This window comes from Ovis canadensis, chromosome 11 (genome assembly GCF_042477335.2).
Source record: "Ovis canadensis isolate MfBH-ARS-UI-01 breed Bighorn chromosome 11, ARS-UI_OviCan_v2, whole genome shotgun sequence".
NCBI classification, from domain to species: domain Eukaryota; kingdom Metazoa; phylum Chordata; class Mammalia; order Artiodactyla; family Bovidae; genus Ovis; species Ovis canadensis.
In genome coordinates this window covers 34,200,713-34,270,978 of record NC_091255.1, presented here as the reverse complement: position 1 = coordinate 34,270,978, position 70,266 = coordinate 34,200,713, and the positions used below count along the sequence as shown (strand labels likewise).

Sequence of the window (70,266 nt, the reverse complement as noted above, 5' to 3'; positions counted from 1 at the left end):
CGTGGGCTCGTCCTATATCAGGGGTTGAACTCGTGTCTCTTACACTGGCAGGCGGACTCTTTACCACTGAGTCACCAGGGAAGCCCTAAAGTCTATTTTTTTCTTTTGTTTAAAAAAAAGCTCTCCTCTGCTCCTCAAAGACCTGAGTCTCACTCGAGTGGGACACTCTGTGTGTGGGAAGCCGGCTCTAGTCTGACATGCCCGAGTCTGAGTGAACACAGCTGCCACATTTGGGAGTTTAGTACCAGCAAGCCTCTTGCATAATATGCCTAAAGCCACATTTTCCATTTTATCTTTAGCAATAGTAAACCTGATATTTTGGCTCTCTGTCTTTTTTTTAACATGATTTTTTCGAGGGTTTTTGTTTTTTTTTTTGATGTGGATCATTTTTAAAGTCTTTATTGAATTTGTTACAATGTTGCCTGTTGTTTTATGTTCTGGTTTTTGACCTTGAGTCATATGGGATTTTAGCTCCCCAACCAGGGATTGAACCCACACCCTTTGCAATGGAAGGGAAAGTCTTAACCACTGAACTGCCAGAGAAGTCCCTGGCTCCGTCTCTCCTTTTTTTTTCCCTCAACTTGTTCAAAATGTGGGAGGGTACCATTTATCAGAGGTCTCTTCAAAGATCCTCAATCTTTGGTGCAGTGGGGAATTATTTTTTAAAAGACTAGAATTTAGGCACTTTCCTTGTGGTCCAGTGGCTAAGACTCTGGGTTCCCAATGCAGGGGACCTGGGTTTAATCCCTGGTCAGAGCACTGAGATCACACATGGAGCAACTAAGAGTTCTCATGTTGCAACTAAAGATCTCACTGCAACTAAGACCCAAAGCAGCCAAAAAACAAACAAACAAAAAGAATATTAAAAAAGACTGGAATTCAGAAAGCCAAATACACACATAGAATGGCTCTGGGGCAGTCAGGGCCTGTTATGACCTCGGACTTCTGCGAATGGGCAGGGCATTTTGACCTCGGTGATATCTAGAAGCTTAGATCAGGCCAAATGGGTTTGTCTGTTTATTTGTTCACTTTTAGAGTTGTGTGGCATCTCTTCACAGTTCTGGAGTGGGCAGAAAGGTTGTGCCCCAGGCCAAGCGGTTTATTGACTTCCGAGGGTGACCTGATGCATGCAACAAACACTGGAGACTCCAGCCCCTATAAGAATTGGTACCACCATTCCCCACCTGGGTTTAGAACAAGGTGAGCCAGCAACGACTAAAGATGGAGGCCCACAAGTCTTCTGTCTCTCCTCTATCAGCCAGGCTGAAGGGTGTGACTTCCGGTCTGCTGGCTAGACTGAGGCAAGCCATCCCCCTGCAGCGGGGAGAGAAGTGCAGTCCTACCCTCAGGGGCGAGCTCACTCCCAAGAGGACGAAGAGACAGAGACAGACCAGGTGGGAGTTCTGGAAAAGCCTTCCATGAGGAAACCAGGCCAGGGGAGAAGGCATTCCCTTCTGATGCTGTTCTTTGCGGCGGGGATCCAGGAAGGGGAGCATGAATCTGGATTCATAGACAGAACGTACGTTTTATTCTCTGAAAGCCGTGAATTCACCCGTCAGCGTGTTGCATTTGATCAGTCTGGGGTATCCTGCTCAGGCACCCGTCTTTTCTTTCCTCTGCATCCTCACCAGGCAGGGAAGGGTCAGTAAGAGTCAGGAAGTGCCTGGTCCAGAGACATCTTAGGTATGGTGATTTGCTGACCACCATGCCTTGAGCTCATGGACTCACTGGTGTGAAGCAGATTCTCTGTTATTTGCTTTGATAGTAGGACCCAAGTAAATAATTCAGCAGCATTTCTGCTCTTCCAGCATATCCGGCTGTGACAATTAGTGTAGGTTCTGCTGGGATTGCCTTGTTTCCCGTGTTCCTGACCTCTGACCCCTGTGAATTTAATTCTGCTCCTTTAATAATTTCTGAGTGTATGGAATCTGTTGAGCGAGCAGGTTCCCTCCTACAGAAATCAACTTAAATCCTGAAGCTGCACACTGCATATTCAAGAGGACCGAGCCCTGCTTTGTTTCAGGTGCAAAGGAGAGAAGTTGCTCTGGATGCAGGCTGGGGAACCAGGCAAGCCTGCCTGGATGTCTGGGGCTGGGAGGGGGCAGGCTCTCCAGCATCCCTCGGATGAATAGCCTGCCTGGGATGCTTTTGGGTCCAGGACAGGCTCACTTGCTAAGTCCCTGCAAGGGATAGAACAATTGTGAGAGTGCTTGGTGGTGTTGATGCCGAAAGCTCAGCTTCTCTGTACACTGGTGCTGAAATGAATCCTGGAGACAGAGTTTTGGGTGAAGCAGAAGAGGATCGCTTTATTACTTTGCCAGGCAGAGGGGACCACAGTGGGCTGATGCCCACAAAACCATGTGCCATGGGAAGTTTTACAGTAATTGTTCAAAGAGGGCGTGATCAGCTCATGGACATTCTTCTGATGGGTTAGTGGTGAGGTCAGTAGGAGTTAGCGTTAACAACCTTCAGGTCCAACTGGTCTGAGGTCTATCTGCTTGTGGGCAGCCTAACATCATTAATCTTTAACTTCTCCCACCTGGAGGGGGTTTCAATCTCTGCAAAATAGCTCAAAATTTTTGTTGTGTGTATCCATTGATGGGGAAATGCGACCCTGCCCCAAGGCTGCTCTTGACTGTTTCTCCCTGGTTTTGCATCCCCTCCCTTCCCTAATTAACAACTGCTTGAATCTGCCCACTGGACCTCAGGAAAGGTCATGGAAGCTGAATGAAGGCTGTTTCCTGTAATCAAAGAAATGGGGGACACAGGAAGGCTTTGTGGAGCCCCATAGGTCCCTGCTTGGTATCAGTATTTGGGGTTGAAAATGCAAGCCTCTCCACTACCATTTACACTCTCCTTTCTTGTTGTTATTCAGTCCCCAAGTCCTGATCGACTCTTCTCCACCCCATGGACTACAGCACTCCAAGCTTCCCTGCCCCTCACCATCTCCCGCAGTTTGCCCAGATTTATGTCCGTTGAATTGGTAATGCCATCCAACCACATCATCCTCTGATCTCTTCACACCTTCCTGTATTCAACAACAACTTAGGCTCCAGGCACCAGACTGGAGGAGGCAAAGCTGAGAAGCACATGGCCCTTAGGGATCCTTTGTGGCCCTTTAGGGAAAGATAGACATGTGCGGTAGACAGGTGTGGGGAGATTAAGCCACCCTGGAGTGTAAAATCATCTTGTAGTTTGGGCTCCATTGATGAGCTTGACCCTGAAGGGGGCCAGCTGGCGCTCTGTCTGCAGAACTGTGAAACTGAACCAGTAATGGTCCAGCTTTCAGGTGGCTAGAACCATACGGACAATTTAGATGCTGTCAGGTAATACTTTTCTACCTTGTGGCTAAGTTGAGGAAGATGCTGGTTTGTAGAGAGATGGAGAGACAGAGACGGATAGAGAGAGAGAAAGAGGCCAATCCTGAGATAAAAGCAAGAGTTAAATGGGAAAAGTGGGTACTTGCGTTTTCAAGTTTATATTCCAGGTCTTCCTGAGGCTCAGCTATATTCTTGTCCCTCATATACTTACAACTAGGCCCGTCTTCTTGCCTAAGCTTGTTTGAGTGAGTTCTTGATGCTTGCAAACAGAAGTGTTTGTAACCATACTGACAAATGGTGATCTCGTGGCCTGCTGGTCCTACAGAAGAGAGGGGGCTGCAGGAGCTGGGACAGGGGATGTCTCACTCTAGGTGAAGGAGTCAGGCCTGCCAAGGAGGGCTTCATGAGAGGATCAGAATTCAATCACACTTATGAAGGGGCTGGTAACAGTGGTGAATACTGTGCCAGACACTCTTCTAAATGCTCCATGATTATCTCAAGATTAGTTCTCACAGCATCCTAGGAAGTTGGGACAATGGCAATTCCATTCTTTCAGAAGGGAAAACTCAGACTCAGAGAAGCTAAGTTGCTTGCCCAAGATCATGTAACCCAGAAGTGGTGGAGCTGAGATTGGCATTCTGGTCTCTGGCTTCATTCAGCTACTAGGCTGTGCTGTCTCCACTCTCCAAGGCACTTCCTCAGGGTTAATTTCATGGACAAGGAGCAGGCAGGGCTGGGCTGAAGGCTGATGCCTCAGGTAGAGGAAACTGCTTATACAAGGAAATGCAGAGAGGAGTGGGAGAGGATGATGAATCTGGGCATGATTCTATACACAATTTGCAGAGCCCAGTACAAAATGAGAATAGGGTGCTCCTTGATCAAAAATTATGAAGAATTTCAAGACAGGACTTCCCTGCTGGTCCAGTGGGTGAGAGTCTGCTTGCCAATGCAGGGGACACGGATTTGGTTCCTGGTCTGGGAGGATCCCAATTTCTCATGGCAACTAAGCTCCTGCCCCACAACTACTGGGCCTGTGCTCTAGAGCCCGGGCTCTGAAACAAGAGAAAACACCAGAGTGAGAAGCCCACACACCGCAACTAGAGAGTAGCCCCCCACTTGCTGAGCCATGTGGGCAGCAACGAAGACCTGGCACAGCCAAAAATAAAGAAAGTTATATACATATATAAATCTTTCTTTAAAACAAAGGAATTTCAAGACGGCCACAGCAGAGCCTTAAAGCAGACACAGCCCTTCTGGATGTCAGGTTCTGCATGCCGGCCCAGGCCACGCACTCAACCTAGAATTTTCTGCCTGGGGTTCAAAAGGGAGCCGGGTGGGGATTGTGGTGTCAGATGAGGGTAGGGTGGGCCTTTTGTGCAAGATCAGAGGCTTTGGGTTTAATTCTAATTCTATAAGGGTTGGGTCACCAGTGAAAGACTGAGAAACCAGTGATTCCATCTAAGTTTGGGCTTACACCTAGCAGATCACTGTTGGCCCTACAGTTGAAAAAGGAAAATTATCCTTTCTATAGCTAATTCTGACAGTGGTTTTCTGAATACAGCCTGCTTGGGATCTCTTGACTGTTTGAGAAGATCTGGCCAAGGAAGTTCAGAGGCCGAGGTGGGAAAATACTCATTTAGGGGATGTCAAATCCATTAACACAGTGCTTTTTTTAAGTCTCAGCTGGAGGGAAATATTTAAATAGAAGTCATTAGTGAGCATATTTCTGAAGCCAACAGCATCTAATAAGTCAAAATTGCTTTCCCTAAAAATGCAACCTATTGAAGGTTTTTCAACACCCTCCCTTTCTGAAGTGCTCAATTAGGGTGAAAAAAAAATCCATAGCTCTCCCTGGATTGAAACTGCTGAAAGGCCGGAGTGCTTTCTGGTTAAGCATTGTCCAACCACAGTGATACAAATCAGGCCTTTAAGATAATTTATACCTCGGAGAGGACTTCGGAAATGGGCCTGCTTGGAGCTAAAAGCATCGTAAATAAGCTGGGTCAGGTGGCTGCGCCGACCATGCTGGCTGCAGTGGGAATTCTGGACGGGTCTCCTAGCTCCCTGCCCCCCTCGAGCCTACCTGGTCCACATGGGCCCCTCCCAACATCCTTGCAGGGGACAAAGCCTCAGGAAGGAGTGGGGACCTATTCACGTCCCGCAGAAGGTCCCAGGGCTGTACCTCTGGACCACCTAGTGTGTTCAACCGCGTCTCACTGGGTGCTGCACTCTCTACTGCCCCAGGGCCAGGAGCTGACAGCGAGGAGGGAGGGTCCAGTACAGAAGGCCCAAAGACACCGTGGAAAGAACCAAGTGGCTTCCTTGGTGGCTCAGAGGTAAAGAATCTGCCTGCAAACAAAACCCAGGTTTTGTGGAAACCCAGGTTTGATTCCTGGGTGGGGAAGATCCCCTGGAGGAGGAAATAGTCTCCAGTATTCTTGCCTGGAGAATTCCACGGTCAGAGAAGCCTGTTGGGGTCACAAAAAGTCAGAAACGACTGAGTGACTAACACTTTCACTTCACTTCATCAGTATTAAGGTAAAAACAAATACACACACACAAGCCTCTGTGTGTGTGTGTGCACGTCCAGCTGTGTGTGTGCATGTGCTCTCACACGCGTGAGTTGCGGTGCGCTTTCGTGGCCATGCGGGCAGGTGTGCACCGCTTGCATGTGCATATGTCTATGTTTGCATATGCCTGCATGTATGGTCAGCCCTGAACATTCACTGGAAGGACTGATGTTGAAGCTGAAGCTCCAATACTTTGGCCACCTGATGTGAAGAGCTGACTCAGTGGAACAGGCCCTGATGCTGGGAAAGACTGAGGACAGGAGAAGGGGACATTGGGGGATGAGATGGGGGATGGCATCACTGACTCAACGGACATGAGTTTGAGCAAACTCCGGGAGATAGTAAAGGGTAGGGAAGCCTGGTGTACCATAGTTCATGGGGTCGCAAAGAGTCAGGCTCGACTTAGTGACTGAACAACAATCACACCTGGGGGAGTCAGAAAACTTGATTCAGGGACCGAGTGTCATGTTTGGAGCAAAAGCTGGCAACATGTGGATGGCGCTTTGGGCTGGGTCAGTACTGGGGTTGGTGAAGGGGTTCCTGCCTGAATCTTGTAGAGCATAGAAGGATCCTAAGGACGAGAGTGGCTTGACCAGATTTGCATTTTAGAGACTGTAAATGCCTGCGTGTAAGATGTCATTATTTTTCTCCAGTATTTCCCTCAGAAAAAGATTCCTTCCAAAGTCTGTCGTGCAACAAACAGGGCACTGTAGAGATTGTTTCAAAAAGCAGAGTTGTCTGGGGAAAGACCTGGAGAAACCCCTCAATCTGTTGGCAAAAATAAAAAAAGACCAAGGCATTGAACACAGATGGAGTAATTAATCATTCCTGGGAATAATAATTATTTTTAGGCAAAATTAGGTAAAAATTATTATCTTACCTAATTATAATAACAGGTAATATATTATTACCATCCCCAGAACTGTGGGATGGTATCATAAGCAAACTTTTCAAAGCTTATCTTTATTTTTGCCCATGCCAGGCGGATTTGCAAGATCTCAGTTTCCTGACCAGGGAACGGAGAACCCCAGGCCACGGCAGGAAAAGCCCAGACTTCTAACCACTAGGCTCCCAGGGAACTCCCACAGAGGTTGCCTTTCAAAGGCACAGAGGAGAGTCCTTTCTTTTGAGGAGGCGGTCCTAGTGGTGGGTAAAGTTACGCCCACAGCTTGCAGCTGATGGGAAGAACTGACTCACTGGGAAAGACCCAGATGCTGGGAAAGATTGAAGGCGGGAGGAGAAGGGGAGGACAGAGGATGAGATGGTTGGATGGCATCACAGACTCAGTGGACATGCTGCCGCTGCTGCTTAGTCACTTCAGTCGTGTCCGACTCTTCGTGACCCCATAGACAGCAGCCCACCAGGCTCCTCCGTCCCCGGGATTCTCCAGGCAAGAACACTGGAGTGGGTTGCCATCATTTCCTTCCCCAGTGCATGAAGGTGAAAAGTGAAAGTGAAGTCGCTCAGTTGTGTCCGACTCTTCGAGACCCCATGGACTGTAGCCTACCAGGCCCCTCCATCCATGGGATTTTCCAGGCATGAGTTTGAGTCAATTCCTGGAGTTGGTGATGGACTGGAATGCCTGTCGTGCTGGAGTCCGTGGGGTCGCAGAGTCGGACACGACTGAGCGACTGAACTAAACTTGCGGCTGAGCGTGGAGGAGCCAGATCTGTGTCTACCGGGCGGGACTGCGGCTGCGGATGGAAGCCAGGATCCCGGGTAGGCGGTTGAGTGGAGTCGGGGGAGGGGGGAGGCGGAGCTGGGGGAGGAGCAGGGCGGCAGGGGGCGGGGCTAGGCGTCAGCTTCGCTCTGGTGGCTCCTGCAGGGACAGGGGTGTCTCTGAAGTGCCACGTTCGCTCAGCACCAGCTCCGTCTGTCTTGGAAATCGAGGTGACAGAGACTTAGTGACTCCTGGCATTGGCTGTCACTTCCCATTCCCCTGCTCCTCAGAGCGTGGTCGGGAAGGGATGGAAGCTGGTCAGATGCACACCTGAGCCCTGCCATCCCTCAGGTGAACAGGGAGGGGGACCAGCAGAGGCCCTGGGGTCACGAGCCAGGCCTTTGCTTGCTGGCAGTGTTGAGTTGGCCTCTTCATCTGGGGACTCTAAGGGAAGTGGGTGGACCCGCTGTTTGTCTGAGACTCAGCTTGAGATGATCCAGGTCGAACTCATACATATAGAAACAGAAAGATCTCTCTCCATGCTTTCCCCCCGCCCCCCGCCATTGGTTGCCATGGTAACAGTCAGGCCTGGGGATGACAGTCAGGATGGTCAGGACCCCACTCTTCCCTACCCCTTCCCCATATCGCTGATTCTACCCACTGGTGAAAAATTTCCCTGGCTCTTCAGCACCTAGCTCCAGGATAAAGGCCAATTCTCTCAGGTTCTCCTAACACACTCCCTGCCCCCATCTGTTTGCCAACCACAGAGAATTTCTCCCCTTCCCTTCAGCACTCCAGGTGTGCTGTCCTAGTCTCAGCTAACTTGCACAGGCCCCTTCCCATCCTAAAGTATCCTTTCCCCTCCACCCACTTCCCCTCCATCCATTGCCATTTCTTCTTTGAAGCCTTCTCAGTCTCAACACCTGTTCTTCGAAAATATACTTGCTCTCTTGAGCTGCTTCAACTGGAGAAAGCAGGGTCGGCAGGGACAATCTGAATTAGACACTCTCAGTGTCCTCAGGTCCCCACCAGCATCCGAACCTTACCCACCATCCTCCAGCTCTCTGCCCTCCCAGGCACCGGTGCACACCCCAGCCTTAAGGTACAATTTCCGAAGGCCTGGATGAAGCAAGAAGTAAGAGGGCACTCCAAGCATCATTCACTGCTCTCATCCTTCCCTGCCCCATGGCAGGTGCTGTCCTAGATCCAGGGAAAGCAGCCTTCATGAACTTTAAAACGACCTCTGCCTTCGAGTTTCAAAGTCTAGTCTCAGAAGTGGAAGTGGAAGTGTTTTTTGCTCAGCTGTGTCCACCTCTTTGTGACCCCATGGACCGTAGCCTCTGTCCCTGGGATTCTCTAGGCAAGAATACTGGAGTGCGTAGCCATGCCTTTCTCCAGGGGATCTTCCCAACCCAGGGATTGAACCCAGGTCTCCTACATTACAGGTGGATTCTTTATACCGCCCCCCCCCAAAGATATGACTAAAAATTGTGAGAACACATCCAAAGGAAAAAAAAATAGTAACTTGGTGCATGCAAGGTGGGAAGCACAGAACCAACTCCCCCCTCCCCCAAACATACATATTTTCTCCTCTCATTCTTATTATCTCCATTTTACAGATGGGAAAACTGAGGCTCTGAGAGGTGAAGAACATTGCTCAGGGACACACACCACATGATTAGTGAATGGCAGAATCTGTCTGCTCTTCCAGAGACTGGTGAATTTCTTGCTCCAGTGAATTTCTGCTCCTTCTCAGCACTTCTATCCCTTGGTTCCCCTATCCCTCAGCTCCCCTTGGGAAACACACATAAAAGGAAGCAAAAGGAACTAGATGAAACGTGGGGGAACACTTTATTTATCCAGCCGAATTTGCTCCGCTCCCGTGTGTGTCCTATTATAGAACAGTTTCCTCCTGTGGGTGAGCCCACACATCTGGAGTGTCTGGCACCAGGGTGCATGCAGGATAGGGCTGGGAATTCCATTCCTAAGGAGCTCTTTTCTCTCTGTCTTCCTAGAGGATTCCTTGATCCCACTCAACGATCTCTAGGAGAGTAGCAGCTCTCCCTCCCTCCTTCCACCCCTCCCCCTTCCCATGATCCCCTGAGCTCTAGCCATGACGTTGACTATGTCCTCTTTTAGTAACAACTCAGCAGTACCTTTCCCAGAGAATTCCTTCATAATCTGAGATGGAGGACAAGCACATGTGTGTTGGCCTTGGGATGACTGAGCAGGGGCAGGAGGCTGTCCCTCTGTGTCCCCTGGGTGGGTTGGGAGGATGGACAGGTGGGTGGACATGAGTGACCAAGTTAGAGCCCATGGGGGTGGGGCCCTTTGAGGCCAACCAGCTCTGAACTCCAACCCAGCTTTTTGCTTTCTGGGTATGTGATTTTGGCTTAGTCACTTAATTCCTCTGAGCCTCAGTCTTCTCATCTGTAAAATGGGGCTAAAACAGTACATGTTTAATAGAGTTGTGAAGAGGATTACATGATCAACATATACAAAATGCATAGGACCCAGCAAGCCATGATTCTTCCTAAGTGACAGCGTCTTCCCTTGTCTTGCTCACATGCGGCAGACAGGTGGTGACATAGATATTTCCTCCAGCAGTAAATCTCTGAATGGCTCTACACGCCTGCCCCCCAACCCTGCCACACACACACACACATGCACACACACCTTCTCCTCCTACTTGGCTTCTGTATTTCTCCATCCTGGTTTTTATCCCAAGCACAAAGCTATGGGAACACTGATGGGGGGGGGCAGGGGTGAGAGATTAACTTTGGATGTGCAATCTGGGAAGACTTCAAGGAGGAGGGAGAGTTTGTTCCAGGCCCTGAAAGAGCAACAGATTGCGAGGAGAGGGGCATTCCAGGCAAAGGAGATAGAGTGAGTAGACTGCAGAGATGGGATGACAAAGGCTGATGGGGGGAGATGACAAAGAGCTTGGGAAAACCTCAAGGTGGGGGGCCAGAGGAGGGTGGAGAGGGGTGGATGGTGACCTGGGCAAGATGGGGGCGGGGCTGCCACGTGAAGGGGCTTTGAGTAAGTGAGGCTATTCAGGGCAGGGGACAAGAGGGTGCTGGGGTGACAGCCGTGAACTTGAAGACAAATGAGCTCCCCCCGGTCATGGAGCTCAGCTCAGCATCTATACAATCCAACCTTTCTGCTTACCCTCTGCCTCCTGTCTGCCTGCTTCTCCTTATGTCCATCTGCACAGCCCTAGCCCTTCCACCCACTTTCCACTCATCCACCTGCTTGTACACCAAAACTTCCAGAAGGGAGAAACTCAAAATATGCAAGATCTTTAGATTTCTACCCACTTGGTTCGCAAACTTGGTTATTAGGACTTTGCTGTTCCTATGCTGAACATTGGCGGCTCACAATTTGAAGGATAAAAGCACGTAAGAGATCGGGGTGCGTTTCTATACAAATAGATCTTATTTTTCTCACATGTGTCCACAGGGAGAGGGGTCATCCGTTGGTTCACACCTAGGTCTCTCCTGTCTTTGTGCTCTGCCCCACATAGAGGATTGGCTTATCATCTCATGGTCTTGAAGTGGCCACTCCACTTTCTGGCATAGCAGCACAGCTGTGTTTAAGGTTCTCTAATAGAAATCCCTACAAAGGGGAGGGAGAGAAAGGGATTGGAATGAACCAAACATGTTTCTCTTTCTTTTATTAAACTTTTTATTTTGTATTGGGATATAGCCAATTAACAATGTTGTGATAATTTCAGGTGAACAGTGAAGGGACTAGGCTATAGGTACACATGTATCCATACTCCTCCAAACTCACCCCCATCCAGGTGGCCACATAACATTGATAAGATTTCCATGTGCTATACAGCAGGTCCTTGTTGGCTATCCATTTAAATATAGCAGTGTGTACATGTCCACCTTAAACTTCCTGTCTCTTCCATTCTTCCCCCTGGCATAGCTTATTCTGTTAAGTCTGTGTGATTCTTGTTCTTAAAAATATTTCCAAACAAAGGATTAATTTCCCTTGATGAAGATGTTTATGGAGACTTTACTGTGCCTATTACCACCGATGTGCTGTTTTCAATCAGGTTGAGGTGAAGGGAGATGGCCAGCTGTGTAAGCAGATGAACATGGGCCCCATGCGAGTGTGGGGATGGAAGGGGCAGGGCTGGAGTGGGAGTTTCAGGGCAGTAGCTCTCCTTCCCCAGTGACATGTCCTGTGCGGCCAGGACACTCAGATTGAAGAGAAATGCAGATAATGAGCAGACCCTGCATATCAGGAACGGGAATCAGCCAGTTATTACATTTGGAACTTGATGTTGTATTTCCTCCAGCCACTAGCCATCTGCCAGCCCCTATCCTGTCAAAATTTCCTCCATGGTGGCCTTTCCTCGTCTTCTTTCCCTAGGATGCTGACCAGGTCTCTTGTAATGGACCAAAACAGGCTCACACATAGAGATGGTATCAATAGTCACATGAGGGACTTCCCAGTGGTCCAGTGGTTAAGACTTCACCTTCCAATGAAGGGCATGTGGGTTCAATCCCTGGTTGGGGAATTAATACCTCACATGCATCATAGCAAAAAAAGAACCCCACAAAACATAAAACAGAGGCAATACTGTAGCAAGTTCAATGTAGATTTTTTTTTTAAAAAAATAGCCACCTAATGCCACCAGGTTCAAAAACCCTTCTAGTCTGAGATGTCCCATTTGAATGGAGCCCTCTGGACATTTCACAGGGTATCTGGCCAGTATTTCTCAGGACTGTCAAGGTCATGAAAGTCAAGGAAAGAATGAGAAAGTGTCACAGAACAGAAGAGACTGGGGAGAGGGATAACGAAACACAATGCGGTACCCTGGACCCTGAATAGAATCTGAAACAGAAAGAGGACACGCATGCGGAAAGAAGAAACTGGTGAAACACAAGTCAAGTCCGGAGTCCAGTCAATAGCGAGCAGCATGCCAAGCTGAAATTCTCAGCTTTGAGCAAGGTACCTTGTCACATAAGATATTGTGTTAAGTCACTTTAGTCATGTCCGACTCTGCAATCCCATGAACTATAGCCTGCCAGGCTCCTCTGTCCATGGGGTTTTCCAGGCAAGAATACTGGAATGGAGTGCCATTTCCTGTTCCAGGGGATCTTCTCAACCCAGGGGTTGAACCCATGTCTCTGATGTCTCCTGCACTGAAGGTGGATTCTTTACCAGCTGAGCCACAGGGAAAGCCCTGTAAAACATTAACAATAGGGAAAACTAAGCGAGGGGCAGACAAGAATGCTCTGCTATCTTTGCAACTTTTCTGGAAATCTAAAATTATTCCCAAATAAGAAGTTCATTAACATGAACCCATCTCCTCTTGAATCACTGCCATCTGCTTGAGGTGCTCCAGCAGCTTTTCTTAAATGACAGTTTCCAAGTTCAAGGCCTTTGATGAATGACTTACAGAGAAGTTCATAAAAACGGAGCAAAGACAGGGTGCTTCCTCTGCTCAGCACGCATGTGCACACCAGGCAGGAGGAGCAGAGACAGAATCCACTCTGCCACCCTCTCCATCAGAGCCAACTTCCTGCCCCAGCACCCTCACAACCCTCTGGCTGATAACTGAGCCTGTGAGCCCTGCGTCTAACTTGTCAGACCTCTGCCCTTGGCTGGTGATCCTTCAGTGCTTTCTGTTCCCCAGCCCCAGCCCGTTGCAGACAGAAAGGGTTGCGGGGTCAGGCAGTTCTAAACTGAATCCTACACACTCTTGGCCAGGACCTGCAACATCAGACCCCACACCACACCACGGCCAGGTAGAATTGTCATCATACCACCAGTTGGAAGAATCATTCATGTCGTCACTTACTGAATATATTACCCTGTGCCAGGAACTCTGCAGTAGAAAGCGGACTCGTTCCCCATTTTGCAGATTAAAAAATTACATCCGGGCAAAATGATTTCGTGTGCCCAACCAGAGAAGCAGAACTTGACTTCAAAGCACTCTCATTTCGTTCCCATGCCTCGCTCAAAGCAAGGCCCTTCACTTATGAATTAGATGACCGCCCATTTTACAGAAAGGCAAACCAGGACAAAAGAAGGTAAGTTCAGCATGAGGTCACACAGCTTATTCTAGCCTAGTCAGACAAGGAATTTCGGGGACTACCCTGGTAGTCCAGTGGCTAAGACTCGTGCAGGGGGCCCGGGTTCGATCCCTAGTTAGGGAACTAGATCCCACATGCTGCAGCTAAAAGATACTGCATACCACAACTAAGACCCAGCGTATTTCTTTATTTATAAAAAAAGAAATAAATAACGAATATTTTTTTGAAAAAGAAAAAAAATGGGACTCAGGCTTCCTCCTCATTCTGATGCCAGCTGCCTCTGGATTCCTGAAACTTTCAGGGCACCTCTGGCGCCTACCTAGGAAGTCCAGCTGCTCCCAGACCAGACCTGTCCTCCCTTGCCAGGCAGCGGGTACAGATCCCCACCCTTCCCCACCTCACACTCTGATATCTGCAGACACAGCTCAGCAGGGGGTACAATTACCATCTGTGTCGCTGGCGTCTTCGCAGAGGCATATTTAAGCCTCTGTGGCGTGCTCATGGGAGAGAGCAGGTAAATAGGCAGCATAGCAAAGTGGTGAAGCCAGTTTCAGGTCTGAGTGCACGGAGGGGGCACCAGTCACAGCACCACAGGGGAATAAAAGCAAAGGAGGAAAGAAGAAACCGCATCCTCATCTTTTCAGATGTTGCCAAAGGTTCTCTGGGTCTCTGAATGATGCCTTTTCCAATGATGCAGGGCTCCGCCAGGAGCGAAAGGCAACCTTCACAGGCTACCCTGAGATGGTCAAGCCCATGTCACCTGCCAGGGTCCTGATGGAGCAGCAGCCAAGAGCTATGTAGTCAAAGGAGGAGGGTGTTCAGATGCAGATGCTGGCAGGTACTGAAGGGGCACCTGCTTCCATAACCCACCATAGGCCCCTGGCAGGGGGATGAGAGACCATGTGCCATCCACACGCTCCATCCTGGTCTCCCTGCTGGCCAGTAGAACCCAACGAACCATTATAAAGTGGTTGGTCACAAACATGGATCTGTCTGTGACCTGAAGAGGAATAAGCAGTCTCTGAGTTTTTGGGAAGACACATGGAAACTATTGGGAAACTGTTTGGGTTCCTTAAAAATACGTCATGCATATTGCTTTTTAAAAAACCAGTTAATTATTTATCTAGTAAATATGTGGTGGGCGTGCCTATGTGCCAAGAATTAAGCTAGACACTAAGGATATAGTTCTGAATGAGATGAGAATTTTCCTGGCTTTGTGGGGGCTGAAATTCTAGCTGTGGGGGCTGGGAAGGTCTGGGAGAAGACAGACAATAAGCAAGTAAATCCACAAGATGAGGACGGAGTATGCTTTATGCAGCCTGGGATGTCTGGGCAGGCCTCTGGGGAGGTGACATTTGGAGGATGAGAAGGTACTGTAAGCCCGTGGATCAAGAGACCGTTGCACAGGTGGCATTTCTGGATCGTAGCAAAGCCTTGGGAGAAAGCTCTTCATATCATGTTTACTAAAAGGCATTACGTGTGTATCCTGTGGCAGACAGTGCTACTAGCTCACCAAGCATTTCCTTTGATCCTCACAAAAGCCCAAGAATGGGTGCATTTTCTCTAATTTGCAGATGAAGATGGTGAAGACATGCACCACTTATTTTGAGTTCTAAGGGGGCACCAAGGGCATGAAAGAGTTAGGGCCAGCTCCACCGGCATGAGACCCGTGCAGGGCATGGGGCCTGAGCTCAGAAGGGCTCTGCACGGGGTTTCATGCATTTGTTCTCCTTTCCTGAAGTTCTTACGCATTCCTGAACAAAGGCCCACATTTTCATTTTGCGCTGGGTCCCACAAATGATGTAGCTGTCCTGGAGAGGGCTTCAAAAATCAAAACGCAATGCAAAAAATGTACAGTGGATTATTGTCGTTGGTAATAAGAGCAACAATGGACATGAACTTGAGCCAGCTCTGGGAAATAGCGAAGGATAGGGAAGCTTGGCGTGCTGCAGTCCATGGGGTCGCAAATAGTCCGACAAGACTGAGTGACTTAACAACAGCAACAATAATAGCAACACACACATTCACACTTCAAAGAGACGTGTATGGGGGCTTTCCTGAAAGCATCACCCCTCACTTCCTGTTCCCTCCTCCAGATCCTCCCGGCCCCAGCACTCCCCACCTTCATCCCAGGGAGGGGGGCTGACTCTCCTAATTCCTGCACTTGGCCTGACTAGCCGGGCTAACCTAAGCGCCTCCCTTTCCCCTCTGGATGCCACTTGACTGACCTACATAAAGCTGGGCTCCGACTGGTCCCCAAGCTAATCCTCTCCCCGCCTGCCCTCCACCTGTTGAAAACGGCTCCTCCCAGCCTTGCCAAGCAGTGCTGCCCCTAGCGGGAGTCGGAGGCATGCGACTCCCTTTCAGGAAGACCTGCTTAGAGCCATGCCAGCGCCACCTGTTCTTGCAGCCTCTGCTGGTCCCCAGTCTTCCTTCGGAGCATCTCAGCAGCCAGCCCCAGGTGAGACAAGGGCCAAGGATGTGCCTGGCAGGGCAGGGGCATCACGGTGGCCTGGGGACTTCTGAGGAGCAGGAGTAGGGCATGGAGGGAGAATCCTAAAGGTTGGATCCAGTCCTTATTTTAAAAAGGGGATGGGTGTGTAGCAGTGTGGCTGTATACCTGTGTGTCTGTATCAGTGCCTATCCACCTCAGGGGGTCTGTGGGCCAATGGCCAGTATGACTCTCTACACAGCAGGCTATGTGTCAGTGGACTCCGGTGTGTGGATCGCTACACCTCGGTGTGGGTCTGTCACTGTAGGTCTGTGTGGGGCAGTGCAGTGGTTGGTGGTAGAGCCCTGAGTGTGTGGGTATGGGAGATGGTGTCAGTGTACTTGTGGGGTAGCGATCTGTGGGTGACTGTCTCAGAGTGTGTGTGTGTGTGTGTGTGTGTGCATAAGGATGTGAATGTTAGTGTCTAGCTCTGCATGGGACAGCGATCCAACGTCTGTCTGTCTGCCTCTGTGGGTTGGTATCAGAGTGCTACAAACTGGGTGGCTGTCAGTGTCCCAGGACAGAGCCCTGTGTTTGTGTGTGTTGTGTGTGTGAGTGTGGGTGTCAGAGTGTCTGTGAAGCAGTGGCTCAGTGTGTCTGCATCACTGTGCGTCCCCGTGTGTTTGGGCGAGTGTGGGAGTGTGTTCCTCTATGTGGCAGTGCCCAGTGTGTCTGTGTAGACATGCGTTGGTGTGAGCGCTAATGCATTAACCTGGTGTGTATTACAGCAAGGGAGGCTCTTTGTGTGTGTATGGGAGTGTGTGTATGGGAGTGGGTGCCTGCGACTCTGCTTCCCAGCTGCGAGTGTGGCTGCGCCGGGTGGGCTGGTCCCCAGGACCTGGGCGACCCCTCCCACGGGCGGCGGGAGGACGGTCGCCTCTAGGACCCGGCGGCGGCCGGCCGCTGTCCCCGGGCCGCGCGAGTGAGCATGTGCAGAGCCGGGCGCCCGCTCGCCCGCTCGCCCCGCTGCCCGCTCGGCGCCCGCTAGCTCTGCCGCCGCGGCTCAGCCCGGACGTCCGCAGCCCGGGGAGCCAGGCGGCGGCGCCCTGTGCCCGGGGCGCATTGGGCCGCTCCTCGCCGCGGGCCACCCGGGGGCGTGCGGGCGCCGGGGGCGCCTAGGCTCCGGGCACTGCGGGGCTGCGGGCTCAGCGCCCCGGGGAGGCGGGGAGCGGGCGCCCCAGCCGGCCGCGATCGCGTGGGTGAGTGCAGTCTCCGGGTGCTCCAGCCGGGACCCCTGCGCGGGCTGCGGGCAGGGTTTCCCCAGCCGCGGGCCAACAAGTTTGTGTAGACACGGCCGGGAGCGTGGCGGGGCTGCACCTGCTCCGGCTCGGGGCGCGCTGGCGGAGGGTGCCTCTCGCGGGGCCGGGGCGGCTTCGCCCGGGAGTGTGTGCGCTTGGGTGGAGGGAGGTTTCGGACGAGCGGGATGGGGCGGGGGTGCTCAAGGCAGTTTCCCGAGCCGCGTACCCGCCTTGGAACCCTCAGGGACTGTCCGTTTTCCGGGATGGAGCGTTGGATCCGGGCCCGGGGAAGGGGTGAGGACAGGATTTGGGGTGCGCACTGCCTTTTCTAAGAGGAGACGCTTACCTAGCGGCAGCTCCCTTCGTTCTGCCAGCATGCCAGGTTTCCGGTCAGCGGAGGTTTTTCTCCGTCTCTTGGTGAACTTGAACGGAGGCATGGGCAAAGGCGAAACGTATGTATTTTGTCCGGAAAATTACCCTAAGTAGAGCTTTTGCATCTTCCTAAGTGTAGACGGAGATTCATGACTGGAGGCTGCTAATTGCGGTGTTTCGTTTCTCAGGGGAAGCCTCCGGGAGGGGGTGGGGGTCCTCTGCTCCGGATAACGTCCCGGGTGTCTGTTTTCCCAGAGCATCTGTGCCCACGAATGATGCCTGCTCTGTGCCGGCTCGCCCAGTGGGGAGGCAGGGGCGGGGAGGGAGACCTCTGACCCTTCTCTGAGCACTGGGAAGGCGGGACGTGAGGGTTCCAGCCTCACAGCCCTGCCCTGGGATCCCGCTGCTGCCCACACTCGCCTGGTCCCCAGCAGCACCCAAGATGGACAGACTCGGAACTCCACTGCACTTTTCTAACAACATTAGACTCTGTCATCTCTCTTTTCGCTGGAAGGGCGGGCTTCAGTTTATGGAGCGCTTGGCTTATCCCGTGTCGGAACGCCATGGTTGGGATCAGGAGATGGAGAGAGGGAGTGACTATTTCTTTTTCTCCTTTGGATCCCCTAGGTTTTCAGTCACAGGAAGTGAGGGCTGGTGGAGAGGGGAATACAGGCAGCAGAGGGCTGGTTTGCTGCGCTATGTCTGCAGCAACCTCGACCTGGCGGTTGCAAGTGCTGGAGAGAGGGCAAGGTCGGGGGAGGTTCTCTCCAGTATTCCCCTCACCGCCCCCACCCTCCCCATACACTTAGCTCTGGCCTCACAAGTCCCTTGGAGATGATGCCCTGGTGGGCCCATTGGTTGCCCCCAGAGCCCAGTGGTTCCATGGGGGAAGAGCAGTTGTGTTCATATCCTGTGCACACTCTCTAAAGGAAGCTTGGCCGACAGCTGGGCTGGTGGGGTTAGCCTGGCAGCCTTCATCTTCCTCGCGGAGAAGTCCCCTGGCCCTCCCCTGCCGCCGCATCCTCTGGTCTTCAGCAGGACTATTTCCACAGCTCCTCTGGAAGCATGCTTTATTTTGGGGTGAGGGGTTCCCTTATTCCACTTGGAGCCCTGTGGGGTGCTGTCCTGTGTCCTGTGTGTCTGGCTGGAAGTGAAGAGACGCCTGGATGAAGCAGATGGCCGGCCCCCTGCCCCTTCCCTCCTGTCTGCCTAGTCAGGCAGAAGTGGATATTGTGGGCCACCAGTTGGCTGCTAAAGTCTGAGCCCTCGGAGCACTGTAGAGTCTGCCTCAACAGGCACCCTAGAGCCTCCAGGCTAGGACTGAACTGTGTCTGAGCAGTGCTTCTTGGGAAGGTATGTTTCTCTATAGACACACCTGGTTTGTGCTTCCATCCGGCTCAGACCCCAGTCAGCCCTGGCGAGGCCAGTCCCCCGGATTCTCCATCTGGAGCTTCACTGAGGCCAGGGCAAAGGACTCTGGGGCAGTTCCGTGTTTATTTTTTAATTTTTCAATCAGTTTCTATTGGAGTATGGTTGCTTTACAATATTGTGTTAGTTCTGCTGTACAGCAAAGTGAATCAGCTATAAATGTATCTCCCCTCTTTTTTGGAGTTCCTGTCCATTTTGGTCACCACAGAGCACTGAGTAGAGTTCCCTGAGCTCTATGGTAGGTTCTCATTAGTTATTTGTTGTATGAGTAGCGTCAGTCATGTCTATATGTCCATCCCAATCTCCCAATGCATCTCACCTCGCTTCCCCACTTGGTGTCCGTAGTTTGTTCTCTGTGTCTATGCTGCTGCTGCTGCTAAGTTGCTTCAGTCGTGTCCGACTGTGCAACCCCATAGACGGCAGCCCACCAGACTCCGCCATCCCTGGGATTCTCCAGGCAAGAGCACTGGAGTGGGTTGCCGTTTCCTTCTCCAATGCATGAAAGTGAAAAGTGAAAGTGAAGTCACTCAGTTGTGTCCGACTCTTTGTGACTCCATGGATTGTAGTCTACCAGGCTCCTCCAACCATGGGATTTTCCAGGCAAGAGTACTGGAGTGGGGTGCCATTGCCTTCTGTGTCTATAGATGATCTTATTTGCAAAGCAGAAATACAGCTCAGTGTTTAGACCTTTATCCATAGGATGTGAGTGATGATCAGACCCACCAGCAGGAGCAGAACTGGGATGGAGGCAGGCCCTGCTCATCTGGGGAGTGAGAGCTGGAACTTGGCCTTGGACTATCTTCTCCCTGGGCTTCTTTTCACTCTGCTGTTTTAAATCTCTCCTCCTCTTGGCTTTAGTAATCAGCATGTGGACATATCAGGTGGTGGTGTGGTAAAGAACCTGCCTGCCAGTGCAGGAGACACTAGAGACACTGGGTTGGATTCCTGGGTCAGGAAGATCCCTTGGAGTTGGAAATGGCAAACCACTCCAGTATTCTTGCCTGGAAAATTTCATTCACAGAAAAACCTGGCGGGCTGCAGTCTTTGGGGTCACAAAGAGTCGGACACGACTGAGCACAACACACATGTTGACATGTCACCTGGAAAGTTGTTTGAAGGGTGGCTCTTTTGGGGAACATAGTTAGGGAGGAACTGTATTTCCTAGGGTGGATGTGAGAGTGGTTGGAAGAATGGGCTGGGTTAACCATATGCGGCTTCAAATACTGTGAGCCTCTTGGTAGCCATTAAAGCTTTCCTCCTCCACTTCGATTCTCTGTCTCTTACTGTTGAAAACTCATGAGGGGGCCAGGAGGGTCCTTCTGTCCTGCTGAGGACAGGAGGGTCCAAGGTGTTCCCCCCAGCATAAGTCCCCCATCCAGTGATTTCAGGCACAGAGCCAGAGGAGGGTGAGGCTAACTGTGGCTGGATGCTCCACCCACTTGCCCAAATTTATCCAAATCACTCAGTGAGGTCTGGACAACCCTCAAGAGTTTGCCACTCAGTGGAAGAAACATCCAAGCACAGGAACAAAATAGGGTTCTACCAAAGAGGTGGCCCAGAGATAGCCTAAAAGAGCCTGTAATTGGCTCTTGCAAGAGTGGGTTGGGCTCCAGACCAACTAACTAAAGAGGGGAGATGCTACCTGCCATGGAGGTGTCCTTTCTTTGCAGCCCTGGCCCCTAGCTGAGTGTCTGGAGGAGTGGGTGGAGTTGGATGGATGAAGGAAGGCCACGTGATATGGTAGATGATATCACAAACCTGGAATCTGAAAACTTGAGTTCAGTCTAGCAGTAACTGTTTGTCTTTGGTCAAGTTAATTGGGCCTCTCTCTCTGTCTCAGATTCTGCCTGTCCATGATGGAGATGGTAATGATTTTGACCTCACAAGTTTGTGGGAAGATCACTCATTCATTTGATGATCTGTTGATTCTTTCAGCACGCTTGAGAGTGTGTGAAAGCAGTCTTGCAGTCTCTCATGTGGTGCATACAGATTTAGTCTTTTTTGTCTGAACCCTTCCCTTCTCCAGAGGGTCTTCCCAATCCAGAGCACTGAGTTTACTGGAAGAATCCCCCCTCCCACTACCTGCTTTGCTTTGACTGGAGTTTTGACCTTAGTATTATGCTTTATACCTTTTAAGCACCACTTCTTAATCTGGAACTTTTCCCTTAAGTTCTGAAGTTCAGAAGATCAAAAGATTTGCCTCTTCAAAGGCAGGGGCCCCACTGCATTCCCATTTCCCAAACCTTGTCCCATCCCAGGGCCCAGCAGATCTCTGTTTAGTGGGTCCTTTGTTCTCTTTCTGAGCCTCCAAGACCCAGAGCCTTGGGACCTGGAGGTGAGGGCAGTGTGGCCCTGAGCACTGGAGGGAGGGTGACCCATGGGCACAGATTTCTGGGGTCTGCCCTGTACCCCACAGGCACCGCCTGTGTCTGTGAGGGGCCCATAGGCTGGGAGGAGAAGCGGACAGTGTACCTGGGGCTCAAGGCAGGACACGTCACCTGAGCATCCAGCCTCACCGTTGAGCTCTGAGAGCAGCTCTGCTCTGGGGATCAGGAAGGCTTCATGGAGGAGGTGGCATTGGAGCTGAGGTTGGTGGCCGCAAAGCATTTCTGAGCCACAAGACAGGGCACCCATTCCTGGCCGATGGAAGAGTATGTGTAAGGGGGCTTGAAGCATCACATGCTGGCCAGTGGGGCGTAAAGTTCTGGAAGGAATACTGAAAGGAGTTTGCTGGGAGACTGACCCAGGAAGGGCCAGTGAGTACCAGGCTGAGGGGCTTGAACTTGGTCATCTGAGTCCTGGAGAGCCATTGCAGCCTGGAGCTTTGCTCTTTCTTGGTGTTAGAAAGATCTCTTTGTGAGGCTGCTGGGAGAGGGCAGCCTCTGGGAGAGGGGGACAGTGTCCAGATGACAGGCTTTGAGCCTGGGCAGGGCAGTGGCAGGGGTTGAGGGCGGGAAGAAACGGGGAGGGGTGCTAATTCATAGCACCGGGCCCAGCTGGAGGCTCTCAGTGGGGCTTTGCTGAAGTTTAGAGGCTGAGGCACCCTCCTACCAATCATGGAGGCTGGGGCTCTGAGCTGCTGGACCACGAATGCCCATCTCCTTGTCTGCAGGAGCAACATGTGGGTCCCCTGTTTCTTGTGTTTGGGGCTCACCCAGCTAAGAGCGTGCGGCTCTGGATCTCCAGATGGTCACAGCTCACATGGCAGTGGCCCTGGTGTTCCCAAGGCTACTGGTGTTCTCTCCTTCCCTGTCTGTCCTCTCTGGTAGGGGCGGGGCGGTGTGGTAGAGTCATGTGCCTAAACCCCAGTGGCTGCTGGCCAGGCCTGGGCCCTCTCTGAGCTCCTTCTCCAGCCCTCAGGCCCCAGGGGCTGCCTTCTGTCCTCTCTGGCTGTCACCGCTGCTCCTTTGTTCAATCCCGTGGAAATCTCAGCCTGGTGCCATCTGCCCAAAGCCCTCCGCCCCCCCGCCCCGCTTCAAACGGAGCCATGGCTGCCACCTGGGGTCCAGATGACAAAGTAACAGCTCAAGTTGTCTGTGTCCCCACCTGTGCTAGGCTCCTGCTCCCTCCCACAGACCCCCCCCAGAAGCCTCCCTGTCCCAATGTTCTCTTCTCATTCCTTGGAAGAAGCTGAGGGTCTCCCTCCCCTGGGCCCTGGTCTCCTCTGGGGTGGCTTTTGGGCCTCTGGCAGACCCCCAGGCAAGCATCTGGTGTCCACCTTGTCCAGCCTGAGGCTGTGTGCCTCCTTGGTGCCCCTTCCCTCCTGAGAAGCCTGGGGTCTCAGGCAGGGGTGGGGGTCCCCTGCCCCCCATCATTCTTCTGAAGCACTTTGCATGGTTCCCAGATGGGAGGTGTCACATGGGAAGCATGCCTTGGGGGAAAACGGCCCAGACCTGCAGAGGAGGGGAGGGGTCAGGAGGCTGGGGCTGTCACCACATGGCAGCGTTGGGGAGGTCTGGCTGGGGGGGTGCTCTGTGTGTGGCACCATGCCTGGGAGCTTCATCCTGGCATGTTTTCAAAGAGATCTGATGGAAGCATACCAACCCCCTTTCAGGATTTCATCTTGCCTCCTTTGAAGCTGGGGTGGGGAGAGAGGCAGGCAGCTGAGTGGACACAGGGTGGGCTCTGGAAGCAGGGAGCTGGGGTCTGAATCCTGGCCCTGGTTTGTCTGGCCTTGACCAGCTGAGCTTTAGAGACCCAGGCTCTTAAATGGGAGTGATCAGGTTATCCCCCTCGATGGGAGATATGGAGTAAATGAGATGGTACAGGTGAAACACACAACCCCGTGTAGCCTAATTACTAAACGCTGCAAAAGAAGAGGGATGGAAGTGTTAATCGCTCAGTTGTGTCTGATTCTTTGCGAACCCATGGACTGGGATGCCAGGCTCCACTGTTCATGGGATTCTCCAGGCAAGAATACAGGAGTGGGTTGCCATTTCCTTTTCCAGGGGGTCTTCCCGACTCAGAGACCAAACCCAGGTCTCCTGCATTGCAGGCAGATTCTTCAGCATTGAAAAAGCAAGCATGGGCTTCTCTGGCAGTCCAGTGGTTAAGACTCCACACTTCCAGTACAAGGAGCACAGGTTCAATCTCTTAGTGGTGAGCTAAGACCCCACATGCCTCTTGGTGCGGCAATAAATAAGTATTCAAAAAGAAAGAAATAGCAGGCAGTTTGCTAACACCTATCTTAGCATGGAGGGAGCTGCAGATAAGAATGGGTCCCACCCCAGGGAGTTGGAGGCTAACTGGAGGTGAAGGTAGCTGATGTCCCCCACAGCTCAGTGCTGCAGGCCTCTCCTCCAAGGAGTTTCCAAGTTTGCTTCCTTTGCCACTGGCTGTAGGTAAGAGGTTTCCTCTCTCATTTGGTTCCACAACAATGCTGATTAACCCCCATTTCACAGATGGGTAGCCTGAGGTGCCACCCATTCGGTGACTTGCTCAAGGTGGGTTTGCTCTCATGGAGGGCCTCCTGGCTTTGGGGTGCAGTGGGCACAGCTGACAGGTAGTGGCTAGATATACCCGCCTCCCCAGGGGTTGGCTGCTTCTGTTCTTCAGCTGCCTTGTGGCTTGGCTCTGAGTCCTTGTGCAGATGCTGGGCTTGACTCAGCACCCCCTCCCCCCACCCTCCAGGCTTTTTCCCATACAGTCACTCAACAGACATTTATAGGCACTGCAGGCTGCGTGCTAGGATCTGGGGATGTGATGATAAATCAGATGTTGTCTGTGTCCTGGGGGAGAGGTGAGTGTGGCAGAGAGTGGGGGACGATTGCCGAGCAGAAGCCTGGGCCGGGGACAGGTTGCTAATACTGTGGGTTTACATGGCCCCACTCCCCACCCCCATCCAGGCAGTGACAGGTATTCTGGGCTAGGAATCAGCTTTGCAATGTGAAAAGTTCAGAGTGGCAGCCTGTCTTATCAGAAGCAGGGATCGTGAAGCTCTGGCCTGAAAGCAGCTGTCCCCTGCCCCCTTGCCCAGTGTCCACCTCCCCAGACTAGGGGAGGGCCCCAGTGGGAAGGGGTGGCTCCAGAAAGAACCTGGTGGAGAGCGGGGGTCGGGGGGGGGGTGCCTTGGCGAACCCAGGTGTGATCACTCAATTCCAGAATGATCAGCGCTGACCACACCTCACCCTGCTGCACCCTTTGTAGCATGTTCGCAGATCCTCTATACAAACGTATATGGAATTCAGGCTGCATCTTGCCTTCAAAATTCTGAACTGTTGATCCATTGCCCACCTTTTGGCTCCATCTCATCAGAACCTTTCTTCCCACAGCAGGGGTCCACACTCCCCTTTTATTTTAGTTTTATAGGATTTTTCACTGATAGAATCTCAATCTTGTAACCAGAAGCCTTTTGCAAGCAGATTTGGAAGCCCCTTTTCCTAAAATGACAGCACAGGAAAGATCACATATAAAGCTCAGCACCTGTGTTAACTTCCACGTATCTCTAAGGCCTGAACTGGCGAAGCTGTGTCCTTCGTGCTCATGTATTGCTTTGTCTCCCACCTATCTAGGGAGGCTCCCACAGCTCTGGATAAGCGGAATTTGAGATTTCATTGCCCTAAGATGGTGGTTTAAAATAGAAAAAGGAGTACATCAAGGCTGTATATTGTCATCCTGCTTATTTAACTTCTATGCAGAGTACATCATGAGAAACGCTGGACCGGAAGAAGCACAAGCTGGAATCAAGATTGCTGGGAGAAATATCAATAACCTCAGATATGCAGATGACACCACCCTTATGGCAGAAAGTGAAGAGGAACTAAAAAGCCTCTTGATGAAAGTGAAAGTGGAGAGTGAAAAAGTTGGCTTAAAGCTCAACATTCAGAAAACAAAGATCATGGCATCTGGTCCCATCACGTCATGGGAAATAGATGGGGAAACAGTGGAAACAGTGTCAGACTTTATTTTGGGGAGCTCCAAAATCACTGCAGATGGTGATTGCAGCCATGAAATTAAAAGACGCTTACTCCTTGGAAGAAAAGTTATGACCAACCTAGATAGCATATTCAAAAGCAGAGACATTTCTTTGCCGACTAAGGTCCGTCTAGTCAAGGCTATGGTTTTTCCTGTGGTCATGTATGGATGTGAGAGTTGGACTGTGAAGAAGACTGAGCACTGAAGAATTGATGCTTTTGAATTGTGGTGTTGGAGAATACTCTTGAGAGTCCCTTGGACTGCAAGGAGATCCAACCAATCCATTCTGAAGGAGATCAGCCCTGGGATTTCTTTGGAAGGAATGATGCTAAAGCTGAAACTCCAGTACTTTGGCCACCTCATGCAAAGAGTTGACTCATTGGAAAAGACTCTGATGCTGGGAGGGATTGGGGGCAGGAGGAGAAGGGGACGACTGAGGATGAGATGGCTGGATGGCATCACTGACTTGATGGACGTGAGTCTGAGTGAACTCCGGGAGTTGGTGATGGACAGGGAGTCCTGGGGTGCTGCGATTCATGGGGTCGCAAAGAGTTGGACATGACTGAGTGACTGAACTGAACTGAACTGAAGATCCCCCACTGTGGTGCTGGAGAAGACTCTTGAGAATCCCTTGAACAGCAAGGAGATTAAACCAGTCAGTCCTAAGGAAATCAACCCTGCACATTCATTGGAAGGACTGATGCTGGAGCTAAAGCTCCAATACTTTGGCCACCTGATGAGAAGAGCCAACATTGGAAAAGACCCTGATGCTGGGAAAGATTGAGGGCAGGAGAAGAAGGGGGCAACAGGATGAGATGGTTGGATGGCATCACCGACTCAATGGACGTGAGTTTGAGCAAACAGTGGGAGATGGTGAAGGACAGGGAAGCCTGGAGTGCTGTAGTCCATGGGGTCGCAAAGAGTCAGACACAACTTAGTGCCTGAACAACAAGACTCCCACAGAGGCAGGTTTCTGATATCAGGATCCACCTATCAGTGTATCTTCTCATCCATTTAAAAAATGTATTCAGACACAGAGAGGGCTGAGCATCTGTTTTGCTGGGACTCATATTGTGAGCTGGAGTTACCAAAATGTGTACAGAGCATATGACCTCTAGCCTGGAGTCAGTCGCAGTCCTGCAAAGATGGTTGACAAGTACAAGGACAATTAAAATCATCCTAGGATGGCAAATGCTGGGATGAGGGTCAGCATGGGGAGACAGAGAAGTCTATACCAGTGAGTGGGTGGTGGTCAGGGAGAGCTTCTTGGAGGAAGCGACACCTGGGCTGAGTCTTGGAGATACAGAGGGATTCACCAGGCAGAGAGGGAGGAAAAGACATCAGGTGAAGTATGTGCAAAGGCGCCAGGGCAGACATGCTGTGGTTGTTTTGCTGGACCATGGGGTGTGTGTGTGTGTGTGTTTACACACACATGTGCACACCACGAGGAAGCGGAAGGGAAGGGCCCAGCAAGAGACGAGCTGGTTGGGCTGGATCAGGAAGGGGGCCTTGTATGTCACGCTAAGGAGCTTGGAGTTTATCCCAAAGCCACAGGGAGCTATTGAAAGGGGTTTTAAGCAGGGGAGCACCGTGATCAGATTTGCGTGTTAGGAGGATCACCTTGGCAGCCTTGCAGAGGATGGATTGCAGGGGCCAAAGCTGGAGGCAGGGGGATCAGTCCGGATTTCTTGGGATTTTCTCTGTGGTTATACAAATCTGACGAGGCTGGCCGGGGTGGGCCTGGCACACACCAGCTTAGAGAGAAAATAAAAGCTCTGGAGACCCATTTGAAATGGCTCCCAGACTCAGCATTTAATTCCACCTTCATTTGCTGACTCCCTACCCTGCTACCCCTGCCCCAGCCTAAAGGACCCATTGGACCCCCTTAATTCTCAGATCCTGCCCTCCCCAGAAGTATCAGAACCTGGTGGCTCTCGGCATTGAATCAGAAAGGGTCATGCTGATCTGATACCACCCCCTCCCAGACCCTGGAATGCCAGGCCACAAGAGCCCAAACGTTGTCTTTCCTCTCACACCCGGCCACTGTCCCCAGGGCACAGAGCAGCCATTGAGGGGCCGTGGGGTCCTGGCCGGGGTCCCGGGCCTTGTTAGTTACAGGCAGCGGCTTAGTCACGCTCCTCGGAGCCTTTCACCCCGGGACAAGCCTGTCCTTGTGTGCCGGGCTGTCCTTATCCAGCAGCCCAGCTCGCAGCAGCTGCGGGCCCCTTTGCCAACCCCCGACAGTGCACTTCAGAGGCGCCGTCAAAGGAAACCAAAGCCCAGTGTGAGAGCTGAGTCCTGGGTAGCAGAGGGGCACCCCAGGAAGGCTTCTCTGAGAGCCTTCCCCGCTTCCCTACACCAGGAGCCCAGCCTCTGCTGACAGGTGCACGGCCCCGGGGGCTCTCCAGCTCTGGTGTCCTCCCTTCAGGAACCAGGGAAGACTATGCAAGCCCACTCCCTCCTCTGTGCCCTCTCCTGGGTTAGAGCCAACCCCTCTCTGCAGAAGCATTTCCAAAAGACAGTTTGCAAGCCCAGTACACACATGCATTGAGCACCTGCTGTATACTCATGCGCTGGCCTGAGTGCACATATAGGTAATGGGGTTCATTACAGGCTGGACCACATGGGGGTTTACAGTCCAGGCTCTGAATTCAGGCTGTTCCAACCCTTGGCTCATCTTCTCCCCAGCTGTGTGACTGGGAAATTTACTTTGTCTGCCTTTGCCACAGTTTCCTCATCTGTAAAATGGGGGAAATGCTGTATGTATCTCTCTCTCCAGGTTGGGGTGAGGATTAAATGAGATGATACATAAAGGGTCTAGCTCAGAGCCTGGCACATAGTTTAAGGATTCATACAAGGTCACTGCTGCTGTTTTTCCTCCTTCCTGTTATCATTAGTGGATTGTCCTACTGCTCCAGGGTAGAGCGTTAGTTCCATTTTACAGATGAGGAGACTGAGGCCCCATGAGGTGAAATAGCCCACCTGCTGTCACATAGTCATCCAGTGGCAGAGCTGGGGTTGGAACCAGGCTCTCTGTCCCTCACTTCTGCGGCATAGCCAGCCCCTTTGGCAGACAGAGCACAGAGGCGTGGGGCTCCTGACCCTGGGGCAGTGGGAGAGGTGGACCCTCCTATTCCTTCTAAGTGCCCTTTCTCTTTTCCAGGTTTCGAAGCCAGGACATGAAGGTCGCTAGAACCCAGGGATGGCCAAGTTCCTGACACTCGGGCAGAAGCTACAGCTGCAGGGCCCAGGGCTAGGGCTCAGTGATGGTGCTATCTGAGCACCTGTTGCAAACCGGGCAGGAGGAACTGTAACCCCAGGAGAGAACAGGCCGGTGCCAGCATGCGGGGATGACACCTCCGGAGGCTCCGGCCTCCTTCCGGCTTGGGTGCTAGGAGCCGTCCCCGGGCTCCAGCTGGGAGCCCTGCCGCCCAGGGGCATGGCCAAACCTTTCTTCCGACTCCAGAAGTTTCTCCGCCGGACGCAGTTCCTACTCTTCTTCCTCACGGCCGCCTACCTGATGACCGGCAGCCTGCTGCTGCTGCAGCGGGCCCGCGTGGGCCTCCCGCCTGGCCCCCGGGCCCCTGGCCCGCTGCAGGCCCTGCCTGTGGCTGCTGTGGCACTGGGCGTGGGCCTACTGGACAGCCGAGCCATGCACGATGGCCGGGTCAGCCCGGAGCTGCTGCTCGGCATGGACGTGCTGCAGGGCCCCCTGGCCCGGCCCCGGCCCGGCCCCCGCTGGCTCCGCAGCCGCAACTCAGAGCTGCGCCAGCTGCGGCGTCGCTGGTTCCACCACTTTGTGGGGGACCCCCCGGGGCCTCCGGCACTGAGCCCCGAGGCCCCCCAGCCAGCCACCAGCAGCCGAGGTAGGTGCTTAGCCTGGGTCCCCTTACGCATATGGGAGCTCTTCCCGGGAGCCCCATTTGGGGGCACAGACTGGTGTCCCCTCTCCCTGGCCCTGGCTGCAGCCTGAGAATTGGGAACCGAGGGCCCGTGGCCTTCCCATATCCTGCTTCCTCCAGCCCCACCGTAGACAGGAGGGGCCTGGGAGGGAAAGCCCTTGGGAGTTTTGCTCACTTCCTAGCTGGACTGCATGTGGCTGGGGGTTGAGATGTGTAAGCATCTTAGAGCTGAGACAGACCTGAGCTTAAATCCTGGCTCATTCTCCAAACTTATTGGGTGACCACGTCTCTTAATTTCTCTGCGTCCCTTGAAAATGGAGGTCGAGATACCTGCCCCAGGGTTGTGGTGAGCATTAAATGTGATAATGTAGAGCAGCAGCTCAGTAAGTGGGATCCCATGCTGGCAGCCCCAGCACCACCCAGGAGTTTGTTGCAAATGCAGGTTCTCAGGTTCTCTCAGACTCCCCAAATCTCGAACTCGGGGGCGAGGGCTGCAGTCTGGAGCAGTGTGGTCTCCAGGTGGTTTGCATGTGCCCTGAGGCTGAGGACCACTGGACTAGGGGGCCTATTGTATGCACTGGCAGTCAGGAATTATTATTATTTAATAACAGCTCACTCATGTATCAGTGACCACACACCTGTAAGTGTTGTATTTACAGGGGCTATTATTATTGTTATGGAGCTTCCCAGGCGGTTGCTAGTAGTAGTAGAGAAGCTACCTGCCAATGCAGGAGATGTAAGAGACACAGGTTTAATCCCTGGGTCGGGAAGATCCTCTGGAGAAGGCCATGGCAATCCACTCCAGTATTCTTGCTTGAAGAATCCCATGGACAGAGGAGCCTGGCAGGGTATGGGCCATAGGGTCACAAAGAGTCAGACACGACTGAAGTGACTTAGCATGCACGCACTATTGTTATAGCTCAGTTTTGCCGGTGAAGAGGCACGGAAATTGTTAAGTAAATTCTCCAAGGTCATTCTCTTAGTTTTGGTTCCTTGGAAGCAAACCCGGAAACTAGGATTCACATGGATGTGGTCTGCTTTGGGTATGACCCCAGGAACACTGGTAGGGAGTGGGAAGTGAGACGGGGGAGGAGGTGGCCAGTACAGGGTATGTTAGGAAGCAGATAGGGACTTGGAATGAGGGTAGAACCTACATCTTAGGGTGCAGCCTGGAGACAGCAAGGCCTGGGGGACAGGCAGGGCACTGACCAGAACTGCTGGAGTCACGCCGCTGGGACTCCATCATGGGGTCAGCCTGGCTCCAGCTCGAAGCTTAACACTGAGTTATCCAGACTGTGCAGGGCCTCAAAACTGAGCTGTGTGAAGTGCGCACCCAGGGAGTGTCAGAGCCACTGATGGGTGGTGACTGATCTCAGTCAGTGTCTCAGCATCTCTGCCACCGCCTTATTTGATCCTGTACCACGAATTGCAGGAAAACTGCTCTCTGAGTTTAAGAAGTATGGTTGTAGCTTAGGATCCTCAGTGGCAGGATATAGAAGAGGATGGTGGCCCGATACGATGAAGACTGCAGAACTAAGCTTTCTATAGAAGAAACTTCCGTAGAAGGAAGTTTCATCTGAAATCCTCTAGGTCATAGCCCTTGGGTGGGATTCCTCAGCAAGGCTTCCATGTAAGAATGAGGGAGAATTAAGGAACCACTTCTGTAGCTCATTTCGTGTAGTTATAATTTCTATAAACTCCTCCCAACACATCAACAAGCCGAGTCTCTATCAGGGTGATGCCAGTGTAGAAAGTCACCATGCATTTCTTAAAAAGAAGGCATGGAAAGAGCATAGATTTTGAAAACAGACCTGCATTTGTCTCTTGGTATTGCCAGTTACTGACTCTATGACCTTGGCAAATTAGCCATGATTCCTCTTTTTATTTTTCTCAGTCCACACTCAGCACACGTGAGTCTCCATGCGTGCTATTCACTTTACACTTGAGGAGCTCTGTCTGTGGTGGTGGAATCAGATGTGCAGCTAAATGATTACCCCCTAGCATGACTGAGGCATAAGAGAGGCATGTGCAAAAGGCTTGAGGCTCGGTACACAGAAGTGACAAATTCTTAGCAACCTGGCTTCAGGGTGACTGGCCAGAAGACAGGAGGACTCGGGGTGACCTGGTTACAGCCCTGTGTGTAGAATATCTGCATCCAGGAGAACCAGCAAGCACTCTTCAAGTCATCTTTTAAAGAGGCGATGGAAGAGGCTGTAGTAAAAGCTGAAGAGGTGGTGGTGAGATCCAAACAGGACAGACCGTCACCTATTATACACCAGGGTTTCTGCCCTGAGTCTCTGAGTACCTTCTGCACTCTGATTGATCCTCCCTGGTGACCCCCAAACCTGGCAACGGAAGAGTTAATGCCTAGTTCAGCAGGGACAGTCAGGCTCTGGTGTGGAATGGTGACAATTCAGACCAGGCCATGCCTCTCATCAGTTATTCAATATTTTGAATATCCCCCAGGATTGGAGAAAGAATTCGCCCTGGGAGAGGCGGTGGTGTCACGCAGTTAAAGATCTTCAGAGAAAGTGGGGAGAGGTGGGCACTGGCCCTAGAACCCTCTGGGAGCCCCCTTCCTCTCTTGGGGCTCTGTGGGGCCCTGCATAGCCAGGCTGGCCTCCCTGGTGGAGGCCCGCCCTCGGGACAGCTGCTGGAGCTGCAGACAAAGAGAGCGTCTCTTCGTGGCCCCGGGCAGCCCGCCATCCTCCTGTAAGGGGATCCGGCAAGCCTTGGAAGCCGCAGGAGGCCCCATCAATCACTGAGCATTTCATTATACCTTGGACAACATCCATAATGGAATAAAATGTCAGTAAGTTTACTAGGGGAAAAATAGTAACTTCTCCATAGCCAGTTTGTTTTTTATTGATAGTAATTTCCAAAGACATTCCAATATCTCCGAAGCCATCGTTAATAGCCTCACGGCATGTCCATTTTGATGTGCAAATGAACAGATGCAGAGTCACAGACAATAATGCATCGCCTCCGTTTCAGCCGAAAGTAATAAATCCGCCTCAGAGTGTGTCCCAGTGCATCCCTGGGAAGTCCTTTCTTTCTACACATTCTCGCCTCTGTCAGGGAGTTAGAAAAGCCATTCATTATTTTTCCAGGAAAAAAGGCTCACCTCCTCCTCACGAATGGGGGGAGGTATCTGGGTCTTGCTACAAACAGAGACGGGGCCAGCCGAGCGTGGGTGTTCCTCCAGACTGGTCAGTTCCACCCACCAGCCAGCTGGGAGCTGGCTAGCCTCTCCTTGTTTTTGAAGAACCCAACCCTGACTGCTCGAAACCCTTTCTTTCTCTTTTATTAATGTGCTCTGCTAATATTTACGGAGCCATCGGCACACCCGGCCCCAGGTTACAGTGTAGGATGAGAATAATAATAGCTGTCGCTTATCCGAGCATCTGTTGTGTGCCAACCATTGTTCTGCCTAGATGGACATCTGTTATCTCATTTAATTTAATCTTCAAACAGCCTTATGATGTCAGCAGCGCTATCACCATTTTAATGATGAAGGGCTTGCATTTCAGGGAAGTAGAGTAATCTAAAAGTGTTTATTATTAATAATGACACATTACAACAGTAACAATCACCCCTGAGCTCACACTACATGCCACGCCTGCATTAGATAACTTTCCATGTTATCTCGTGGAATTCTCACAACCACCCCATGAATTCCATGGGACCATGTGTGCATTTTACAGACGGGGAAGTAGAGGCTGCACATGCTAGGTCACACAGCCAGATAGAGCAGAGCCTGGATTTGAATCTAAGGCAGCCCATTCCCAAGAGAGATTTCTTCCCACCCCACCCCCACGCCCTGCCCCGCAAATGTGTATGTGCCAATCTCAGCCTCCAGGGGTCTTGAGCCCAGTCACCTCTTGGTGACCAGAACCTTCTGGTTAATTTCCCATCAGTGGTGATAAATGTGTAACAACCCCCGAGCCTGTGTTTTGGATGTTTACTTGAAAGCTGTAATAGAATTTCTTCTTTGCTGAGCAACACATGTCAGAAATCTCTCAAATATTAGTTTTCTCTTACTAAGTAGGCAGGCTAAGGAGAACGATTGATTTTCACTGACCTGGATGAAAGCTTTCTGGTCTCGGTAGTCCTGAGCTTTATACGAAGAGAGAGAAGCTTGCAGGGCCTGGGTGTCTGGAGCCCCGAGTAGAGGAGTGGAGCTTGTATCCATGGATGGACGCTGGGTGTGGCCATGTGTGTGCTGGCGGGCGTCCCAGTGAAGGCAGCCTCGAGAGGGTCATAGCCTGGAAGGGAGCAAGACCCTGTGCAGACACTGAAGGTCTTTGCTTTCGCTGCAGCCCAGTGTTCTCTAATCTGAGGTTCCTGGATCTTCAGCCATTTCTGGTGTGACAGAGAGTCCTGTTTCCTACCATCCTGGCCATCTTCCCCTTCCTTTTTTAACCAGGGGCCCTGGGAATTGCACATTGGGATAGCCAGTAGGACCAGCCACTGCATTTGGGCTCCCCGCTTTCCCTCTTGCACCCTCACAGGATGTCAGTGTGGGTTTTAGGAGCTCTGACCCACTACTGGCATCGTGTCTGACCTTGGCAGCAAGTCACCAGCCAAGGGGAAGTTGTGGTCCCTGCCCTCAACGAGCCTTAGCTCATGGTACAAAGACGAGACACACAGGTGTACACAGTTTTTAACAACAGTTAATGATCAGGATTTGGGTGACAGCAAGCTTTTCAGACACTCAGTGTGACAGTGCAGGGAAAGGAGAGGCTGCAGAAGACTAGAGTCGCCAGGGCTGTGAGCCCTGCCATCAAGGATGAGTAGAAAGCAAAGAGTAGACGTGCGGGAAGGAGCAGGGCCATGACCAGACGTGGGCGGGAGAAATGAGCAAGGGGAGGGGGAGGGGGGCCTTTATCCATTTGACAGTTGAGGAAACTGAGGCACAGAATGCTGAAATGATTTAGTCAACACCAGAGACAGATTTAAGCATGCTGTTCATACCCAGGAAAGTCACTCCCTGATTCACGTCCCCAGGAATGTGGGCTGGCAGACTCATTCCTTCAAACCACTCAGCTGGTGGCCCTGAGCTTCTGTTTGGGGCCAGCTTCTTGGCAGGAGTAATCAGCACCAGTCTCGCCTGATCCGGGAGCTCCAGGACTGGTGGACGAGACGGTCACTCTTCCCCGCAAAGCTGTTTGGGAGCTGGCTGGCTGTGGGGAGGCCTTGGGCACAATGCTTCCCAGAAACGCCCAACTTCCAGTGGCTACAGTGTGCTGCTCAGATGCCGCTTGAGACATCCCGGAGCTGAGTGCCAGTGTTTCCCCGGAGACGGGCAGCATCTTCATCATGGGTGCCCCATCCGGATCTGGGCGCAACTCTGTGGGTGTGCATTCGCAGCTCGGATGGTGTGATGGCGTGTTTGCAAATCCCTAGTGCATAGTTCCTTCAATGCGCTGTGCTGCGTGTGACATTTACACACCAAATGCACTCGGTAGCGTTCAGGTTCCCCAGGCTTCGCTGTACATTTCCGGGAGGCAGCTCCCTGGCGGGGTGTGGCAGGGCAGGACTATTTCCCACTGACATGTGCACTGTTGGGTCACTGATTTGTGGAGTCTTGCCCCTCAACATCGTCCCCTCCCAGGGATGTGCTGGAGATGCCTGACCTGCTGAGGGCTCAGGGTCCTGTGGTCCTAAGGATTCCCACACAGAACAGCCCTCTTACATGTTAATAGATGCCGCTTATACACCTCCAGTGATGGGGGTTTCTGCCCTCCTGCGATGGCTGATATTTTCTTTTCTTTCTTTTTCTTTTTTTAATATGAACCATTTTTGCAGTCTTGATTGAATTTATTAACAATATTGCTTCGGTTTATTTATTTATTTATTTATTTACTGGCCACGTAACGTGTGGGGTCTTAGCTCCCCTGCATTGGAAGGCGAAGTCTTAACCCCTGGACCACAAGGGATGTCCCAGCAGAGTTTTGTTTTGTTTTTTTTTTCTCTTGGACTAGCTCTCCCTGTTTGCAAAATCTCTATATTAGCTAAGATCAGACTTTACGTATCTCATTTCTTCCTTCTGGATCACAAGGAGGCAACAGAGTCTGCCTATCAGTTCGTTCATGGAGGTAGGCAGGCCTCTCCTGGCCTAGGAAGGGTAGGGATGAAGAGGAGAGGGGTCCAGGTGAAGCAATTAAACCAGCCAGACTTAATTAAACCAGGTGAGCGCTGGCGGAAGGAAGTTGTGTCCTGGCTGATGCCAGGCTCCTGGCAGAGTGTCTACAGGACTGTTGGCCATTAACTAAGAAAGAGGACAGGAAGGGAACAAGTTGGAAGTGTCCAGAAGCACTGTGGGGAAGGTTGGACCACAGCCTTGTCCCCTGGGCTTCTCTGAGAAGTGTCATAGCCAGGAAGGGCAATGCCAAGGGTGGGTTCAGGAGTTAGTACCCTCCCGCTCTCCAGGGTGTCTGAGTCTCTGCTGTGGTTCTCCCTCATCCCCTGCAGGCACCTATGTGGGATGCTTCAGTGATGACGGCCAGGAGCGGACTCTGAAGGGGGCTGTGTTTTTTGACTTGAGAAAGATGACCGTCTCCCACTGCCAGGACGCATGTGCTGAGCGGTAAGTGGGGGCCCCTAACGGTCAGCTCCACTGGAAATAAGGCTAAGAGGCACTCCCAGAGCATGGGAGTGGCGTCCCTGAGGTGGCGCTTCTGCTGCCAGTTGGCTGTCGGAGTGTGATCAGAGCTCGACCGATCAGATGCGGTTGTGAAAACCAAAGAAGGTTTACTGACGAGATGGCAGGGGATTGTGGGAAGAGCTCTGGGCTCAGTGTCAGGAGACCTGGGGTTCCTGTCCTGAGATTCCAGGGCTCACCCTTATCCTGGCCCCAGACCCAGTGGCCATTGCTAGATCCAGACCTCAGTGCCCCTGGCCAGGCTTGGGACTCACCCCAGGCCCCGTTCTGCCTGCAGGTCCTACATCTACGCTGGCTTGGAGGCCGGGGCCGAGTGCTACTGTGGGAACCGACTCCCAGCAATGAGCGTTGGGCCGGAGGAGTGTAACCACGAGTGCAAAGGGGAGAAGAGCTCCGTGTGTGGAGGTGTGGGCCGGCTCTCCGTGTACCGCGTGGAGGAGCTGCAGCCCGGCTCCAGGAAGCGTGAGTGCGCCAGCCTGTCCCTGAGCTCTGTCTGCCCCTGCTGTCTGCCACCTCTGCGTCCACAGCCCTTCATCTAAATTCTGGAGGGCGGAAACTGTGCTCTGCCTTCCCTACCACCTTCCCTGGACAGGCTTGTGGCAGGGGGCGAGGTGTTAGGGTTTGCCAAAGATCGCTTGAGTTCGTGACCAAATCACATCTTTCCTTGTCCTCTGCAGGAGAGAAAAACCAACCAGGAGGCCCAGAGCCTTGGCTTAGGTGTTTCTTAGACGTGCTGGGTGGCCTCCCATCTTTGGGTTCCAGTCTGTTTTGTCAGGTGCAGAGACAGACTTTGATTACCGGGACGGACCAGACAGTAGGAGTGTTTCCTAGCTACACAACACCCTGAAGTGCTGGTGAAAGTGAAAGTCGCTCTGTCATGCCCGGCTCTTTGCGACCCCATGGACTATACAGTCCCTGGAATTCTCCAGACTAGAATACTGGAATGGGTAGCCTTTCCCTTCTTCAGGGGATCTTTCCAATCCAGGGATTGAACCCAGGTCTCCCACGTTGCAGGTGGATTCTTTACCAACTGAGCTATCAGGGAAGTCAATGAAGTGCTGGGTAAAACTGAACAAGTGTTGCTGTAAATGCAAAGCTGAACTATCAAGAAAGTAAGGAAATCCCTGGCTCCAGTGGGAACTAGGAATCATGAGGGTGAGATGAAGACAGTTGACGACGCTGTGCAGCACTGGGTCTTCATGGGGGAAGCTGCTGCTCTTGGCGGCCACACGACTTAGGTTTTAGTGTCCACGGAGGACAGAAAAGGAGGTTTTGAGTCCACCAGCATAGGGACCTGGATTGAAACTTCTTTGTGACGTTGGATTCAGTTTCACTGAAGTATGTACATCAGTGAAATTTTAGATTAAAACAAACTCCTGCCAGAGACAGAAAAACGCGTGTGTTTGAACTGAGCTTCAGGTTGGGATCAGAGGAAGGTGCAGAGTAGGTCATCTGTGGCTCCATCTTGGAGGTGCCCTCCTGCTCTAAGTGGCCTGGGACTCTCACCTGCGGAGCAGGGCAGAAGGGTGTGGAATGGGAGTGACAGCCTGTGCCACACCTGAAGTCTAGAGGCAGGTGAGGCTCTGCCAGCAGCATCTTAGATCACTAACTTCTCACAGCTCATGCCACATCCTTACCTCTCAGCATGTATAGGGCACCTGCTGTATGTCAGGGTCAGGGCTGGGTGTGGGGTGCAAAAGGGTGACCCAGGTGCCGCCTCCCCACAGGCTGCAGGGAGGTACTCACAGTGGAGCATGGGTTCAATCCCTAATCAGGGAACTAGGATCCCACATGCTACACAGCATGGTGAAAAGAGAAAAAAAAAAGTCAGATTTGTGGAAGGAAGGGAGAAAGAGAAAGGGCGAAGAAAGGAGGGAGGGAGGAAGGATGGACACTGTCCCCCGAGGGCTGGCAGGAGTTGCAAGTCATGAGTTCAGCAGCTTCAGCCAAGTGGTCCCTTGTCAGTGACCCTGGTGAGCAAGGTTCTGGGATCTGGTTTCTCTCAGGAGCCTGGCTTGACCACACATAGCCTGTCTGGGCAGTTTACCCTCTCCAATTTGGAATCTGCTCCTCCTGAGTGTAATTCCACCTATTTCAGGATCTGAAGCTGCCATTTCCTCCGGGTCAGGCCCCAAGAAGGGCAGGCTCTGCTTCTCACCAGATCCCCGTTTCTTTCCCCGCAGGGAGGACCGTCACGTACCGGGGCTGTTTCCGATTGCCAGAGAACATCACGCATGCCTTCCCCGACTCCCTGGTACAGGCCAATGTGACCGTGGAGACGTGCTCCGGATTCTGCTCCCAGAAAGTAAGAGAAATTATGACTTCACAGCTGTGTCCTTTAACCATCCAGCCAGAGTGGTGGTCTCAGGGAGGGGCAGGTGCCCGTGGGGGACTGCAGCTCTCTGTCCTCCTTGGAGCCCGGGTGGGAGCTGAGGAGGGAGGGAGGCGGGCTTTGCAGCAGAGTTGCTGAGGACGCCAGCAGGGAGCCTGCTGATGCTGAGATCCGAGCCTGGGTGGGGGATCGTCAGTGAAGTTTGTAAAACTGAAAGGATCGTGCCTTTCCCGATGTGATGTGAGCTCTTGGCACAAGTGTCAGATGTTAAATTGACTTGGTTTGGAAGCCGGAAGATGCTGGCTCGGGACTCGGGGAGTGCTGATGGATTTTCTGTTATTGGCACTGACAGCGTTGGGCCAAGAATCTGACTTCAGGGGCTGTAGTCGCTCAGGTCCCTTTGGTCCCTTAGTCAGGGCTGAGGCGTGGAGTGTGACTGTGCAAGTGCTGGGCTGGGTACCAAAGGCCATGTGCCTGCACCGCCTGTTGGCTCTGGGGTGGGAGACATCGATCAAGGCCAGATAGGGTTTGCACATGGCATGATTGGGGTGGGGTGTGAAGCAGGGCTGGTGAGACATGCAGGCTGCCCAGAAAGCTTTGAGATCTGAGGCTGGAGACCCGAGATCTCCAGACTGGGCCAGACGCTATGGCCCTGGAAATGGCCCTGAATGGCAGTAGGCTAGGACTTGGGGCTGCTCCAAATCCTGGGGTCCACTGGCTTTGATGGGACTATAACACGTGGCAGTGTAATCGAGTGGGGCTAGGAGATAGGCAGGTCCTGGCTGTGATGGGGATGATGATGGTTATCAACCGTCCTAACCAGTATTCATCATTTTTTCCATGCCAGTTTCTGTTCCAACTTCACATGGGTTAACCCATTTAATCCTCTTGACAACTGAATGGGATAGGTGTTCTGAGTAATTGCATCTTGCAAGTGAGGAAACAGAAAGCTTAAGCATTCTGTCTGAAGTCACACAGCCAGGAAAGGGGAGAGCCAGGAATTGAACTCTGCCTAGTTCTGTAGCCTTCTGGTGCTTTGAAGGGTGCAGGGAGTGGACTTCAGTGAAAGCACATGGAGCTGGACACAAAGACATGCCCTCCAAGGGCCCCTACTCACCAGGAGCCCCCTTCCCTCTGCTCTGTGCTCCCAACCCCCTTGAGATGCTTCCCTTGGAGATGGGGGGAGACAAAGCCTTTTTCCTACATGCTTTCCTCTTGCATAAGCGCAGCCTTTGAAGTGGCTCTCTTCCATCTCCAGCATTTCCAAAGCCACTGCCAAGGGTGTCTTGGTGTCAGGGCTTATGAGACACAATACTGGGATCCAAGAAGACCATTTTGTTGATTCACAGACCTGGGGGCCTGGTCTGGGGCCCCCTTCTCCCCCTCTCCCACTGGTAGGGCCAGAGCCAGCAGAGATGGCAAGAACACCTGCTCACACAGCAGGGAAGCAAACCTCCCACTCTGGGCTCCCTTCGCCCCTGCAGTTCAGAGCGGCTCCCTGGAGAGACCCCCACTGTAATCAGAGGAACTCGACTGGTCCAGATCCGCTGGCCTCCTGGGTCAGCAGATGCACAGGCATCTTCCTGTATGCTGGGTGCTGGGTTGCAGCCTTCCCCCTGCTGGTCAGCTCTGATCCTCCCAGCACTCTGTGAAGGGGGATCCTCTGACCCCTGCTTGCTGCAGAGCCAGCGCAGGTTTGCAGGAGTAAGAGTTCTCATACATAAGCATGGAGGGACTGGGTTTACATCCCACTCTTATCTGTCTGTTAGTTGCTCAGTCATGCCCGACTTTGCAACCCCATGGACTGCAGCACCACCCCGTCCCCCATAGGCTCCTCGGTCCATGGGATTTTCCAGGCAAGGATACGAGAGTGGTTTGCCATTTCCTTCTTGTATATATATATATAATTTAATTCATTTCTCTTGGGCTGCATTGGGTCTTCACTGCTGTGTACAGGCTTTCCCTAGTTGCGACGAGCCGGGGCTACTCTTCACGGTGGTTCGAGGCCTTCTCGTTGCGGTGGCTTCCCTTCTTGCAGAGCACAGGCTCTAGGCATGCAGGCTCAGTGGTTGTGGCACACGGGCTCAGTTGCTCCACGGCATGTGGGATCTTCCTGGACCCATGTCCCCTGCACTGGCAGGCGAATTCTTAACCGCTGGACCACAGGGAAGTCCCCCTACATCCCACCCTTGACCCCATGCCCCAGCTTTTCATGCTGCTGCCTCTCAGTGTGACATTGGTGGAGGAAGGGGACAGGTGGGTGGGCTGTCGAGGAGGAGACAGGAAAAGAAAAGAGGAAGGGAGCCGGGAGCCTCGCAGCTGTGCGTCTTTGGTGCTTTAAATTATTTTTCCTAGATGCTCGCGTGGATCACGGTGAAAGGACACCCAAGGGTGTCCAGGAGAAAGTCTTCCTCTCACCTCTCTGTGTCATCCACTCTGTCCTTCCTTGGATGCAGGTGATGGGCCTAACCTCTCCCTTCCACTCTCAGAGAAATTCTATGAATATTCAGGCAGTTGTTCCTTTACAGAGTCAGGATGGCGTTACAAACCCCACAGATGGTGGCGAGCCATACGCACTACCCTGCCCCACTCTCCTTCCCTGTGTCTTACAGACTGCTTCAGATTGGCGCAGGAAGCACTTCCTCACTCTTCTATGCCATTACATGGATGTCCTATAATTTATTTAACAAACACCCCACTGTTAAGCATTTAGGTGGTTTCCAATCTTTTGCTTTTACAAACAAGGTTGCGATGACTATCCTTATAGGGGGGTAGTTCTGTGTTGGTGGTGGATCTGCCGGATACAATTCCTAGGAGGGGCTAGGTCCTTGTTCTGTGAGTAAACTTTGCTATACTGCCCTGGTCAAAAGCTGTGTTCATTTTATGCATCCCTCCCCACCCCAGCCCTGCGTGAGAGAGAAGCAAGGCACCCCTGAGACTCTGCTGTTGGGGAGGATGGTTTCAAAGCCACATTCCAGGTGGATGCTCCAGTGTATGGAGGCACCTTCCCTGGGGCAGCCCATGAGGGGCCCAGACACAGAATTCGAAGCTTTTAAACTCTTCAACGCCTATTTCCAGCCTTTCTTCAGATGTACTGACGCAAATCCAGGTCGCTGCAGTCTCTCACTGGAGCATGTGCCAAATGAGACCTGCAGGCTTTTGGTACCTTATGCCACTTTGCACCTTAACGCTTCATACTTCTCCCCTTGAGATGCATTTCGTGGATGGGTTACCTGCTCAGCTCTGGGCAGTGATGCTGCGAATTGTTTAGATAGAACAAGGATGAAGGGGCACCCAGGGTTCTCATAAATGGCCTTTGCCCTCCAGGCATCAGGATCTGTGCTAACGGCTTGGCTCCTGTCCTCGCCTCCCCTGTATCATCGAATGGGGGGTGGGGGCTGTTTTCTTGGGTCCCGTTGTTTAGACCCACAGGATGTTGCAGCTGTGAGTAGTCACTATTTCCAGCTTTCATGTTGCAAGCAGGTCTTGGCAGGACACACTTAGTGGGACAGGTGCATACGCTGACGCTGGGTGGGGGGTGCCAGTCCCTGCTAAAGAGAGGCTAAGACAGGAAGCAGGGACTCTGGCATACATCAGAGTAAGGTCAGTGCCTGATGGAGATGAAGGAGACTGGGAGGAAGGCTCAGGGAAGAGGACTGCAACTTTTTGGAAGGGTTGTTAGTTGCTCAGTCTTGTCCGACTCTTTGTGACCCTATGGACTGTAGTTTGTCAGGCTCCTCTGTCCATGGGATTTCTCAGGCAAGGATACTGGAATGGGTATCTCCAGGGGACGTTTCCAACCCGGGGACTGAACCCAGGTCTCCTATCCTGCAGGCAGATTCTTTACTGTCTGAGCCACTGGGGAAGCCTTAGAGCCAGCAGATGCTGGGCAGTGTCAAAGGGCAAACGAGGGGTGTGAGGAATGCACGTAACTGGCAGGGGTGAGGGGGCTGGGAAAGCAGCCAGCCTGCCCACCCAGTGTGCAGGGCTCCATGGCACCGTGTGAAAGGTAGGGCGGGGACAGATTGCGATGGGCCTCAGAGGCCTGCCTCTCAGTCCAGATGTTTTTCAGTTGGTAAGAGGGAGCTATGGACGGTGTTGAGGGGGAGAGGGTGGTGTAACTGGTGTGGGCTTCATAGCTGTGGGTGGGATGCTAGGATCCCTCTGGGAGGCAGTGGTCCTCAGGGCCACCCCCAGAGATGCCTTGGCAATACTGGCACCCAAGTTTGCCTGTGACCTGCCTCTGGAATTAGGGATTCCAGGTAGGGCAAGGATGATGCTACAGATGTGCTTGCAGGTAAAGCCGCCATCTATCTGAGAGAGAGCCTTTGGTCCCCAGAATGTCTGTTCCTCCCTTCTCCCTTGTCCTGTCCTGTGGTTGTGAGAGTGACTTGGACTCAGGCCTTCTGGATGGTCCCCAGCAGCTTTCAGCGGGAGCTGGACTAGGACCCCGATCTCACTCTACGGCAGGGTTGCTCATCCTTGCAACTGTTATCAGTTGGGTCAGCTACTTTGTGCGGGGATCTGTCTGTACATTGTAGGATATTTAGTATCCCTCTATCCTGCTACAGACCAGTAGCACCGCCACACTTAGATATGACAACCCAGACTGTCTCCAGACATAGCCCGGGGTCCCTGTGGCACCCCCACTGAGAACCACTGTCCAGCGGGCCACCTGGAACCTGTTGGCTCAGCCATGCCGAGACCCAGCTCACATTTGCCATGCGTCTGAATCCCAGTGATCGATTATCTTCTACAAATATTTAGGGAGGATGAAGGAGCAAATTCCACCTCCAGCCCTGAGGTCTGGTAGATGCAGGATCAGTCAGAAATTGAGGCCTACAGGGGTCATGGTTCTATTTGCCGGAAGGGTTTTCTTTGTCCTCTCCTTGATGTGGAGGGTGAGAGAGAGAGGTGAATTTGGGGATTTCTGGCTGTGCTTTCCTGCCTGGAGTGCCAAGCACTTCCTCTCCAGAAAGGCCAGCAGCAACCAAGGCTGCAGAGACGTCCCAGTTGCAGCTTCATCTCATCCTAATTTGGCTTCTAGACAAGCTCAGATAGATGTACTGCAATGTGGGAATGGTTACGTGATGCCACGGCCATACAGTGGACTGTAATACAGCCATTGAAAGTGTTTTCAAAGTCTTTTATGATGGAAATGCTCACAGCAGAATGTTAAATGGGGCACAGCTAAATCGGGGAGTGGGGGCTACAGGCTTAATTAGGGCTGACTGGGCAGGGGTGCCAAGAGCAGCAGATGCCAGAGGTGGGGCACAAAAGCAGGAAAAGAGGGGGTGCCTTCCTTGTGCCATGCCCCAGTTTTGAGCACCATCTGAGGTTTATTTGTGGCTCCCGATAAAAATCTCTGCGGTTTTTTTTTTTCTTTGCTAGTTAGTTACAGTGGATTTGGGGAGCTCCCAGAATGTAGTTTGACAAGGAAAGAACATTTTGGGCCACATCAGCATCTTAATGATCTGACTGTCTGCCAACAAGAGCAACTTGACCCATGTAAATGTGTTTTTAAACACAGTAAAATGATCTTGTCTAATTTTCTGCGATCGTGTCGGAGCTGGAAGAAAACCTGCTCATTCTCAGTCCTCCGGATCCTGTCACCTCCTTCATTTGGACAGGAGGTGAGAATGAGCTGAGCTGTTTGCAGTGCTGCCCATTTGGGTGAGGGGTCATTAATTTTGAAGCCCCGTATTGGTGCACAAGTAGACAGGCCCTTTATGGGAGCGTGTGTTCCACGGCAGGGCTGATGTGTGAAATCCAGCACCATCTGTAAATAGGTTACTAACGTGTGAAGCTTCAGCTATTAAGCCTTGTGATCTGAGGCTTGTTCTTCCAGCGACTGTTAGTAGTTCTACCGAGAAAGGCTTCGCAGGGAGAGGTGTTATCCTTTCCGCCTGCCCCCTTTTAGCCTCTTTTGGGGTGTGTGAGTTCTGCATACAGAATAGTAACCACCTGGATGTTTTCCCATCGATGTATCTTCTGAGGTTTTTTCCCTTGTCCATTTAATGGAGGCGCTAACCCAGCCGCCTGTGTGATGGAAAGGCACAGATTAACTCTGAGCCTACTTGTTCTCTGCTGGGCGGTGGCCTGACCAAATCCCCTTGGATCTTGATAGATGCAGTCCATCCTGCGTGGCCCCATTCCCTCCACTGGGCATGAAATTTCACATCTCTGCCAAGGATTGGGTCTGTACGGGTCTGGGTTTTGTGAATTAGTACCTCTGTCTGCTGTCTGGGGCTCCAGTCTGTGGAGAGCCATCGCCCAAGGGGACACTTTAATGTTTGCCCCAAGCTATCTTGAGGTGGCACCTTTGAGGCTGGAGACATGGAAGGGGACTAGTGAGGCAGTGCTTCTAGTGGAGAAGAGTGGATACAGGGAGATGGCCCAGTGCCCCCGCCGCCACCCCATATGTTAGCCTCCCCCAGACTCAGACCAACCAATCTGCCGAGAATCTACTCTCTGAAAGACACCTTAATAGTATGGTTGTTCCTTGAAGAACATGGTTGGAACTGTACTTGTCCACTGATACATAGATTTTTTTTCAGTGAAAAGATACCACAGTTTACATCATCAGCCACTGGTTGAATCCGTGGATGTAGAACCACAGACTTGAGGAGCCGAGGATTTTGTTATCAGCAGTGGGTTCTGGAACCCATTCCCTGCAGATACCAAGAGATGACTGTATTTCACTCCATCCACAAATCCCCTTATAGCTAGAGAAGTCAAGACTCCATCTGTCTGAATTTAAACTCATACCAGAACCCTTAATCATTAAACTATGCCCCCCCCCCACCGCCTTTTACAGATGATAAAATCAAGGCTCACACTGCCCAATAGTTTGTTGACAGTCATGTAAATGGGATTCAAAGCCTGGGATTCCTGGGGCTTCCAAGTGGCGCTAGAGGTAAAGAACCTGCCTGCCAATGCAGGAGACATAAGAGACATGGGCTCTATCCCTGGGTGTAGAAGATCCCCTGGAGGAGGGCATGGCAAAGCCTGGGATTCCTTATGACAAGCCTTGAACTGGGTCTACTTCCCATAACTGCCTCCCCAAACCACACAGCTGCACACCTGCATTCAGGTCAGAGGGAAACATGCTCTCAGTTCCAGGATCAGTAGGTTTACATTCAATCTGACATTTGCCTGAAAGCAAAAGTCAACGCCCTCACCCCCCATCTCCCTCCATGGGCATCTCCGCTCCTTTTTGTGTTTTGAATGTTACCCAGTTCTGCCTCTGGAGGTGAGAGACTGGTCAAAGCCAACCTCCACGCTGGTTCATGGATCTCATCACAAATCTACTGCCTTCACGTGTTTGCCTCCCAGAGGTCAAGTGTGGTGTATGGCAAAGCCCTGGGCTAGGAGTCTGGAAGGCTGGCCTCTGCTCCCACTCACATACCCTGCCGGTCTGAGGTTGTTGTGGGCTTCCTTCAAGCTGCCTCCAAGCCTCAGTTTCCCCTTCTGAAACCTGAAGCTCTTGTCTCTGAAGTTTGGGGTGATGCTGTGTAATCCTAGAGATCCTGAGAAAGATGCCTAGAGAGGAGCAAGGACACAGGAGAGGAGATCCCAGAGGGGGTGCTGCTCGGGGCCTCACTCCTTGCTTGGTGGAAGGTCCACTCCTTGACCCCTTGGCCACGGCCAAGCCTTTGCAAATGGATTCCCACCCCACCCAGGGATTCCCAGGTGGCACAATGGTAAAGAATCCACCTGCCAACGCAAGAGACACAAGAGACACAGGCTCGATCCCTGGGTGCAGAAGATCCCATGGAGGAGGAAATGGCAACCCACTGCAATATTCTTGCCTGGAGAATCCCACAGACAGAGGAGCCTGGCAGGCTACAGTCTATAGAGTTGCAAAGAGTCAGACAGGACTGAGTACGCATCACGCCCCACCACTTGGAGAGCCCAGCCCTGGCCATGTCATGACCTGGCTCTAAGCTGAATGCCCACCCACACCACAGCCCCAGCCCACACCCGAGCTCCCATCCTGGGCACCCAGCCTCAAGTTGTAGAGGAAGTACCAGGATGAGAATGTATATCCCCCCTGCCCTCGGACACAGGCTGAGCCGGCTCCCTTTTGAGCCCCTCATCTGCTTGAAACAGTGCCATGTCTGTGCTCCCATTTTTCTGCCTTGCTTTCTTGGTTCATTTTCTCCTCTTCTTTCTCTCTGTGCACGTGTTCTGTCTGTCTCTCCGTCTCTTTGTCTCTCACTGGAGCTTGGGGTGGAGGTACAGGAAGCAAGGAGGTCGGCAGAGAGATAAGATTCATCAATATTTAATGTTTATGGAAATCCTGTCTTGGAAATCCCCAAGGGCCTGAAAATTGTTCTGTGTTTTCAGAATCCAGTGATGTTGCTGAAGAGGTTATGTTGTAAATAAAACCACATTACTGTCTGCAGCTCTCCCGTTGCTCTGCAAACACCCGGAAACTTGACGGTTTAATCCACTCAAGGAAGCAAAAAGGTTCGGGTCACTGGTGGGGGCAGCCGAGGAATACAGGCTCCTCAGGCCTCAACATCAGAAACTACCACCAGGGAGGGAGACAAAGCCAGGCCAACGAGCAGACTTTTTGTTTTTGTTTCTTTACCATGTGGCTGAGATTCTTGTCTGAACAGGATTCTCAGGATGGCAGAGCCCCCTGGGGTTCCTGTTGTCAGAGAGGGTTTGCTTAGATGGAGCAGACTTTCTTCTCTTTACTCATGCCCGGGACACAAGTGACCCACAGAAGGCTCATGTCAAGGTGTATCACCAACAACTTTGGGGGGAATTGAGATCTGGAAAGGACATTCATTCATTTATTCCTTGGTTCCTCCATCCAACATTCATTAAGCATCCACCATGGTGTCAATACTGTTCTAGGTACTGAGAATGCAGCAAGGCATGCCAGGCACTCAAAAAAACCTCAGCTTACATTCTCGTGGGTAAAGGCAGACTGTGTGTGTGTGTGTGTGTGTGTGTGTGTGTGTGTGTGTGTGTGTGTGATTCAGTTGTGTCTGACTCTTTGTGCTCCCATGGAGTGTAGCCTGCCAACCTCCTCTGTCCATGCAATTCTCCAGGCAAGAATACTGGAGTGGGTAGCCATTCCCTTCTCCAGGGGATCTTCCTGACCCAGGAATTGAACCTGGGTCTCCCACATTGCAGGCAGAGTCTTCCCCATCTGAGCCACCAGGGAAGCCCCAAAGACAGATAGTAAACCAGGTGAAATAAGTGAAATAGTATCCTGAATGATGACAAGGCTGTGGAGGAGAAGAAAGCGGAGACCTTACATCCTTATGTATTTTCCCGTGGGAAATGAAGATGTGTATCCACTGAAATTCTTGTCCAGGAATGTTTATAGCAGCAAGATTCATAATAGGTAAAACTGGAAGCAGCCCAGGGGTCCATCAAGTGAATGAATCCACAAACTGTTATGTCTACACACGGAATAATACTCAGCGATATAAAGGAGCAATCTGCTGCCAGATAAAACAACATGCGTGGACTTAAAAACTATTTTTTTTTTCCTGAAAGGAGCCAGACTCACAAACATATGTGCTGAGGGATTCTATTTATAGGCTATTCTAGAACAGACAAAACTCATCTGTGGTGATGGGAATCAGATTAGGAGGAGGGAGGGAGAGATGAGTGGGAAGGGGCCAAGGAAACTGGTGGGAGGGAGGTGCTGTGGGTCCTGTTAACCATTCATCAAACAGGCTGGGTGGTACAAGAAGGTCAGAGCATTCTTTTTTTTTTTCATTGACAAACTGTTATTTTTAATATTTACCGTCTGATTTTTTTTTCAATTGGAGTCTAATTGCCTTACAGTGCTGTGTTAATTCCTGCTGTACAATAACATGAATCAGCTATATGTATACATATATCCCCTCCCTCCTGAACCTCCCTCCCACCCTACTCCCGTTCCACCACTCTAGGCCATCACAGAGCACGGAGCTGAGCCCCCTGTGCTACACAGCAGTTTCCCACCAGCCATCTGTTTAACACAGGATAGTGTATATATGGCAAATCATGATGGACCTACTTACAGGGCAGGAATAGAGACACAGATGCAGAGAAAGGGCTTGTGGGGCGGGATGGGAGAAGGAGAGGGCAGGATGAACTGAGAGGAGGCCAGAGCATTCTGCTGAGGCAAGTTACATGCATGAAAAAAAGCAGACAGCACAGTGAGGGGTTATGGCATGTCTCGGTGATGGCAGGAGGGATTTGCAGCTTGAAGTGGGGTGGCCCTGGAAGGCCTCATGGAAGAGGTCTTACAGAAAGCGAGGGAGAAAACCATGAGGGTGTCTGGGAAAGGACAGTCCAGGCAGAGGGCACAGGAAGTGACCTGCTCGGCTGCCATAACTGAGTTCCACAGACTGCCAGGTGGCTTAAACAATGGAAATTTATTGCCTCTGAGTTCTGAAGGCTAGAAGTCCAAGATCAAGGTGTTGGCAGAGTTGAGTTCTTCCGAGGCCTGTCTCTCTGGCTCGCTGATGGCCTTCATTTCCGTGGCATCACTCCGTCTCTGTGTGTCTGGGTCTTAATCCCTTCTTATAACACCAGTCAGACTGGATGGGGGCCCATCCTAATGGTCCCATTTTAACTTCGTTGCCTCTTGAAGGGCCCTATCTCCACATCCAGTCATATTCTGAAGTATTGGGGGTGAGGGCGTCAATATGGGAAGTTCAGAGGACACGATCCAGCCAGTGTCTTCAGAAGAGCAGGAACACAGATGCAGAGCGCGGGGTGCACTCTGCTGCTGGGTGGTACCCGGGCTGTTGCTTTCTGCCGCTCGCTGTGATGAAGGTGTCAGTCTGGGACGAGGGGGGATGAGGGCTTTGCAGGAGAGGATGGATGGCAGTGAGAGAGGCCGGAGGTCGCAGTTCTTGTGATGGCTTTTCACTAACTCACAGCAGCAGGAGAGCTGGCTTCCAGAAAGCCAGCGGCCTTCTGATTGAGGTCAGGACACAGATTCGCTTTCTGTTGAGAAATGACACGAGGGCCTCGGGGCGGGTGGAGTCTAGTCACAGATACTGATGGGGCTTGTCAGGCTATTGTCCTCTCTTGGCAAGCCCAGTGGCCCCAGGTGCCGGGGCTGGATGTCACGGCAGCTCTGACAGCAACGGCAGCTGTGGTCAAGGGGGTCCTGGTTCCGGGGTTAGGGCCCTGTTGGGGCCACTGAGTCCTCAAAGCAGTTCTTTTCTTTATGTGACTGATGAAGAGAAATGGGACAGATGAGCCCATTTGCAGGGCAGGAATAGAGACACAGACAGATGCAGAGAACGGACTTGCGGACACAGCGGGGGAAGACGGGGGTGGGACGAACTGGGAGATGGGGATTGACGTATCCAATACCGTGTGTAAAACAGCTAGTGGGAGCCTGTGAGAAAGCACAGGAAGCTCAGCTTGGTGCTGTGTGATGACCTGGATGGGTGGGATGGAGTGTGGGGGGAGGGAGGTCCATTGGGGGGGGTGGTTGCGTGTATACTTCTGGCAGGTTCGCTTTGTTGTACAGCAGAAACTAATGCAACATTGTAAAGCAATCACACTCCCCCCCCCCCCTAAAATGGCTAAGGACCGCAAGTGCTGCTTGGGAGAGGGGCTTCCAACCTTTGCTTGATCCTGAGCTTTTGAGGCCTTGGAGGGGGAGCCAAAGTGGGAATTTTAGGAACCAGACTCTCACATGCTCCGAGTGTCTGCAGGGTGGTCTGCGGCCTACCTCAATGATGAAAGGTCTTAAGAGCTAGGAGTAGGCGAGCACCTACTGTATGCTGGGTCCTTTTTATGCATTGTCTTCCCTCCATCTCCCTACACTCTGTGGCATTAATATTATTGCCCTCTGATGACCCATGAGACAACTGAGACTTGAATGGGCCCGGGTACTGGCCCAAGGTCACACAGATACTCAACTGTTGCCCTGGGATTCGAGTCCAGGTCTGTTGGAGTGCTTTCTCTCCTAGCCGGTGCTTCCTTACTGGTGCCCCTGGACATGAACTCATGGACACCCAGAGTGACTGCTTGCCCCCAGCCTCCCATCCAGGAGAAAATCCTCAACTCACACCTCATCCAGAAAAAGCATGAGGGGATAGGTGTCCCAGTCACATTGGTCCTTGTGGTGGATCAGAGGGAGAGAAATAAGATCCTCTGACTCCTCCAGGCAGGACAACTCAAGGGATGTGTCCATTTTACAGATGGAGAAGCTAAGGTTTCAAAAAGGGAGGTGACTTGCTTACGATCTCATAGAATGTTGAAGAGCTTTTCTAGTGCAAGATGAAGCACTGAACTCTGGAAGCAGGCTGTGTGAGTGTGTGTGTGTGTGTGTGTGTGTGTGTATGTAGGGGTGTGTAAGAATAGTGAAAGTATCCTGTCTCCTGTCCCCACGTGTCAGGAACCCTAAGAAGGAGATGTGGGCCTGGCCCCAGGTGAAATTCTGGGCACATTCTTGCAGAGGCAAAGCCTCCCCTGAGGCTGACAGAGGAGGTGGGAGGTGGGGAGGGGCCTTCATGGGGGCTGCAAGGCACCTGAGGCAGCAACCCCCCTGTGTCCAGGAGAACACCCTGGGGTGTTCTCACAGGGGGGCAACCTCCCCTCCCCCTTCCTCCTAAGGGAATGCCCCACCCCCAGGCTCTGCATCACCCTCCCTGGCTGGGACACCATCCATTGTCTTTTCTGAGTGTCAAGATCCTTGGCTCTGCCAAGCCACGCTCAGAAAACGCTATTGATTTTCCTTTATTTATTTATTTATGAAATTTTTGCTGTGGGCAAAAAATAAAAAGGTTTGTTCAGCGTTTCCCCAAGCAGTGAGAAGTTCTCTCCGCCCACTGCCTCCTTTGCACATACTCAATAGACTCCTCTCATCTCTCTGCCTGGGGGAGGGGCGGGGACTCGAATCACTCATTGTCTGCAAGAACCACCAGAGAAGCAGAGTAGAAATGAGGCTGAGTGTCCTGGTACTTGGTGCCCTGTACACAGTAGGTGTTCAAGTAATAGGTGTGGGAGAGATGGGTGGAGGAACTGTTGAGCGAGCCTTGGCTGATGCCCACAGGGCTGGGGGAAGGAGGCAGAGGATGGCCCATTCCTCTGTGAGAATACCCACTGCGTGCAAGGCCCAGTGTTGGGCAATTTGGATCTTTCTCATCTAGTTTTCTGGAGAAGGCAATGCAACCCACTCCAGTACTCTTGCCTGGAAAATCCCACGGACGGAGGAGCCTGGTAGGCTGCAGTCCATAGGGTCGCTAAGAGTCGGACATGACTAAGTGACCTCACTTTCACTTTTCACTTTCATGCATTGGAGAAGGAAATGGCAACCCACTCCAGCGTTCTTGCCTGGAGAATCCCAGGGACAGAGGAGCCTAGTGGGCTGCCATCTATGGGGTTGCACAGAGTCGGACACGAGTGAAGCGACTTAGCAGCAGCAGCATCTAGTTTTCAGGCTTCCCAGGTGGCTCAGTGGGTAAAGAATCTGCCTGCAATGCAAGAGACGCAGGAGACTCAGGTTCAGTCCCTGGGTTGGGAAAATCCCCTGGAAGGGGGAATGGCAACCCACTCCAGTATTCTTGCCATGGAAGAAATCCCATGGACAGAGGAGCCTGGCAGGCTATAGTCCATAGCTGCAGAGACGGACACAACTGAATCTACTGAGCACACGTGCACATCTAGTTTTCACAACGGATGTGCAAGGTGGGTTTTATTACCTTTGTTCAATGGTGACATTCAGAGAGGTTCAAAGGTACCCAGCCTGTGAACCTGAATTCACATTCAGGCTTTCTGGAGACCAGCGCCCCAGCTCTCACCACTGTGTGGTGGGTGCAGCCTCCTGCTCAGAGAGAACCAAGAAAATGTATATAAAAGACTTCCAGGTGGGACTTCCCTGGTGGTCCACTGGCTGAGACTCCGTGCTCCCAATGAATGAGGCCCAGGTTTGATCCCTGGTCAGGGAACTAGATCCCACATGCTGCAACTAAAGATCCCACATATGGCAACTAAGACCCAGTGCAGCCACATATATAAATATTAAAAAATAAATAAAGGCTGCGAGGAGCGACTTGTCCTTCTCCTAACTCTGGCAGATTTCAGCAAGTTCCCATTGAGTGGATCAGCTCAAAGCAATCAAGGCCTGCCGTTGTCCACCCCTCCTGTCCTGAAGAGATGCTGTGTGGGAAACTGTCATCCACCCTGCCCACCACCCCAAAGCAGGACTGCAGAAAGAGGGGTTAGGTCGTCTCTCTCCAGGGAGGGCTGGCAGGAATTCCACAGTCTGTTGGTTAAAGATGCTGAGCACCTCACTAAGCTGCCCTTGGGTGGGCTTCTCCATCCCATTCTCACCCCTGCACAGGTGCGTTCATGTGACTCCCTGACCTGGAGTGCTGTTCCCTCCCCAGCACTCGTGACATCTCCAAGATCTCAGATCCAGTCCCCCTCCTACAAGCACCATTTGCACTCTGGTGTTAACTATAGGCTTGTCACTGGCCAGCAGTGAGCTGCTGGAGGGCAGAGTCCCATCTTGTTAAGCTTTGTCTCCCCGGATTTGGCCTCAGTGCCCGGCCCTGAAAGGACGGATAGATACCCATGTTGATCCCAAGCAGCTGGCAGGACATCCGCAGAGATCGCCCCAGTGCCTGAGCAGTGGGCGTGTGGACCTTGCTTTCACCATTCACTGGAGACACATCTCTTTTTCTCCTCCCCGGCAGGAGTTCCCCTTGGCCATCCTCCGGGGATGGGAGTGCTACTGTGCTTACTCCACCCCCCAGTTCAACCTGCGGGATGCCGTGGACAGCTCACTGTGTGGCCAGGAGTCTGAGGCCCAGAGGCTGGCGGAGTACTGCGAGGTCTACCAGACCCCTGTGCAGGGTGAGTTCCACCCCAGAGGTGACCTGGCATGCAGGGCTCTCCTTCTGTACTTGGTCTGGGAGTTTGGACTGAGTATATGGTCCCGGGATGGGGAAGGCATCTTGGCAGGTGGTCCTATCTTGGGATAATGTGAACGGAGAGGCCTCCGCCATCCCTGGAGGCTGGACAGAGGATGCAGGGATCGGTGTGAAGAGCACATGACTTTTATCTGACTCTGGGGATGAAGGAGGTTTGAGGAAGAGCAGAAGAGGCAGGGTCCAGAGGGATAACATGGCAAGGTGGTGGGGCTGGCTGACGTGGCAGCACCGTGGCTGCTGGGACATCCCCGAGCCAGCCTGTACCTGGGGACCAGTGAGTCACCGGGCTGTGCCCAGACCCCGGCTTCTTCCTTCTCTGAGAAGCAGGTCTGCCCCAGCTGATCTTAGCGGCTGATGAGAAGAGGAGGTGGGGAAGGTCATCGTCACCTTTATCAAACACCTATGGTGACCCGCACAGCCCTGGGGCCTTGGGAGACTTTCGCCTGAGGGTTCTATGTGCCCCTGACACAGCCCTGGAGGGCCTCCCAGAAAGAGGGGGCACAGAGACTAACACCGGAAGTTCTGAATCCTGATTCCTTGCTGCTCTACCTGGTGTGTGACATTGTTTTGCCTGGCCACGACCCCCAACCCCCCTCCCCTGCAGAGTCTGGAATTATCTGAGCTGGGCCAGGAGGGTTCGGCTGTGATCGCTTGAAAGACAAGGTGGGCACCCTCAGGGCACCGATTTCCAGTAGACTCGTCCAGTGGGAGGGCTGGTCATCACTGTGGCTCTCTCTGGCCAGCCACAGACCCGTGCAGCCAAGGGCCAGGTGGCAAATCCCTTCCCCTCTTTGAGCCTCAGTTTTCCCATTCCATTAAATGGCGGGGGGGGGGCTTGGGTCTGTACTTCCTGCCAAGAGGAGTCGGGCTGTGAGTCTGGGAGTCACAGTGGAAATGGGGAACCCTGAGATGACTTCTGGACTTTCAGACACTCGATGCACAGACCGGAGGTTCCTGCCCACCAAATCCAAGGTGTTCGTGGCTCTGTCGAGCTTCCCCGGAGCCGGGAACACATGGGCGCGGCACCTCATCGAGCATGCCACCGGCTTCTATACAGGGAGCTACTACTTCGACGGAACTCTCTACAACAAAGGTGAGCGAGGGCTGCCGGGAAGGGAGGAGGGCTCTCAGGCCCAGACCCCAGCCTCTGCAGCCCAGGTCTGCCTCGGAGCACCAGAGCTGTGCTTCTCACTCTTGAATGTGTGTCAACATCACCTTGTGCACGCTCAGTCGCTAAGTCACATCTGACTCTGTGTGACTCCAGGGACTGTTGCCCGCCAGGCTCCTCTGTCCATGGAATTTTCAGGCAAGAATACTGGAGTGGGTAGCCATTTCCTCCTCCAGGGTATCTTCCCAACCCAGGGCTCGAACTGGCGTCTCCTATATCTCCTCATTGGCAGGCAGATTCTGTACCACTGAGCCACCTGGGAAGCCCTAAGCAATACCTTAAGGACTTATTAATTCAACATAGATTCCTGGTTTGTACCCACCCTGCCACCAAGAGAGTGTGACTTGATTAATCTGAGATGGGGCCTAAGAACTGGCATTTCTAACAAGCTCCTGTGTGATGCTGAAGCAGTAAGCTCTAGGACTGCACTTTGAGAGGAAATTCACAAGATCTGATATGGATTCAAAGGGAAAAGCCTAGGCACTTAGATTCCCTCTCAATAAACATTTTTTAAATTTTCCTTAATTTTTACAGCCCTCAATAATTAGGGGAAACTGACTTCATCTGTTCATTTTCCCCCCCCCCCCCGAGGTAAATGTAGCTTATCAAAATACTGTTTCTTAAAACTAGGTCCAAAAATCTTCAAGAGTTTAATGATTTCTAATATTTCTCTTGTAGAAATAAGAGGCCTCATTATGTCAAGTAAATGAACTTTAAAACGGCTCAAATCTGTGCACTGTTTAAGACTAAGAACCTCAGATAAGCCAAGTGGGATACATATTTGGTGAAATAGATTTCTCTGTTGTCAGGTGTTACAGCAGTTTCTCTGGGATTCTTAGCTCAGAGTTTGGTTTAGGGAAAGAGGATCCTATCAGTAACCTCTTAGAGAAAATAGAAAGTTCCTAAGGTTCTGTGATTACCCACAGCCGTCTTGATCTGGTTGGTAAAAAAGCCAAGGGTGTCCATATAACTCAGTCTCATCACAGTTGGGAGTCTTTTTAAAAAAATTTTTTTTGAACTCATGTTTATTTGTTAGTATTATGTAGCACAGAGCTTGATGGGTGGTTTTCTTTTTATGCATTTATTTATTTGTTTATTTTCGGGCGTACTGGGTCTTTGTGGCTGCACACTTTTCCCTAGTGGCGAGCAGGGGCTGCTCTGTAGTTGTGGTGCAAGGACTTCTCATCGCAGTGGCTTCTCTTGTTGCAGGGCACGAGCTCTAGGGCACTCGGGCTCAGTAGCTGTGGCTCACGGGCTTAGTTGCTCCGTGGCACTTGGAATCTTCCCGAACTGGGGATCAAACCTGTGTCTCCTGCATTGGCAGGCGGATTCTTTACCACTGAGCCACCAGGAAAGCTCATCCTTGGGAGCCTTGAGTGTTACAGCACCGATAGGCAAAGTAGCCAGATGAAGACTGTGGTCCTGCTCACTCTGGTCTCGTCCCCTGGGAACCGCCTACTGTGTACAGGCTGTAGCTACCCACCATATTCATCCAGAAGGCCTTTACCTTATTCAGACAGCTGGCTGACTTGGTCGACACATGGCTAAGTGACCCAGTGGCTCAACAGCCAGGTATCAAGGGTTGCAGTGACACTGTCTCTGAATGGCTCTAGAGATGCCTGGGTGCATCTTTTAGCCTTACGGGACTGGTTAGGTATAGCCGCAGGTCACGAGCACTGCCAGAGCAATGAACACACACATGCACACATGAAATTCTCAAGGCAACTCCAGTGCCCAAACACCAAACCTGTCATGGGTCAGCCTGGTCTGAGTTATAAGGAAAAGTGGTCACTGCTGAATTAGGCTAAGATAGTACAAAAGACACCCTGGGTCTCAGGGTATCAAAGACCAGCTCGCATGCTTCCTCGGCCCATGCATTGACTCATTCTTTCCTGGAACTTCCCAGCTGTTTGACAGAATGAATCAAAGCAAAGACTTTTGGTGTTTGGCCCATGGCAGAGATGAGCTTAAAAACATACGTTAAGTTTCATCTGATGACCCCAGACTTTCAGATTCAAAAGATACTTGATTTTCCAGGCATCAAAGACTCCCTCGCTGCTGGCTGTAGATATGGATGCTTCCAAGCCATTCATGGGGTTGGGGGTGAGAATCCTTTATGTTTCCAAGAGCTGAAGACCAACTCATGTACATTTATAGAGTGTGTCCCCAGAGCTGATGGCATGGGCTACATTGGGATTTGGCCAGGAGATTAGCTTCAGGGGACATCTTTGCAGGAAGCCTTCTATTACCTCCCACCACACTCCCAAATTGGTCCCCCTACTCTTTGTCCCCATAAGCCCCTATCCTCTGTATTACATACACTTGGGCTGTCCCCCAAATAGCTGCTGTTGTTATTTTTTCTCTAAGTTGTGTCCAACTCCTTATGACCCCATGGACTATAGTCTGCCAGGCTCCACTGCCCATGGGATTCTCCAGGCAAGAATACTGGAGCGGGTTGCCATTTCCTTCTCCGGGGGAGCTTCCCATCTCAGGGGTCAAACCCAAGTCTCCTGGAGAGAGATTCTTTACCACTGAACCACCTGCCCTCCCCCGAATAGACTATAAGCTTAAAGACAGGCTCTGAGTCTTACCCCTTTATCCATGACATAAAGTTCAGCACGGCCTGGGCACACGATGATCTTTGTTGATAAATGTATGACGCTATGTAGGGCTGGAGAGAGTCTCCGAGGATGCAAGATTGGAGTTCAGTTACAGGACATAAGGTCAGAGGGTGGGGCTACAGTTGCTGACTGCCCTTGAGCCTGTTGATGGGGATCCCGCCCACTCCGTGGGAAGGTGGGTAGATGGCAAAGGCCTCCCAGGGACACACAAAGCCACATGGAGAGAGCCCTGGCTCTGATGCTGTGGTGCTGTGTGATCTTGAGCAAGTCACATACCCACTCTGAGCCTGCAGCCATGGTTCATTCATCAGGCTCTCTGCAACGCTCATGTGAAATAGCCATGAAGGAGCCCAAATGGGTGCATCATCAGGCCTCTGCCTCCTGACTTCCGGCTCCCACAGGAGGTGCCCGATCTGCTTTCTCTTGCAGATGCCTTCTTTTCCCACTTAGATGCCTCCCTCGCTCACTGTCTCTTGGGCAGGCTCAGGCCCTGTGGTTAGAGGCCGCCCCAGTGGCCCCTCAGTGCCCACCAGTGTCGGCTCTCCCTGGGGGCACAGGTTAGTGTTCACACCTGTCTGCCACTGTGGCAGTGGGGTCTCCATGATGCCTTTCTCGCCCTTGAACGGGCAGGGTTCAAGGGCGAGAAGGACCACTGGCGCAGCCGGCGTACCATCTGCGTGAAGACCCATGAGAGCGGCAGGAGGGAGATTGAGATGTTCGACTCGGCTATCCTGCTCATCCGAAACCCGTACAGGTCCCTGGTGGCTGAGTTCAACAGGAAATGTGCCGGGCACCTGGGCTACGCAGCTGACCGCAACTGGAAGAGCAAAGGTGAGCTGAAGGGGCCAGCAGGGCAGGGGACGGGCTGCCTCTTTATTCCTGGAGTCATCTGCTGACACATAGTAACCGAAGTCCTACTGTGTACCAGGCGCTGAGCGAGGTGCCAGGGGTTGGCTAAAGGGGTCACGATTGCCACCCTCAAGGCGGCCACACAGTCTAAACTTTGGGTAATGGATTAGAGAGACACAAGTCAGGGTGGTGAGTGATACAAAACAAAGCTGTTAGAAATACAGCTGTGTCCAGCAGAGTGGGTGGCGTGGTGAGAAACAAGGCTGGGCAGGCTCCTGCTTCTGTCCCTGTGTGATCAGCTGAGGCTGGTGGGTGTTCTCCCCATTCCCTGACACCCTCCCCTTAGGCCACTCCCCTCTCCAGCTATTCCTGCTTCCCTCTGATTCCCCTTGAGCCAGCAGGCAGGCTGAGCTCTGATCCCTCCTGGGCCTCTTACTAGTCCAGTGACCCCAGGCAAGCTGCAGACCCTGTCTTCTGAGCCTTGCTTTTCTCACCTTAAAACCCTAAGCCCCTACCTCTTAGGGTCGTTAAGAAGATCAAAGAAAGCAAATGCTTCTTACAGCATCACACAGTGGCGCTAGTGGTAAAGAATCCACCCGCCAATTCAGGAGACGCAAGAGACTGAGGGTTCAATCCCTGGGTAGGGAAGATCCCCTGGAGGAGGAAATGGCAACCCAGTCCAGTATTCTTGCCTGGAAAATTCCATGGACAGAGGAGCCTGGTGGGCTACAGTCCATGGAGTCACAAGGGTCAAATATGGCTGAGTGACTGAGCACAGAGCAATAACCCAGTTATGGAAGCTTATTTTGTTGGGGGTGATTCTTGATACTGGCACCCTTCTCTCTACTGAGGCAGGGGGTGGTGGGGGCACCGACTTTCTAAATTTGCTGGAAAAAAAAATCTCATGGACCAGATCATCTGTCCAAGATTGCAGCTCCAACCCTTGCCTTGTTGTACATCAATGGTTAAACCGGCGATCACACCCATGTATCAATAAGCATCAATTATGCACCCCATGTAGCTGCATAGGAGCACCTGGGACAGGAAACCCAGCCTGCCCAGCATCTGCCCTCACACACTGCTCAGCCCCCATCACCCAGACTGGATGATGTGCACAGTTGCCAAGGCAACATCAAGGTGAACTGAGGGTCATCTCAATAGAGATGCCCAGCCTTGCTTGTCTAATTCCGCTGTGTCCCATAGGCCTGAGACCCTGGGCTCTTCCTGTCCAGGGATGGTCACAGAGGTCAAGGTCCATCAGAGGGAGAACCAGTTCTTGGAACACTCAGACCCCATGAGTCTTGGTGTGTTTCCAAGGAAACTGCTAGGGGAAGGCAGACCCAAGGTCACATCTCCCAGGCAGGCTTGGGGCTCTTCAGAGCCCAGCCTCATAGTAACTGTCCCCCTCACGAGATCCTTCTTTGGTGGGCGGATCCGGGCAGGTTGGTCCCAGGCAGAGGGGGTGGAGCATCCTGGCCCCCAGGAGGGGAGGCCCCAGGCCCACTGGGCCGGCTCTGACATGGTGCCCCTTCTTTTCTCTACAGAGTGGCCAGACTTTGTCAACAGCTACGCATCGTGGTGGTCTTCACACGTGCTAGACTGGCTTAAATATGGCAAGCGACTACTGGTGGTTCACTACGAGGAGCTGAGGCGCAGCCTGGTGCCCACGCTGCGGGAGATGGTGGCCTTCCTCAACGTGTCCGTGAGTGAGGAGCGCCTGCTGTGCGTGGAGAACAACAAGGAGGGCAGCTTCCGGCGGCGCGGCCGGCGCCCGCACGACCCCGAGCCCTTCACCCCCGAGATGAAGGACTTGATTAACGGCTACATCCGGACGGTGGATCAGGCCCTGCGCGACCACAACTGGGCCGGGTTGCCCCGGGAGTACGTGCCCAGATGATAGACTCCCGGCCTGCTCTGCCTGCCCCACCGGGAGCCAGCCGCCTCCACGGGGCTGAGCACGTGCTTGCTGGGACGCTCGCCTGCCGCTGCCTCCCTGGGATGCTCAGGGGGAGGGGCCTGTGCCACGTGCACGGAGGCCCGCCCTGGGGCTGCGTCCCTGCCGCACAGGGACACCTGGGCCTGACTCCCGGTCAGCAGACCCGATGTCACAGGACAGATGCAAAGAGACACACACTCCTTGCCAGACCCGCTTAGACCTGCCACGCTCCGCTCACGGTGTCCCGTTAATGCGCCTAAGCCACCACCCTGGGCGTGCCTGACATTCTCAGACTTGCAAACACAAACGTCAGTGCAGGCACGCAGACGCCAGGTTATGTGTTCCCAGGGGCTGCCTGTCTGTCTCTCTGACACACTGACACACATGTGCACCCCGAGTTCTCAGGGACCCGGGGTTTCCTGTCGCCAGCCCAGTGCAGGCTTGCTGCTCAGGGGCTTTGACTGCGGGATGCTGGGCTGGGTGGGCTTAGTGCCCCGAGGAGCCAGGACCCTGGCCTGGAGACGGGCTCACAGTCTGTGGCCGCTGGGCCAGGCAGCCCTGAGCGCACGTCTGTATCCCCCAGTGTGTGTGGTGTTGTGACCGGCTCTGTAGTCCAGCCTCTCCCCTCTCCTTGGATGGGCTGCTGGCGATACGGGCAGAGCAGAGCTGCCCGCAGACACCCCCACCTCAGGAGTGCACCCCCCGCCGCCCCATCCAATATCAGCACTCCTTGAATTGGCGCCTCCTTGTTTGGCTTCTTTCTCCGACCCTCCCCATAAAGCTGGGGACTCACGCCTTATCCCAGAAGCAGGGTGTAGGGGTGAGGAGACCAGGGGTGGGGGTGACGGGTTGGGTGGGAGGGGGCTGGGCTTCCAGGAGAGGGCTATATGCCAGCAGTGCCAATGGAGGGGGGCGCTTGGACTGGGCAGACCCAGGAGAGATGAGTCTTGGGGGCCACTGGGCTGGTTGCCCCACCCATCTTGACAGCTCTCTGCAGGATCCCCCCACTCCTGGTCAAGAGGAAGTGGGGGGCGGCATGGCCCATCAAGACCCTGAGGGAAGAGGCCACGGCTGCAGCTTCTGCCTGACCCCTACCCGCCAGCCCTCTAGGTTCTCTGTTATTCACCCTCCACTTCCTGTCACTGGGTCTTTTTGTCACACCCTCTGTCTCTGGTTTTGTGACACTGACATCTTTCCCACTCGGGGATATGGGAAGCCGGTGCTACCGGCACTGCTGTGTATGAGCTTACAGGCCTCCTGAGAAGATGGCCTCCTCTTCACAGCTCAGGGCCTAGAGGGGCTGGGGGAGGGGAGTGTGTGTGCTGGGTATGGGGTCAGAGAATGCATTGCAGCGGCTTTGAACTGGTCCTGAGGAATCTGTAGAAATTATTCCAGTGGAGCGAAGGGGAAGGGGAATTGCAGCAGCGGAAACAGCACGTTCGAAGGCTCAGAGGCTTGGAAAAGCCCTCGTGTGCTTTGAGAACAGGTGAGTGGGTGTGAGTGCGTGCCTCTGAGTCTGTGCAGGAAGAAGGTGGGAGTGGGTGGGTGAGGACAGAGGAGGGGACAGAGAAAAGGACTCTCCTCACTGCCAGCTAGTGCTCAGCCTGGGGGGGAAGGGGTGCTGATGCTAATTACCTTCTTGGGTCACCCTTCACTACACATCTTGGGCTCAGAAATGGGGCTGCAGAGACCAGGGGGCTGAAGTCTAGAGGGTGAGGTGAAGCTGGGAGCACAGCCCAGGACAAGTGGGACCCAGGGAGGGCTGTTGAGAGCTTGGCCACACACCGACCCCTGTGAGGGAGAAAGGTGGATGGGCTTGAACTTGGGCAGCCCCTGAGTCCCTTTGCAGCTTCTCCAGGCCTGGGCTGGGCCTGCTGGTCTGACCTCTGCATTAGCAAGAGAAAGCAGCGTGAGGGGTTTGGGAAAGCCGGGCATGGGAATGTGGGACCATCCGCTCCCTGGCTGGAGATCTGGAACTGACAGCACCCCAGCGGGGGCAGGCAGAGCTGAGGGCCCTGGAGAAGAGGCCCTTCCTCAGAGGGAAGCCTCCCTAGCCTTCAATTTTTAATGAATGGCCTTGAGCATCCATTCCTGGTGGCCTCCAAGTTCTTTTTGAGTCTTCCCCAAACCCACACCGATACTGAGGCCATTTTAGATCCTCCTAAAGCATTGCTGGGGCTCAGCTCAAGGCTGGAAACTCCAGGGCCTTGATAAGTAATTATTGATACAGCATGGCTCAAGGATCAAGTATGCGATGAGCCCTGATGAGGCTGATTCTCCTGAGTAGTCAGAGCAGTTGAAATCCACCAGGAGTTTTCACCCTGCCTTGGAAGGGGGCCCAGAGAATACCTGCATCCCAGAGTGAACCTAGAATCTCAAAGGCGATTGCAGCCCTGAGTGATGGAGGAGAGGGAAGCCAGTCCAGAGACTGGCTCCCTGGCAGTGACCCTTACTCTCCTGGCTATGCAGACTATCTTTGGGGAGAAGACTCAAATGTCAAGGAGTCTGAAAAGAGCAGTGGAGGGGCTGGAGGACCAACTAGGACCGCAGGCAGGGCATGGCCTCCTGGGCTTCCCCCACCACCCCAGGGCTCAGGAGAACAGTGGTCCCAGCCTGTTCTTCCTGATAGATGATGAGACTGTTCCCTGCTGTACCCAGAGACCCTCGCTCCTTCAGGTGGAGGGCCACTTGCTCAGATAGCCTTGGAATTTACTGTGCACCTTAGCCAGGGATGTAGATAAGTGGAATGTTGGGATCGGGATGCATTGTGTTGAGTCAGTCCACCTGGCAAGACACCTGAACCTCGGCACCTGATCCTGGACGTTGGGTGAGTAAGATGTGAAGGCTCCATGTGCTAGTGGTTCTCAGCAGTCACCCCCCACCCCCAGCTCCTGAGAAGCACGGGAAGGAGATGTGTCTGTTCTTTTGGGAAAGTCTGTTTGTCCTTCTTCAAGTTAAGCCTCATCTCTAGCTCTCAGCTTCTCCATAAAGAGGATGCTGTCCCAGCCAGCCAAGGAGTAAAACAGGCTTGGATTTAGGAGAGAAGCATGGCAGATGTAGCTAATCAGACCAGAAAAGAGTACTCCTGTTTACAGATTACAATTTTAATAGCAAGGCTGTGGAGTTGCACAAACCTGTGTTAAAACATGTAATTTTCATGGATTTCATCTCCCTTGTGGATCAATTTGGAAAAACCAAAATATATAATTTGAAAAAACTGAAACTCATTCTTGATAATCCCAGTGATGTGTTAATGAGAGAGAAGAATAGACAGGCTTCCAAACCCTGGGAAGAAAACTGCTTAATTATGTGAGCGTCTTATAATGAAGTCTCGAGCAGCTAAAATTAGATTTGGAGTGCATGAATATGCGAGAATATTTGCACACCAGAATGCATTTTTCCCCTTAAAAGTAACAGGAGCCACTTGGTTCTTAGGGGGCCCCAAGAGGGGAAATGGAAGTGCTGGGGTTGATCTTTGTGGCTGCAAGAATTTCTGGGACTGAGGATTGTTTTCTTTTGGCTGGAAATTTGTTGGAGGTGTTTAAAACGTGATGCTTCCAAAGTAGTTCATTAAGGTTTTAGGAGAAATTGATTGGTCTGAACCCTCATTGATGACCACTCAATATTTCCTGAGTTGGCCTGAACAAGGTCGAATTAGAATAGAGTGGAAATAGGATCGAGTCTGCAGATTAAAGGGGTGAGTCATGGTCCCGGCTCTTCTCTGCTGTGATCTTAGAACAAGCCTTTTCTCTCTCTGGTCTCAGTTCCCCATCTGTGAAATGAGAGATGAGTTGGAGGCTGTTGGTTGCATCCCTGATGTTCATTTCCCCATTTCCTTTCCCAGCAGCCCCTGATGTCTCTTGACAGGGGTGGGTTATGCTCTGCTGGGGCTGTCTCTGTCATCGTTTCTGGGGTGGGATGCATGATCTGGACCAAGCCCACACCTCATCCCATCTCTCTGGCTACAGTGATGGTCATGTTTCCTAAGGCAACGGAGCCAGAGGGAATTTCAAGACTTTCTCTGGAAATGTTGAATAAAGGCTCTTTTTATTCACCTTGCTAGATGTCAACGAAGAAGTAGGTAATCTTGGATCTTGACAGTGGCTGTCTTGGGAATCCTAGAGGGGACCCCTCCCAGCATGAAGCTGACAACTGAAGGGAGAGTCAGGAGGCAGAAGGAAACCAGATCCTTGGTGATGCTGTTAAGTATAGGATCTATCTTTGCCTGTGACTGGCCCCGCCTATGGATGGTTTTGTTACATGAGCCAATAAATTCCCTTTATTGTTTATGTTGAGTTGAGTTTGGTTTCTGTTACTTACAGCCCAGAGGGTTTTTACAAAGGGCTTGGATTGAGAGACCCTGGGATTCTGATAGTCTCTATCTCTGTGGCAGAACTAGATGAAGACAGAGACACGACCAACAGTGAGCTGTCGGATTAAGAAGTTGCTTTTCACAGGAATGGGGGTGGATGCGAGATGCTCAGTAGGAAGTTGTGCTCTGTTAGCCAGGACAAGTAGCATTTTTAAGTTGGTACATAATGAGGTCACCTGGGTTTCCTTAGAAAAATCGATCCTCTTGATTGACCGACCCAAACCATAAATTGTCTCATTCAATCCTTACAAAATTTAGTTTCTGAGACTGAGTTGCCCAAAGTTCAAATCCTTCATTTTACAGATAAGAAAAATGAGATTGGGAACGGAGGTGGGTTTCCTATGAAGCTTTGAGAATGAGTTGTGGGGGTGGCTAGGGCTCCTTCCCTGAAACCACCTGATTGCCCCTGTATTGCATGCCTATATCTCTTCCAGAAGTTTCTAGAATTGAGGCAATTGTGCACATTCAGCTTGTTTGGAAGTGACCCCATTCATTTCACTGCTAATTCTTTGCCAAGATATTTTTGGTGGGCACCTGAGTTCATTGTTAAGGGCCATTTATCAAGCATCCCCAGGACATGAAAACTTCCTCAGAGGGAGGAGGGCTTTTCAAAGGACTGAGGTTAGAGACAGGGACCATAATTGCCCCTTGGAAGGAAAGCTGTGACAAACCTAGACAGCATATTAAAGAGTAGAGTCATTACTTTGCTGACAAAGGTCCGTATAGTCAAAGCTATGAGGCTTCCCTGGTGGCTCAGCTGGTAAAAAATCTGCCTGCAGTGCAGAAGACCTGGCTTCAATCCCTGGGTTGGGAAGATCCCCTGGAGAAAGGAAAGGCTATCCACTCCTGTATTCTGGCCTGGAGAATCCCATGGACTGTATAGCCCATGGGGTCTCAAAGAGTCGGACACGACTGAGCGACTTTCACTTCATTTCACTTCATGGTTTTTCCAGTAGTCACATACAGAGTGAGCGTTGGACCGTAAAGAAGGCTGAGTGTCAAGGAATTAATGCTTTTGAACTGTGGTGCTGGAGAAGACTCTTGAGAGTCCCTTGGACTGCAAGGAGATCAAACCAGTTAATCCTAAAGGAAATCAACCCTGAATATTCATTGGAAGTGGCAATGCTGAAGCTGAAGCTCCAGTATTTTGGCCCCCTGATGGGAAGAGCCAACTCATTGGGAAAGACCCTGATGCTGGGAAAGATTGAAGGCAGGAGGAGAAGCGGGTGGCAGAGGATGAAGTGGTTAGATAGCATCACTGACTCAGTGGACATGAATTTAAGCAAACTACGGGAAATAGTGAAGGACAGGGAAGCCTGGCGTGTTGCCGTCCATGGGGTTGCAGAGTTAGATATGAGTTAGTGACTGAACAGTCAACTAAATCAGGAGCTCAGAGTTCTCATTCCTTAGTCATAAGCATTCCAGGCAACAGAAAGGCCCTGCTCCTCCAAAGTATTATTAGATAAGCATCTTTGGTGGATCTGAGCCCAGCAGTCTGTATGTGTTTATGTATGTACATGCAGGTGTGGGCTCCGGCTGCTGAAGACAGCTGTCCCTTTAAATCACACGCCAGCCATCCTGACCACTACAAGTGACAAGAGTCTGGATATTGAAGAAGCCAGTCTTTGTCAGGTCTCCTTCAGAATGGATAGTGCCCTAGGAGAAGTAAAATCCTCTTAACATAAAAATGAGTTTCGTTTATTTCTTCTCTTCTTCCTCTTCATTTTTTCAATTCGAAAATCAATTCAATGGGCTTCCATGGTGGCTCAGACTGTAAAGAATCTGCCTGCAATTCAGGACACCCAGGTTTGATCCCTGGATGGGGAAGATCCCCTGGAGAAGGAAATGACTGCCCACTCCAGTATACTTGCCTGGAGAATCCCACGGACAGAGGAGCCTGGTGGGCTACAGTCCATGGGGTTTCAAAGAGTTGGGCATGACTGAGCGACTAACACAGCAACAATCAACTCAACAATACTTTCCATTCACTTGAAAAGCTATATTTACTTATTTGTTTCATTGGCTTTGAAACCAGTGAAGACAGGAACAGCGTTGTTGTTTTTTTTTGTTGTTGTTGTTTTTTTTTTACTTATTTATTTGGCTGCGCTGGGTCTTAGTTGAGGCACACGGGATATTTGATCTTCCTTGCGGCAGGCAGGATCTTTAGTTTCAGCTTTCGAACTCTTAGCTGTGGCACGCCGGATCTAGTTCTCTGACCAGAGATCGAACCCAGGCCCCTGAATTGGGAACACCGAGTCTTAGACACTGGACCACCAGGGAAGTTTCATCAGGCGTCGCTTCTTGATACCCAGGAGGACTGTCCTGGTTCCCCCCATTCAGCCTGGCAGGGAACCAGCAAAGCAGGAAAACTCTGTCCCTGGCCTGACATCCTAACAGGATGGTCTACTCCCCAGGGTTACCACTGAAACCAGCTCTTAGCATAATCCATTATTTCCTGTTATACTCAGGCTTCCTCTGTTCCATAGCCATATTAACCTCCATCAGATAATTAAGGGTTTGGCTTTCCATGAGAGACCTTAAATGTCACCTCTCTGCCACCCGATACGTCTTTGAATGACACAGGCTCTAATGAGATGTTCAAATATAGAAAACTGAGTGACTCCTTGCTTTGGTCGTGACATTTATTCAGCCAGAGTGATCTGACTACACCACTACATTACTTATAATTTCCACCTGACCTTGGATGGTGGAGTGTAATCTTTAAGGAAACTATCCATTTAATCTCCTTCGCCTTATTAGCATTTAATTACTATGACAAATTTTCAGATGTACAAAAGATGTTAGGATTATAATTCAATTTTCCCTTCAAACGGCCCAGTAGCCAAGGACAGTGGGACCATCTCTGACATCAGTGAGTTCTGACTGAGGAAGCATCCTGGGCCTGACTTGGTCTCCAGCCTCTTGGAGCAGCAAGCAGGGCTTATCCCAACCATAGCTGCCCCGGCCGGGGACCCTGTGCCCAAATCTTCTCTCTCTCTCTCTCTCTCATCACTGGGCTGAGCTTTGTTTTGCTGCTCAGGGTAAGGCCAAGTCATGGGACCAGGAAGAGGACATAAGATGCGAAGGATGTCAGCCCAGATCTGGCAGCTGCGCTGGACAGTGGAGCCCATAAGTGAATTGTTTTTTAAACTTTTACTTATTACTTATTTTATATTTGGCTGCACTGGGTCTTCGTTGCTTCTCAAGGGCTCTCTCCAGTGTCAGCGAACAGGGCCTACTCTCTAGTCGCAGTGCATGGGCTTCTCATTGCTGGGGCCTCTCTTGTTGAGGCCCCACAGGCTTCAGTAGTTGCAGCCCTCGGGCTCAGCAGTTGTGGCACACGGGCTTAGTTGCTCCATGGCAGATGGAAACTGCAATGCGGGAGACCCAGTTTCTATCCTTGGGTTGGGAAGCTCCCCTAGAGGAGGAAATGGCAACCCACTCCAGTATTCTTGCCTGGAAAATTCCATGGACAGAAGAGCCTGGTGGGCTACAGTCCATGGGGTTGTAAAGAGTCCGACTGAGCAACTTTCAATTTCATGTTAGGAATATTTTCCCATTTTGCTATAGTCTTTTTGAAGATCTTCCCCCTCTCCCCGATTTCCTTTCTTTTCTAACTTTCCTGTCCTGCCCTCAATAGAGTCCCAGTAGTGACAGCCTGGTATAATCCATTCATACTGCTTTCTCTAATCTTATGAATATGTAAAACCATGTGTGTGTGAGTGTGACTCTATCCACATCCATGAATGATAGTGCATCCGTTAGTGGAAGATAAAAAGGCATAACAATCTGCGTTGTACAATCACACTTTTGCAAAATCAGATGATGGTCCCCAATATTTGATTTCCCTCTTTTAGGAAGGTAGCATGATATTCTCTAGTAACCTCCAAAACAGGGAGCCTGTACCCCACTGGCACAAAGAAAAAATATTCAAAGTTCTGTCTCTTTATTTTTAATCTCATCTCTTTAAACTTTCTATTTTGTATTTGTTTACCCTACACTTAAGATACTCACACGTGCAAATAAATATCCATGTCCTGGAAGTACATGCTATCATTAAATGAGCAATGAGTAATACTTAGAGGCCACCAGTCTACAGATTCAGGGACTGCTTTATTCACATAGTTCCCTTTTGATGACTATCTGGGCAGTTTCTAGCTAGGGCCACTACAAACTAAGCTGTAAAAAGCATCACTCTACATAGGCATTTCTGCACAAGTGCTTTTAGATCTATAGAACAGATTCCCAAAAGTGAAATTGCTGATTCAAGGGGTATGTGTACTTACAATTTTAAAAAATTTTCTTTCTTTCTTTTTGGCTGTGTTGGGTCTTCGTTGTCGTGCGTGGGCTTTCTCTAGTTGTAGTGAACAGGGTCTACCCTCCAGCTGTGGTATGTTGGTTTCTCATTGCAGTGGCTTCTCTTGTTCTGGAGCACAGGCTCTAGGGCACAGGGGCTTTAGTAGTTGGGGCACAGGGGCTTCGCTGCCCTGAGGCCTGTGGAGTCTTCCCAGACCAGAGATGGAACCCATGTCCCCTGCACTGGCTGGTGGATTCTTAACCACCAGACCACCAGTGAAGTCCTGTACTTACAATTTTAATCAATGCTGATGGCCCGCTCTCAAAAAAGTTTGTAATGATTCATATTCTCATTATCAATGTATACAATGTTTATCTCCCTGCATCTTTACAGGCTTTAGGAATTATCACTCTTTTCCAGGTTTACCAATCCAGTGGATGAATTGAGAAATGGCATCCAGTCTTTAAGGCACCATCATGTCATGGACTTCCCTGGTGGCTCAGATGGTAAAGGGTCTGCCTACAATTCAGGAGACCCGCGTTCAATCCCTGGGATGGGAAGATCTCCTGGAGAAAGAAATGGCAACCCACTCGTATTCTTGCCTGGAAAATCTCATGGACGGAGAAGCCTGGTAGGCTGTAGTCTATTGGGTTGCAAAGAGTTGGACATGACTGAGCGACTTCACTTTTCTTTCATGTCATGTACAGGTGAGGACATTGGACAAGATGACCTCAAAGATCCTTCCACTTCAGGCCCATGCTTTTCTAGTTGGCTGTTTTCAGAGCTCACCTGCTCTAGGTGTGCCTCTAGTCTCCATTCATGAGTCATGTCTGAATCCCAGAGATGTCTATGGAACAGTTGCCAGAAACCAACAAACCGAGGACTGGAAAGAAAGCGAGCTGAATGCCATCCAGAAGATCATCTTGCCAGTACTGCTCAGCTTGTAAAAACCATCTTGGCCAAACCCCTGCGATTTCATCCAGAACAAATAATAAAAAGCAGTGTGCAATATTTCTAGGATGAGCATATTCATAGTAAATATTTTAAGATCAATGGCTGCACAAAATGCATTTTCCTTGGAGTTTCACTTTTCAAATGCCTTTGTATTAAAAGTGCAATTTAAATAAATATTCATGGGGAAAGTCACTGATGTGTTTTACCATTTACAGCTAAAATTTGTAAGGTTCCGGGGGGAAAAAAGATGTATGATGCATATTTTACCCTCTTAGGAGGAAAGTGGTGAAAAATGTGTGATACGCTTTTGTTTTTTCTGACAATAAACCCTCTGAGGCGGGGAGCTATCTTTGTACTCCTGCTCTTCTCCAGCCAGTTCCGGGGCTGTTGGCAGTGTGGGCAGAGCGGAACTGCAAAAAGATCTGACAGAGGAAGGTGTGGGAGGCGAGGAAGGCCTGTGTGCAGAGCCTTTTAAAGTCCCCAGAGCCCCTTTTATTTTATTATTTTAATTAATTGATTAATCTTTGGCTGTGCTGGGACTTTGCTGCTGCATCTGGGTTTTCTCTAGTTGCAGCGAGCAGGGGCTACTCGAATTGCAGTGCCCAGGCTTCTCACTGCAGCGGCTTCTCTTGCTTTGGAACACAGGGTCCAGTTGTGGTACACGGGCTTAGCTGCCCAGTGGCATGTGGGATCTTAGTTCCCAGACCAGG

General features: G+C 51.7%; 1 protein-coding gene and 2 long non-coding RNA genes across 3 annotated transcripts; 1 reads left to right on the top strand and 2 right to left on the bottom strand.

The window, feature by feature from the left end:
• Positions 1–11,219: 11,219 nt before the first annotated feature.
• On the bottom strand, positions 11,220–17,975 carry LOC138414932 (uncharacterized). The gene is made up of 2 exons (XR_011247022.1): positions 17,682–17,975; positions 11,220–12,753 (listed from the first exon to the last, which is right to left on the bottom strand). It is a non-coding gene; the product is annotated as an uncharacterized lncRNA (long non-coding RNA).
• WSCD1 (WSC domain containing 1) lies at positions 17,009–64,222 on the top strand. The gene is made up of 9 exons (XM_069542801.1): positions 17,009–17,296; positions 28,713–29,415; positions 35,926–36,040; positions 36,393–36,577; positions 38,299–38,420; positions 53,123–53,282; positions 54,288–54,452; positions 57,779–57,979; positions 59,542–64,222. The coding sequence occupies exons 2-9, from the start codon at positions 28,989–28,991 to the stop codon at positions 59,892–59,894; spliced, it is 1,728 nt and encodes a 575-aa protein (XP_069398902.1). The 5' UTR covers positions 17,009–17,296; positions 28,713–28,988; the 3' UTR covers positions 59,895–64,222.
• Positions 32,299–34,617, bottom strand: LOC138414931 (uncharacterized). The gene is made up of 3 exons (XR_011247021.1): positions 34,426–34,617; positions 33,533–33,716; positions 32,299–32,522 (listed from the first exon to the last, which is right to left on the bottom strand). It is a non-coding gene; the product is annotated as an uncharacterized lncRNA (long non-coding RNA).
• Positions 64,223–70,266: the final 6,044 nt, after the last annotated feature.

Coding starts and splice junctions, on each gene's coding strand:
- WSCD1 (XM_069542801.1), top strand. CDS start 28,989: ATGGCCAAACCTTTCTTCCGACTCCAGAAGTTTCTCCGCCGGACGCAG. Junction 29,416..35,925: donor GCCAGCCACCAGCAGCCGAG/GTAGGTGCTTAG, acceptor CATCCCCTGCAG/GCACCTATGTGGGATGCTTC. Junction 53,283..54,287: donor CTACCAGACCCCTGTGCAGG/GTGAGTTCCACC, acceptor CTGGACTTTCAG/ACACTCGATGCACAGACCGG.